This window comes from Pan paniscus, chromosome 4 (genome assembly GCF_029289425.2).
Source record: "Pan paniscus chromosome 4, NHGRI_mPanPan1-v2.0_pri, whole genome shotgun sequence".
NCBI lineage: Eukaryota > Metazoa > Chordata > Mammalia > Primates > Hominidae > Pan > Pan paniscus.
The window spans coordinates 140,041,733-140,113,821 of NC_073253.2; the positions used below are offsets into that span (position 1 = coordinate 140,041,733).

General features: G+C 36.4%; 1 long non-coding RNA gene across 1 annotated transcript; it reads right to left on the minus strand.

Annotated features, from left to right (window-relative positions):
• Positions 1-1,626: 1,626 nt before the first annotated feature.
• LOC129397823 (uncharacterized) lies at positions 1,627-55,219 on the minus strand. The gene is made up of 3 exons (XR_008625443.2): positions 55,099-55,219; positions 1,926-2,035; positions 1,627-1,839 (listed from the first exon to the last, which is right to left on the minus strand). It is a non-coding gene; the product is annotated as an uncharacterized LOC129397823 (long non-coding RNA).
• Between the last annotated feature and the right edge of the window lie 16,870 nt (positions 55,220-72,089).

Genomic DNA, 72,089 nt, shown 5'->3' on the forward strand with positions numbered 1-72,089 from the left:
TTACCCATTTGTAGGTGGGAGAAAGAACACAGTGAGAATGTCTTGGGATGTAGAAAAATTGAACACTATACTTCGTGCTACAAAGTGTTCTTTATAAAAATATGACCAGTTTCATCTGGGGTCAGGTGATACCTATTCTATGAAGACTTTAATTTATCAGCTCCAGCTCTTGTTTCTCTTTTCCTCTCTCATAGAATTTGTAATCCAAATTATCCGATTTAGCTCTTAGGGATATTACTCTTTATTATATTAATTCATTAATTTCACAAATGATATTAACATGTACTGTGTGCTAGGCAGTCTTCTATGCAGTGGTGAACTATAAAGGTCCTTCTGCAAATGGAGTGAAAATTCTAAAAACAAAATAAAGAACTAAGTAAACAAGGTGATTATACAAAATAATAAGGCCTATATAGAAATTCCACAGTTGCAATAGAGAATGACTGGGCATTGGGAATTGGGCATTGTTGGTGAATTTAGATGCAGTGGTTAGGAATCGCTCTGTAAACAGGAGACATCTGACTAATTCTTATTTTGTAAGTAATTTTTATTCCTTTAAATAAATTAAATTTAGGTCTGAGGAGGAAGGAATGATCTTGAATTCAAATCATGCCCTGCCATTATTTTGTTCTTTTATTTACTCATTCATTTGCCCATAAAGCATTTGTTGAACTCCAAATTTTGTACCAGCAACTATGCCAGGGAGTAGACATTTATTCATTAATTTATTTAAACAAGGAATAGTTATTGAATGCCTAGTAAGTACTCTATTCGAGGTATTTGTAACCATCAGTGAAGTAAACAAATATGACTAATCATGGCCAAGGATACAGTTCTGATTATGTTAAATTGCAATGTTTATTGATCCTCCAAATGCAGACATTGAGTAGGTGGTTGTTTGCTGGCTAGGATTTGTGAGAGATGTATGGCTAGGAAACCCAAATTTGGGACTTATCAGCACAGAGATAGTAAAGAAAGTATCAGATTGGATGGCTTCACCAAGGGAGTGAGCACAGAGAAGTGAAGAGGGTTCATGACTGAGCACCAGAGCACTGCAATATTAGGAGGTTAGGAAAAGAGAAGGAACTATGAATCTATGAAGGGGGAGCCAGTGGCATAAGGGGAAACCAAGAGCACACCAAGAAAGTGTGTTGTTGCAAAATTCAAAGGAAGATAATGTATCAAGGGAATAGAATAATCAATTGTGTAAAATGCTGCTAGTAAGTCAAGTAAGATGAGGACTGAGAATAGACTATAAATTTTAGCAAGAAGGAGGTCACTTGTGACGATAATATGCCCAGTTTCAGCAAAGCCAAATTAAAGTAACTTTAAGAGAGAATATGAGGAGACTAACCAGAGACAGTAGGACAGACATGTTTTCAGAAGAGTTTTGCAACAGAAGATAGCAAGAAATGGGCTGGAAGCTGACAAGAGAAATTGAGTAATAAGATGGGAGTAATAGTAACGTTTGCATAATAATGAGAATGATACGACAGTGAGTAAAACATATATTGATAATGTAGGAGGGTCAATTTCTGTAGAGTTGTTCTTAGGTAGATAAAAAGAAGTGAAATTTAGTATGCAAATGGAAATATTAGCTTTGGAAGGGAGCATGGATATTTTCTCTACAATTATAGGAAGGAAAGTAGAGTATACGGGTTCACATGTTGAAGGTGGGTAGGCAGCTCTGGAGATGCTTACCTGTATAAGGTCTCCTACTGTTGCATTAATATTCTTAGTGATGTAGGACACATGAAGACAGAATCAGTTTCCATATCACTTAGAAGGTGTATACTTTCAAGTAAGCAATTTAATGTCTTAGAGTCTCAGATTCTTCATCTGTGAAATGGGAATAAAATATTTGTGTTTATGTTCAGTAATACTAATTAAATGTGACATTTTATCAAAAAATACTAGCCTGGTACCTGTGTCACTGATTAATGTTGGCCAAAGTTGACCTCCATCAGAGTATGAAAGGATTAGCATATGCCACTTGGATTTTGGTCCAGGGAACTCTTCAGTACAGAGAGACAGCCTAGAGTTAACAGAAGCATAAAATGAAGATGAGATTAGCTTAATCCTTAAGAAGTACATTTATAAAAGAATTGCTATGTTTGTCATCTGGTCTTTGACCAAGGAGAACTCACCAAAATGTTTTAACCATAATCTTTGCCATACACCTGTTGATACCCCCCAGCTTGGAATGACAGTGATCCACTGAACATAGGGAGAAAACAAATGTCAATGTTCAGTCTCCTGTTCCAGCCTAAGTGTTCCAGGCGTGTGAGAGATCACCCTGATTAAAGTGTCAAATGGCCCCTAATCACATTAAAATGAAATGTGACTCAACCGTACCAAGAAATGGGACATTCCTGTCACCTCTGCTCTTTTCCCCATAATAGCAATATCTATCTATTATATTCCAGATAATACAAATGTCTACTCATATTGTGGGGACAATGAGATGACTTGCATTTGACAGGTCTTATTATGCGAGAAATCAGCTGCTCCAAAATTAATATAGACCCTTATTAAAAGTGATTATGCATAACTTCTCTGGTGCCTGGGATTTTAGCCAAGCAAATCTCTTCCTTATATCTTTCCTTACTCCTTTTCCTCTTTATGCATATTTTTAAATTGGATCATAATATAAGGATCTAGTACAAACATAAGCAATGCCAGAAAGGCTAAAAGGTTTATCCACTATAGATATTTACTATCACATAGCTGATGCTGATTAAACTAGATCAGTCAATACTGAAACTATAGCTCAAGGCCTTTGGGTATACATATGTAACAAACCTGCACATTGTGCACATGTACCCTAAAACTTAAAGTGTAATAATAATAAAATTAAAAAAATAAAAATACAAAAATAAAAATACAAAAAAAAAAAAAGAAAAACTCATTTTCTCTATCTTGGAGCCTAGAAAGTCAACTTTGTGGGAGTAGCAAGTTTCCACTATTCAAATGGTTATTTTCAGTTTCCTAGAATTCTCTTTCTAATACCCAGAATAGTATCTGGTACATAGTAAGTACCCAAAGAATGCTTGTTGGTTGAATTAATGTTAGTTAATAGTTATCTGGTAAAATTATTCCTGCCATTAAAGGCTGTTTATGAATAATTACAGAAAATTACTGCCCCTTGGATCAGCGTTTTTTTTCAAAACCCACCTTCAGTGCATGTCCCAAATTGAAATAAATAGCCTAGATTCTGTACAACAAATAGAACTTTCTCCCTGTTGAAATAGATTAGGAATAGTTTCCCCCATTTTTCCACTGACCTCTGAAGAAAGTAAATGTAAAAGGATAAAATTTGTCCAAGAAAGAGCCAAAATCATGATTTTTAAAGTGTTTGTGGCTATTCAGTTACTCTTGCATGAGACTTAAATTTTTTATTGTGGAAAATTAGGTTTGTTCCAAATTGAAATATAGAATAAGTTTAAAATAGTCAAAGTAAAATAAGGAATCTAGTTACTTCAATTTTGACAGAGAAAGTTATGATGTCAGGTAAGACTCTCAGATGATTTTCGAAAGGATAATCAAGTTTATTGGTCATGAATCAAATGTCTACAGAGAATAAACAGATTAATATAAAAACCTTGCGTACAAGAAAATAATTTGGGTTAGAAATTCGGTGAACTGACACATGCCTTATGTAAAACAATGCAAATTAATTTTTGAAAAATATATATTTTACCATGCACTAAATAGATGCATAGGTATATCCAGGTTTTTAACTGTTAATGTTATTGTATTATGAAAAATGGGTAAGACAGAAGTGATTTAAGTAAGACTGCATAAGAAACAGAGTTTTTCCTTAGAGATGGAGCAAAAGAAGGATGCATTCGTATATGCCTAATTGTGTCCTTTTAAAGTTAAAGTCCTCATTTTAATAATGGAAACAAGTTCAATAAAAATCTTTTGACTAGAGAACTCCATTTTTTTCCTTTGATTGTACGCCAAACCCTAGGATCAGAGTTTCATATCAGAAAGCATGCATTTTTAAAAGATAAAAAGTATAACGGGAAGAAAAATTTATTAGTATTAAGACACTAGTATATGTTTGAAGTTCAAAAATAGAATTGAAGTTGAGAAACTGAAACTTTCATAGGAAAGGTTCACATCTTGGTGATTTGTTCTCTCAGATTCAATTGCTTTTGGAGATGAATGGGAAGAAAACATTGAAATCTTCAGTGACTACATGGGAGGTTTTTAAACTTACATGCTGCTTACCTTCCTACACACACACACACACACACATACACCCCACATACAAACATTTTCACATTCCTCTCCTGAAATTTTGGTCTGCTAGGTCTGTAGTGGGATCTCTGTTTTTAGAATACTCCCTGAAGGAATTCTAATGTAAGCAGTTATGGACTATTATTTGTAAGACTTTGTTTGAAGCCATATAGTCCCTTCAGATCCTTAAATTCATCTGCTACAAAAGAGTTTGGAAACAAAAAATAAAGAAAAACTGAAGATTGAAGGAGGATAATTACCATAGCAATATTGATGTGTTCATGAGGAAAGAAGATGGAAAAGGATGACTGAGAATTTTTCACTGAATTTTTAACAACTAATGTCATTTTAGGAGGAGCTATAATGTATAAACATTTGGAGGTGTGGGGAGATTTTTTTAATTTATTAAATAAACAAACATATGTTTAGTGTTTACTCAGATTGACTGTTGAAGGGGATTTAGAATGTGTAAACTATATGGTGTTTGGGAAAATTACACTTTCAACGCAAGGGTAACAAGTAAGTTTCAACTCATGTGCTAACACAATTTAATTGGCAGAGGTTGCCTGGAATGCTATGTAGACAGATTGCATAAGACTCTAGCTGGGCTCAGAAGTAAAGCATACAATAATTGATAAGTGATGTCTGACATGAAAACAGAGATGAATGTAGTTGCCCTCATGAGAAAGGTTCTCTTTTCCTAAGATAGTCTATTATTTTTTAATGCCTGTCTTCTACCTCTCAAGTGTATGCATTTTAAATTGCCCTGGCACCCAGAACAATCCTAGACAGTTGTCAATGCTAAATAATTGGTGTATACCTGAATTGATGTCTTCTGTTTAATTGTTAATGACAACCAGACAAATTCTACAAGCTCACATCTCCTTTGAGAGAGCCACAGTTCCTTTTTCTCTATGTCTTAATAACTATATGGCTGAGGGTGTTCATTAAGTAGTAAATATTTACAAGTTGGAGAAGTTAGAATTGTTAAATGGCTAGTTGAACATCACTGAGCATGGCAATTTGTGGAAAGATGGCTGAGGCAGATGTCCCTGTCACAGACGGTCTTTCAAAATAGTCAGAGCGATGACTGAGAATTGCCAACTGAATGCAAGGAGAAAGAGTAAATTCTCATTTTGAGTTGGCAGCTTCTCCTGAGAGTAAGAAAGAAATTCAAGCTAGACCCATGACTGAGGACAAATCCGACCAGATACTCCAAAACAAAAGCAAAGAGCCTTCCTGGCATATTATTTATCTGCTCCCTTACCTGACCAACAAGAGCATCAGAGCTTAGGATACCTGAAGTTTTCTTACACTTTAGGTTTGTGTTTACTTCCCAATCCACATGTTAACCATTTGGGTAACTTACTTAGACTTAAGAGTATGTATGATTTTAAAACAACAGTTGTTTTTTTTTTGTTGTTGTTTTTGCTTGGGGAAAGCCAGAGAAATATTATACCAATATAAAAAGATATTTCACCCTTGACTAGATTTTAATGCTGTGTTTTTCAGCTCCAGGGAGGTAGCTGTTCCATTTATCCACATGTGCTCTCACATGCCGATTGACTTGTACTCAGCAACGTTGTATAATTATATGTGTATGTTTGTAAACCTAATTAGGTTGTGTTTTACTGAATTACATGTTAAATGAAATTTGATAATTCTCTCCAAGGTGTGAAAAGTGGTTTATCGCCTTAAACCTAGATTGCCCTTTTCCCTCATCTCTTTCTCTCATGTTTACATTGTTGTTTCAGGTTAGCAATAAAATTAAATTACTGAGAAATACCCTGATCACATTTTCCAAAGGATTAAAATAAAACATAATAAAGGAGGAAGTATTTCAAGCAAGAAATGCCTAGTGCAGCTATATTCAGTGCACTGTGATAGATGGTCTCTCCTAGTCCAGGCCAGGTGGTCTAGTTTTAAGCCCAGTTGTGGATGATGCAGTTAGACTACCCAGTATGGATTTTTTGTAACTAAAGATAATTTCAATTACACATATAGGAATAGAAAACTGAGAAGTAAGCCAGGAGAAGCAGAAGTAAGCTAGGAGGGACACAGGTATGCAGGATTGTTACACTCTATTTCCACCAGGTGGTGGTTCTGCTCTGAAAGCCCCTCTCAAAATTGAGAGTTAATAGTTAAGGACTAGGTAAGCCACTTGATGTTCATTAGAAAACGTGCAGTACCTTTTATTGATTGAGCCCTATGGGCCAAAGACAGGATCCAGGGACAATAGAAATTAGAGAATCTATGAGATATCTCATTGGAAACAAATAAATATAAAGGCCATAGAATAATGTTCCAATCTCTAATAGATGCTAAAAAGAGCCAAACAGCAAATCTGGATAGCCAAAAAGTCTGACACTTTTAATCAAAGTATGAGTGGACCAGGGAAAACTATAAAGATCCACCGGGAAAGATTGTTTCAGTGTATCAGTGATACAGCATCTGACAAATCACCGGTGACTAGTGGCCACCAAATAAGCAGGACTTGGTATGATTCCATGCTGGACCTACGGGATCCTAGGGCACACCTACAGTCAGAGTGAAGAGATGATGAGAATAAGCATCTTTGTGACTGAGAGATCATAATGGGGAGTTGAAGAGTGGAAAGATTGGTAAATGAAGAATTAGTAGATATGAATTACATGACACTGGAAAGGCAGTTAACCTCTGAGGTTGTCTTCTCTTAGGAGTTATAATTCTTATGCTGTACATTCAAATATTAAAATCCACGAAGGATTGGTCCCAGGACCTCCATGGATATTAAAATCCATGAATGCTCAAGTACCATATATAAAATAGCATAGTATTTGCATAAAACCTATGTACATGCTCTGTATACTTTAAATAATCTCTAGGTTACTTATAACACCTAAGACAATGTAAATGCTATGTTAAGAGTTATACTGTATCATTTAGGGAATAATGTAAAGAAAAAACTGAAATATTCAGTACAGACATAACCATCCATTTTTTCCCAAATATTTTCGATCTATGGTTGTTTGGACCCACAGATACAGAACACCAATTACCTTTCTTAGGATGGCTACTGAAAATCGAATTGGAAAACACAAGTACATGATAAAATGCAATGTAAAGTTTATTATCTCTTGCATTATCTAGTTAAATAAAGGTCAAATTATAACTTGGTTTTAACTATTAGCACATTGTAACTTCTTTTGCTTGGATATTTCCTTAAAACACTTGGGAAATTCAGTGAGCTGCTTCTTTGAGCAACAACTTATATCTTTTTTTCTGAAACACTTGTTAGAGATACTTTGTTCTCCTCTTCTCCCACAGATCCATCAAATGTTTGAAAAATATTAGAATTGGAGCCAACACACAAATGTAAAAGGTAATTGTAATTATTATTGTTATATGAATTTCTCTTAGTACTAGGAAATACATATTTTCTGTGATAGTTGTTAATGTACTTAAAGATCTGATTGCATTCATTAACCCATTCACTTATTTATTCATTTAAGAAACCCTTGTTATTAGAAAGTATTTACATAAATAAATAAGACATGGCTTTATTCAAAATAATCCAGGAAAATAATTAATATGTTATATAAAATGTAAATTTCAAAGAAGTAAATTTTATAGTATATAAAAACATTCAGTTGATAATCGAAAGAAACTTCTCCCACTTTTTTTTTAATTTTAATAGTTTTGGGGAATAGGTGGTATTTGGTTGCATGGATATGTTCTTTAGTGGTGATTTCTGAGATTTTGGTGCACCTGTCACCCGAGCAGTGTGTACTATACCCAATGTATAGTCTTTTACCCCTCACACTCTTCCCTCCCTTCCCCCGGAACACTTGTATGTTCCCACTTATAAATGGGAACATACAATGTCTGGTTTTCCATTCCTGAGTTACACCACTTGGAATAATGGTCTCAACTTCATCCAGGTTGCTACAAATGCTTTTGTTTTCTTCCTTTTTATGGTGGAGTAATATTCCATGCTATATATATACCACATTTTCTTTATCCACTCATCAGTTACTGGGCATTTAGGATGGTTCTATATTTTTAGCAATTGTGTTGCTATAAACATGCATATGCAAATGTCTTTTTTTTGTGTGAAATGACTTCCTTTCCTTTGGGTAGGTACGCAGTAGTGGGATTGCTGGATCAAATAGTAGTTATATTTTTAGTTCATTAAGGAATCCCCATACTGTTTTCCCTAGTGGTTGTACCAGTTTACATTCACACCAGCAGTGTAAAAGTGTTCCCTTTTCATGACATCCATGCCAACATCCGTTATTTTTTGATTTTTAAATTATGGCCATTCTTGTAGGAGTAAGGTGGTATATTATTGTGGTTTTGATTTGCATTTTCCTGATAGTAATGTTGAGCATTTTTACAACTGTTTTTTGGCAACTCGTGTATCTTCTTTTAACAATTGTCTATTCATGACCTTTGCCCACTTTTGATGGAATTATGACTTTTTTTTATTACTGATTTCTTTGAGTTCCTTATAGATTCTGGATATTAGCCCTTTGCCGGATGCATAGTTTGCAAAGATTTTTTTCCCACTCTGTGGGTTGTCTATTTACTCTGATGATGATTTCTTCTGCTGTGCAGAAGCTTTTGAGTTTAATTAGGTTCCATCTATTAATCTTTGTTTTTGCTGCATTTGCTTTTGAGTTCTTGATCATGAACCCTTTGTCTAAGCCAACGTCTGGAATGGTTTTTCCAATGTTATCTTATTGAATTTTTATGGTTTCAGGTCTTAGATTTAAGTCTTTGATCCATCTTGAGTTGATTTTTGTATAAGGTAAGAGATGAGGATCCAGTCTCATTCTTCTACAGCAGCTTGCCAATTATCTTAGCACATTTTTAGAATAGGGTGTCCTTTCACCATTTTATGTTTGCTTGTTTGTTTTTTTTTGCTTTGCCAAAGATCAGTTGGCTGTAAGTATTTGGCTTTATTTATGGGTTCACTATTATGTTCCATTGGTCTATCTTCCTATTTTTATACCAGTATCATGCTGTTTTGGTAACTATAGCTTTGTTGTATAGTTTGAAATTGAGAAAGTGATAACCCCAGATTTGTTCCTTTTTGCTTGTTCTTTTTACTTTGGCTATGTGGGGTCTTTTCTTGGTTTCATACAAATTTTAGGATTTTTTTTTCCAGTTCAGTGAAGAATGATCATGGTATTTTGATGGGAATATCATTGTATTTGTAGATTGCTTTTGGCATCATGGTCATTTTCACAATATTGATTCTACCCATCTGTGAGCATGGGATGCATTTCCATTTGTTTGTGTTGTCTATGATTTCTTTCAGCAGTGTCTTGTAGTTTTCCTTGTAGTGATCTTTAGTCTCCTTGACTAGGTATATTCCTAAGTATTTTATTTATTTATTTATTTTGGTAGCTGTTGTAAAAGGGGTTGAACTCTTGATTGATTCTCAGTTTGGTTGTTGTTGGTATATAGCAATGGTATTGATTTGTGTACACTGATTTCATATCCTGAAACTTTACTGAATACATTTATCAGATTTAGGAGCCGTTTGTATGAGTCTTCAGGGTTTGCTAGCTATGTGATCATATCACTAGCAAACAGTGACAGTTTGGCTTTCCCTTTCCTAATTTGGATGTCCTTTCTTTCTTTCTCTTGTCTAATTGTTATGGCTAGGACTTCCAGTACAATGTTGAATAGAAGTGGTAAAAGTGGTGATCCTTGTCTTTTTCCAGCTCTCAAGGGAAATGCATTCCCCTTTCAGTATAATGTTGGCTGTGGGTTTGTCATAGATGGCTTTTATTACCTTGAGGTAAGTCCCTTCTATGCTAAGTTTGCTGAGGTTTTTATTCATAAAGAGATGCTGAATTTTCTCAAATGCTTTGTCTGCATCTATTAAGATGATCATGTGATTCTTGTTTTTAATTCTGTTTATGTGGTGTATCACGTTTATTGACTTGCATAGGTTAAACCATCCCTGGTATGAAACCCACTTGACCATGATGTGTTATCTTTTTGATATGCTGTTGCATTTGGTTAGCTGGTATTATTATTATTATTTTTTAGATGGAGTCTCACTCTGTTGCCTGGGCTGCAGTGCAGTGGTGCCATCTCGGCTCACTGCAACCTCCACCTCCCAGGTTCAAGCGATTCTTCTGCCTCAGCCTCCCGAGTAGCTGGGATTACAGGTGCCTGCCACTTTGCCCAGCTAATTTTTTGTATTTTTAGTAGAGACAGGGTTTCACCATGTTGGCCAGGCTGGTCTTGAACTCCTGACCTCGTGATTTGCCTGCCTGGGCCTCCCAAAGTGCTGGGATTACAGGCGTGAGCCACTGTGCCCCGCTGGTTAGCTAGTATATTTTTGAGAATTTTTTGCATCTATGTTCATCAGGGATATTGGTGTATAATTTTCTTTGTTATGTACTTTCCTTGTTTTCCTATTAGGGTGATACTGGCTTTATAGAATGATTTAGGAAGGAGTCCCTCTTTCTGTATCTTTTGGCATGATTTCAGTAAGATTGGTGTCAATTCTTCTTTGAATGCCTGATAGAATTCAGCTGTGAATTCATCGTGTCCTGGTTTTTTTTTTTTTCTTTCTTTCTTTTTTATTTTTGAATTGGTAATTTTGAATGGCTCTTTCAATCTCACTATCTGCTATTGGTCTGTTCAAAGTTTCTATTTCTTCCTGATTTAATCTAGGGAGGTTGTGTATTTCTAGAAATTTATCCAGCTCCTCTAGACTTTCTAGTTTCTTTGCATAAAGGTGTTCATCGTAGCCTTGAATGATCTTTTGTATTTCTGTGGTATTGGTTGTAATTTCTCCTGTTTCATTTCTAATTGATCTTATTTGGATCTTCTCTCCTCTTGGTTAATCTTGCTAATGGTCTATTGATTTTGTTTATTTTTTCAAAGAGCCAGCTTTTTGTTTCATTTACCTTTTGTACTTTTTTTGATGGAATTTTGTTTAGTTCTCCTCTCATCTTTGTTATTTATTTTCTTCCGCTGGGTTTGGGTTTGGTTTGTTCTTGCTTCTCTAGGTTTTTAGAGGTGTGATGTTAATTTGTCTATTTGTGCTCTTTTAGACTTTTCGATGTAGACATTTAATGCTATAAGCTTTCTTCTTAGCACAGCTTTCACTGTATCGCAGAGGTTTTGATAAGTTGTGTCACTATTATCAGTTCAAAAAATTTTTAATTTCCATCTTGATTTCATTGTTCAACCAAAGATCATTCAGGAGCAGATTATTTAATTTCCATGTATTTGTATAGTTTTAAGGGTTTCTTTGGAGTTAATTTCCAGTTTCATTCCAGTGTGGTCTGAGAGGGTGCATGATCTGAATTTTTAGGTTCCCCAGTGGGGTTGTGTGTTCAGAGGAAGGTTTTCTCCCTCTCACACTTTGGAATCTCACAGTTTTACATCTGTCTTTTGGAATTTGCAATGGCATGCCAGTTCTTTCAAAGCTTCAGTGAATTCTTTCAGTTTTCCTGGTATGTTCCTCTGGTGGTTTTTGGAGCAAAAGTTCACAGTATGAGCCTCCACACACTGTTCTGTCTGTTCAAGTTGGGGGTGCATGTTAGGTCTGTCTTCTATTCACCGTCTTCCTACCAAACCACATTTTAACCTCATCAGAAAATTGCAAGAGATTTGGTACCAGAATATAACAGTACAAATTTTAGCTTTAATTTAAATAGAAACTCTTAACTCAATTATCCCCAACAGATCTTTTATTGGAAAATACATTTGAATATATATTTCTGGCATTTTATATTTTACTGTGGTATCTTCACATATAATTACTTTTATTAGGTTTCTACTGTTAAAAATTGCTATTCTTTTTTTGAAATCACTTCAAGTTTCTTTCATTCTTCTGTTTTCTTTATAATAAATTTTACCTTACTCATGATTATAAAATAATCTATTATGCCAAATGCAACAACTTAGTAATAAAAATATAACATAAGCTTTGCATGAGTCTCCTCTGATAGGGGAACTGACCTGTTACTTTTTCTGTCTCTAACAGCCATTCATGAATTTGTGATATTTGCAAATTAGCAGAATAATACATTTTTTAAAAAAAGTTTGATTTAGTCTATAATCTGAATTAATCTCTTGGTTCAGATAATTTTATTAAAAATGTAGATATACACAGGCCTTTCATTATTCAAACAATGAACACTAAAATGTTTTAAATCAGTTAAAAATAGAAGTATTTTTCACTCAATAACATTTTCCTTTTCATGTGTGTGAATATATCACCTCATATATTCCTGATAGAATAACTCAAATTGCCAGAATCTACCTTATCACAGGAACAAGTTGGCTTCAGCATCACAATTTCCTCATCACAGTGAGGAAATTACTGTGAATCTAACATTTTATGCCTGTCTGGAACCAACAGAAAGTCATGTCTTCTCTCTTGGTTCTATTTGGGATCTACTTAGGAAGCAAAGAACTGCTCATGGATCCAGCATATCCATTTGGGGTTTTGCCTATGAAATAGATTACAGAATATCTTTCTCAGGGACCCAGCAATCTCTGTTTGTCTGTGAACTCCTGAAGGTTCTTTTCTTTTTCTACATCTAATAAATAAGTTATATTTGGCAGGAGGCAGCCTTGCTTTTTCTCATGATGCTTTATTCTGAATCATTTTTATGGGCCAGTAGTTCTTTTTGTTTCCCTAGAGCCTGTATATTTGACAATCAAAAGTCAGGAAAATCTGTTTTGTCCTCTGCTTTCTGCAGCAACATCCTGTCCTTAAGGCAGCAAAAACAGACCTGCCCAGATGCCTGCATGTGAGGAAGGACAATGTGGGAAAAGGGAACTTTGTCATATCCACGATATTTTCCTGTCACTGGGTAGTATCTCTCTATTATTAGCAGTCAAAGCAGCCTGTACATGTGCTATTACAATGTTCATATTTTATTTTAAGTAATATTCTGGCTTATTCATTATCATATTTTAAGTTCTGTGACAGCAGAGACTGCTTTTATTTTCACTGCTTAGCATGTGGTAAATTCTTAATAAATAACTGATGAATTAACACATGAATAAATAAGCCAATCAGACCACTATTGAAGCCTCTTAGTATAACTTAGTACAAAATCATTATAATATTTGGGAAAAAACCCACAATTTTGAATAAGTTGGACTACTTCAACTTATAGTCATACCCCCATTTTCTGTCTCTGGCCCCTGTAGATATTTGGGTCTAGGGTGATTTGTCCTAGTTCTACAATGACATCCAGTGGAATGGAGCGAGAAACCATACAGGCCAATGTGGTTCCCACATCAGTAAATATTCTGTTATGTAGATGAGCAGATAGAGATAGTCTTTGTTTTCAGGAGGGCTACAGAGAAGTTAGAAGAAAGGGTAAATAGTCATAGAAAGAGACTGTTCACTCAAAGGATAGTTAGTAAACCCATCATGTTCCTACAGCTACTCCTATTCCTACAGTTCCTGCTTTATATAATTATGTGATGCATGTACCCCATGAAACACAGAAGATACACAAATTAATAATTTATGAAGTACATGCTGGAATGACTGCTTTTATGTACATTCCTAATTTCATAATAATGTCAATGATAACTAACATTAAGGCTGGGTGAGGTGGCACATGCCTGTAATACCAGCATTTTGGTAGGCTGAGGCAGGAGGATTGCCTGAGTCCAGATATTAAAGACCAGCCTGGGCAACATAGCAAGACCCCATCTCTGAAAAAAAAATAGCCAGGCATGGTGGTACATGACTGTAGTCCTAGCTACTCTGGAGGCTAAGGCAGGAGGATTATTTAAGCCTGGAAGGTTGAGGCTGCTTTAAGCCATGATCATGCCACTGCACTCAGCCTAGGTGACAGAGTGAGATTCTGTCTCAAATAATAGCAATAATAATAACTGGCATTTATTGTTTGCTTACTGTCTTTATAATATTCTGGCCACTGCCCTGAACATTTTATGTGCATGATCTCATTTAATCCTTTTAAAAATTCTATAGTATATATGCTGTTGTCATATCCACTTTACAGAAAAGAAACTGGGGATCAACGAAGACAAATGACTTTGCTCAAAGTCATAGAGTTAGTAGAGACTAATCCAGTACTTGAACAAATTATTTGACCACAAAGCCCGTGTATTCCATTACAAAGCCTGGCTGCCTCTATCATATTACTGAGGAGTAGGCAAATACCCAAATAACAATAATTCAAGGTAACATATGTTACATGCCCCCAATATAGGAGGGAAAGATGGCACCTGCTTAGGGAAGTTTAACCTAGTGAAGGAAAATAAATCACTCCTATTTTCATCATCCTTTTCATGAATCTAGAGGATTTTACATTTTTCTGAAGAATCTGAATTTTCAGTTTAAAAGTGCCCTTAATATCCTCTTTGTCCTATGGGTTATTGGCTGACATTCTATATACTTAATTTCCTCTCTTCTTTTTCCCTTTGTCATTGCTTTTCCTACATAATTTATATAGATCTGAGTAAATCTGAAGGCTGGCTTTCAGCAAAACCCACTGCTTCATGAGGGAAACAGAGGTAAAGAATAAAGTAACTTGAGGTGCTGCATTGTGGGGATGCAGCCAGCCTCAGGTGTGGCTTCAGTTGGCTGAATTCATCATTCTGATTGAGCCCTGAGTACTAGGAATTATGGTCTTTTTTCTCTCTTAACATGAACTGAAGAAAAATCCGAGTCAGACACTGCCTCTTAATCAGTCAGTTATCAAGTAGTATTGTAATCACTTTATATTACTAGTCTTACTGTGAAAAACTCAGAGAGACTTTTGTATCTTACATCTGACATGTTTGTCTCAAGAAGTGGTTTTCAAGTCACAAGGTCTCCAGACCTGGACAAAGATGTGCCAGGCCTCATCTCCTTAGAGATTTGGTGGCTTTTCCCATGAAACTAAATGCATTAACTGGTCCATCTTGTTTCAGAGATCATTAAAAACATTCAATTTAGCATCTCCTAAAATCAGCATCAGCATCCTGGAAAGGCTTTGCAATTTATGTGGAATTTCTCATGTGGAGCTCTACACATTTGTAAAGGCATTTGTAGTCCTGATAATAGTCTACTTGTCAAAGTGTGAATGAAAAGATTATTTGCTGTAAATTCATTCCTGCAGTAGCTGTCAGATAATGGCATAGTATTACAATGGGAAGTGCCTTAGGAAACTCTCTAGCCAGTAAGGAGGGGTGAAGAGCAAAGTGCTGTAGTCAGACACATTCCAGGTGCAGGAAATGGGGAAAGTACTTAATTTTCTGACCTTTAGTTTTCCTATTCATAAAATGGCAATAAATGTTCTTATGCTATAATGTTATTGCATTACGTTACATAATATTTCTCACAATACCTGACATATGGCAAACAATCAAAAAGTTTTAGCTGACTGCTTCAGTGCTATCATCATCATCTTTGTCACTATCATCTAGACCAGGGATCAGCAAACTATAGCAGACAGCTGAGTCTGCACCACAACCTGTTTTTATAAATTCAATTGTATTGGGACACAGTCACACTTGGTTGGTTATGTGTTGTGGATGGATGGTTTTTTCCTACAATTGTAGAGTTGAATACTTGCTGCAGAGACCTTTACAGAAAAAGTATGCTTACCCTAATTAGTGGTTCTGAAGACCCTGTGAAATAAAGGAAAAGACAAGATGCAAACCCTGATTCCTGCCCTTACACATATCATATATTAGAATTTTATTTATGATTCTATGGGATGAAAAATGAAAGTAGTAGAAAAGCTGAGTAAATAAGGCTAGTGGTTTTGTTTTTTTGGTATAGGAAAATCAAGACCCTCTGAGCTGGTAGGGAGGAGTCAGGAAGAAGGGACAAGGACATGTCAGATAGGTAAGATTGCCCCAATTAAGACACATTAGCAGAAATGATACAGAATGTCTGTGGCACTACATAGGTGGTTCTCATTGATGGAGTCTTGAGTATGGGGTTGGGAGCATAAATTTGGAAGATGACATTGGGCAGCTTGGTGACAGCCAGAATCTGCTAGATCCTAGGTGTTATCTTGACGAGCTGGGACTTTGTCTTCTAGGAAATTAGAAATTTTAAAGAGTAGAAGATAAAAGTGAAATTCTAAGTTTTTGTTTTGATTTGGATCACAATGAAAGTGAATATGCTGAAATAAATGACAGATAATGAAATACAGGCAAGGAGAACAGCTGGGAAGTGGTATCAGTGGTGCATATCATGTGTATTTTTCTAATTGTCACATGCAAATTAGTCAAGTATTGCCAGGACTGGGAACTTTGGAAAATTCAGGCTGGCTAGAAAGTCAATCCAATTTTTCTTTCTGAATTTTGAATTAAATATTTTTAATTTATGCAAATCCAAATCAAGATAGTTACCATGTCTTATGAAGACTGGATTAAATAAATAGGACAGGCTTTTTTACAGTGACAATGGGAGCACTTCCATATGATTTCATGAATGCTAGGCCCATGGTAGGAGTAGTAACAACTATTAGTATTTATTTATTGAATGATAAATTGTTAGTGAGTAACTTTACAAGCATTAGCTCTTATAATGCAACAACTTTTGAGATACACACTGTTATCATTTATGTTTTACAGGTAAGGACACATATTGGAGTAATATGCCCAAAGTTACATGGGCAGTAAATAGCAGAGCTAAGATTCAGATGTAACTCTTGTCTCTCCCCTCTATAGAATGCATGATTCACGAATGCACAATGCTTTATTTTCTTCTGTTCTTCAAGGAATGAACAGCATGCAGTGGACTCTGAATAAATATTTGCCTTATAAAGAATGAAAATGTTAATGGATTATTTGAAATTTTATGTCCATAACCACTATGATGTAGCACCTGCTCAGTAGTATAAAATTTTAGCAGTGTTTGTCAATTACTCGAAACAGAACCAGATATTTTCCCTATGCCTGTAATTGTGTCAAATACCATTCAGTTCATCTAAAATATATTTTTCAGTCTTTTTTTTGCTATTAATGCAATATATTTATATTACTTTTTATAAGTAACCAATAACTTTACTGTGCATAATCTAATTTAATCTTCATGATAACTTTATAAGGAATTTGTGCAATTTTACACATGAAGAACCTGATATTTAGTGAGGTTACCTGCCCAAGGTTGCATGATAAAAAATTGAGGTCTTCTGAATTCAAGTTTTTGTAGTTTACATTTTATCAGAACTGCTGCTCTTGTATGACAAAAACTTGGAGCTGGAATGGATGCTAAAGAAAAAAAGGAATAGTTTTTCACTTCTATCAAAGTATTATGTGTTTGTATACTATAAGTATGAGAGTACACTATAAGTGTACATATACATAATACTTACACACATATGTGAGTATATAAAAATATAAATATATGAAATATATAAATACATATAAATATGAAATATATGTGAATATATGTGTGTAAGTATATGTGTGTAAACAATGCACAAACCATAATTTTCACATACCCATGTCACCAGCACCAAGATCAGGAAGAATGATATTATTAGTGCCACAGGATCTCTTATGCTTCATTCAAACCACTAACCTCTCCCTGGAGGATACAGTACCCTGACTTCTAATAGAATGGATTGGCTTTACCCTGGTTTGCACCTTGTATAAATTCAAGCAGACAATGTGTATTCTTTTGTGTCTTAGTATTTTTACTCAATAATATTTAAGAAATTCACCAATATTTTGTGTCATTATAATTTATTTTCATGGCTTTAGCATATTTCATTATTGACTATATCATCATTTTGTTTTACAAGTCTATTATACCATTGAATGACACTGGGGCAGTTTTGAGGTTGAAATTTCAAACAATTTAACCTTCAAATAGTGCTACTCTGAAGATTCTTGTACAGTGTCTTCTGGCAAGCATACATGGGCATTTCTGTTGCATGTATAATTAGCCATGGGATTGCTGGGCTTTGCTACAGAGATTTGTACAGTTATTTATTTTTTATATTTATAATTTTCTGTATTCTTATTTACTGGTTTGGGCTTAAGTACAACAGAATTAGGAATGACGAAAAACATATTTGGACGAAACAGAAGATGATCAAATGGTAGAAACTCTGAGAAGTGATCAGGATACCCCATTTACTACTTCTAGCTTATTGGACACTCGGAACAGCAATATAACTGCCTCCCAGAGACCACCTAAATGATTTTACTTTCGTCTCCCACCCAGAGATTAGCTACAGTTTTTGTACCGGGAGTGTTGAAAGGCTGTTGCTCTAGAGAGTTACAGAATATCTTAAGGACTCATATACTCGGCCATCCAGGATCTTGATATTAATTGCAAAATTTTTGCCTTTATATTAGTAAAACATAAAGGGAAGAAATTGCAGAGAAATATGAAACATTTCTTTCCCCTTTCCCTGTAATGGACATAATCTTCTCTTTTGTACAAATAGATATTTTCATAATGACTTTATATATCTGACTTCTCAATTCTGTTACATATTAGAATAGTTCTGTCAAGAGCTGGTACAATCTTAGCTGAAGACTAGCCTTAGGACTACATAAAAATGTATATAGACTGGGAAATAGATAATTTCTGTTAGTATTTTATATGTAAACATCTAGATAATTTAGAATTTTTAAAGTAGCCAGGGTTTATCAAATGTCTGGTCCTGGCTACTTTGCCAATCTGAAATGGAAGTCACTTGTACAACGGTAAGTTACACATTTGCCCCAGTCTTTAATATTAGGGAGACTGAAATGTCAAGGACTAGAAGAGATATGTATAAAACATTGAAATGGTGGTTGACATTTATAAAACTTGGTGAAAATTTTTTCTATCTGAGCCAGGTATGGGCAAAGGCCCTATTTCACTCCAATATTATGAATATCCTATATAATTATCTAATAATTATCCATATTTTTATTATATTATCTGTGATAATTTTTTTAAGAGACTGGGTCTCACCATGTTGCCAAGCCTAGTTTCAAATTTCTGAGCCTCAAGTGAGACCCCCATCTTGGCCTCCCAAAGAGCTGGTATTACAGGTGGAGCTACCACACCAGGTCAAAATTTTTAAAAGAGGTAGAAAAACAGGTAAGTATCTTGTTTGAAGATGGTAGATTGAAACAGGGCTATCTTTTCTCTCTTTCTATTATATAAACTTTTGAAGCCATGGATATTAAGCCAGACTCCTTTCAAAAAGAGAAAGTGATGGAAAAATCAAATTGTTATCTGATCTCTACAATAAGTCAGTCATTTTATAAAAAAGTATTTTACTTGATTGGAAGAGTAGTTGGGAAGATTAACAACCATATGTAAGATATGGTCTTAGATTAGATACTGGCTTAGATAAAGAAGTTACAAAGGATATTTGGTATCGATAAGGGGAAAATAGGAAGTAAATCTAAATATATATATAACAGTGTGTACAATATGGCCTCACTTTAGTAAAAAACAACTGTGCACATGTGTAAATGTGTGTGTACCTGAGTATGCTAGAATAGAGAAAATCCAGAAACATATGATCTGAAGATATTATCAGTTGAGATCTGCGTTGGTAGATATGCAAGGTTTTTATCATTATTATTATTATTTTTAACAATGTCACTTGTCTTTATTTTCAACATTTCTACCATGGGCAAATTCTGATTGTGTGTTAATGAAAATGATTATTTTAAATATAAATAAATACATAAGGATATTTTAGATTAAGGTATTCAGCACCACAAATTACTTGATGGTTGATTAATGCAAATAGACTAATAAAAACAGTGGCAATTAAAAACAACATTAATTCACATTAAGCATGCCAAACGCTGTGATAAGTTTTGTAGAAACATCATGTCAGTTGATCCTCATTAAATCCCTATGAAGCAGGTACTATTATTATTTACATTTTATAGATGAGGAAACTGAAGATCACAGAGGTTTACCAAGTTGCCCAGGGACATAGCTAGCAAATGATGGGACATAAGACAAAGCCTAGATCTGTCTGAATGCAAATAACTTTTACTTAATTACCATATACACTGCCTCTTATTATGCTATTACCAACATCATCATTATCTCATTAGCAACTCCATGATGGTTTCTCTATTCTGCTAGATACAGAGATCATTCCACAAATTATCAGTGTCTGCTACATTAAAAAAAAAAAAACCTGCTAAGTTCTTGAATGCAGAAAATTGGAAAGTAGGAATAAAAATGTTTTAATAAGTGGCTGAACCTGGATTCAAAGAGTTCATAATGTAGTAAGATTGTTACCCTGTAGAAAAGTAATTTGAATGTATTTATTTTTAAGAAGTCAATTTTAGTGCAGAGAAAAAACAAAAAATGAAAACATTTTCTGTAGCATATGACTAGCCTAATAAACTAAGGTAGAACACTTAACATTATTTTATATAGATCTTTATATAAATACTGGTAGATACTTATTGAAGAATAAATGTGTAGATAGAAATTTCTTAATATTTTTGATGGATAAGAAAAAATTACCAAATCTTAATTAAATACCTTCATAAACGTGCCTTAGATACACTTAAGAAAATTTCAGATATCCTCTTTTGGTTGAAAAGAATTGTTCCAAGAGACAGATTTTGCAGAATCACATATATTTCATGTATGTGCCTATTTTCAATTTAAAGTTCACTGGAATTTATATTGCAATTAAATGTAATTGAACAAAATAAAAAGTATACAAAAAACCAGCAGAGTAAATAGCTCAAGAAAAGAAAGATTCCTATTGGATGTTTTTCTTTAAAATTACACTAATATGTCAGACTCTTCCAGAGAAATAAGGAGATTTTACTGATGTAATTGAAATTATTGGTATAAGGACAATTAAGAAATAATAGAAAAGTATTTCAAGAGTGGACAGAACTAATCAGTTGGTATATGGACTGCCTTGACTGGAGATTTTAGGTAGGCACAATAAAAATTAAAAAAAAAAAACTTATGGAAACCCTTCGACCTATTTTGAACATTGACATTTGGGCTATAGTAATTTTTATTGATTGCATGGAGACAGGGAGAAAAAGAGACAAAAGTTTACATTTAGGTTGCAATTTAATAAATTCTATTCATACTTTAATTTTTTCCCACTGCCACTTCAAAGAGAACACTACATTTTTTGGCCCATTTATCCCTAAATATTTCAGTTTGTATTTCATAAAAATAAGGAATTCATTTATGTAACCACAGTATAATTATAAAAATTAAGACAACTGGTCGGGCGCGGTGGCTCACGCCTGTAATCCCAGCACTTTGAGAGGCCGAGTCGGGCGGGTCCTGAAGTCAGAAAATCGAGACCATCCTTGCTAACACGGTGAAACCCCGTCTCTACTAAAAATACAAAAAATTAGCCGGGCGTGGTGGTGGACGCCTGTAGTCATAGCTACTCGGGAGGCTGAGGCAGGAGAATGGCGTGAACCTGGGAGGTGGAGCTTGCAGTGAGCCAAGATCATGCCACTGCACTCCAGCCTGGGTGACAGAGTGAGACTGTCTCAGGAAAAAAAAAATAATTAAGAAAACTGATACCCAAAAATATTATTATATAATTTATAGACCTTATTGATATTTTGTCAGTTGGCCCAATAATTTCCTTTACAGCAAAAGAAAATTGAAAATCTGCATTGCATTTAATTCAGACTCCTGTATCTTGAGTCTTCTTTTAAACTGTGTCTTTCTCTACAGTTCTGGGATTTTACTTTGTAGTTCATGACGTTGACATTTTTGAAAAGTGTAGGTCAATGATTTAGTAAAATGTCTTTCAATGGATTCTGTCATGTTTCCTCATGAATAGATTCAAGTTAAGTACTTTTGGCAGTTGCAGCCCAGAAGGCAATACTGAGTTGTCCTCAGTGCCTCATATCAGGAGGCACATGCTGCTGATTAACCCCATAACTGTTCATGCTACTTTTGTTTTTAATTTGATAAATAATATTGCATGTATTTATCATGTATAACATGATGTTTTCAGGTACATATACATCATTAGATGGTTAACTCTAGCTAATTAACAAATGCATTATCTCATACAGTTATCTCTTTGTGGTGAGAGCACTCAACATCTACTCTCTTTGCATTTCTCGAGAGTACAATATATTAACTATAGTCACTCTGTGATATAATAAATCTCTTAAATTTATTTCTTCTGCCTAACTGCCATTGTGTGTCCTTTGGCCATTTCCTCATCTCCACTCCCCACCCCAGTTTCTGGTAACTACTATTGTATTCTCTACTTCTATAAGATCAACATTTAAAATTTCCCCATGAGTGAGATCATGCTGTATTTGTTTTTCTGTGCCTGGCTTATGTCATTTAACAAAATGTCCTCCAGGTTCATTCATGTGGTCACAAATTACAGTATTTTCTTACTTTTTACTTTTTAAGGCAGAATAGTATTCCATCCTGTACATATACACCACATTTTATTTATCCATTCATTTGTTGATGTACATTTAGGTCGATTCTATATCTTGGGTATTGTAAATAGTGCTCCAATAAAAATGGGGTGTAGACATCTCTTCAAAATATTGATTTCATTTTCTTTGGATATACACCCACTTCACTCTGGAGATTTTAGGGAGGAAAAATTTAAAAATAACAATAAATAATTTTGGAAATCTTCACTCCTATTTTGAACTACTGGGATTTGGAATCTAGGTACTTTTACTGAATGCATGGAGACAAGGAGACAAAGAGACAAAAGTTTTCTTTTAGAGTACAATTTCTTAACTACTAGAAAAAATCATAAGGGAAAAGCTTCATGACATTGCTCTAGGTAAGGATTTTTTTTTTATAAGACTTTAAAAGCATAGGCAAAAAAAAGTAAAAAATGGACAAATGGAATTATATCAAGCTGAAAGGCTTCTGCACAACAAAGAAAACAATCAATATAGTGAAGAAACAACCTACAGTATTTGCAAACTATATATCTGATAAGAGGCTGATATCCCAAGTATATACATAACACAAAAACCTCAATAGCAAATAGATGGATAACCTGATAATAAAATGAGCAATAGACCTGAATAGACATTTTTCAGAGAAGACATAAAAATGGCCAATAGGTAAATGAAAAAAGTTCAACATGACTAATCATCAGGGAAATGCAAATCAAAACCAAAATGAGATATCATCTCATTCCATTTAGAATGGCTATTATCAAAAAGACAAAAGTTAATAAATGCTGGCAAGGATGTGGAGAAAAGAGAATCCTTACACAGTTTGGTAGGAATGTAAGTGAGTACAGACATTATGGAAAACCATATAGAGGTTTCTCAAGAAATTAAAAATAGAACTACCATACAAAAACACTGTTCTAATTAAAAGTGAAAAAGCTCAATATCACTGATCATTAAAGAAATGTAAGTCAAAACCACAATGAGATACCATCTTACACCTGTCAAAATGGCTATTAAAATTGAGGAGGAGGGACTCCTCCTTAACTCATACTATGAGTACAGCATCACCTTGATTCCAAAACCTAGCAGAGATACAACAACAATAACAAAAAAATTTCAGGCCAGTAACCTTGATGAACATCAATGCAAAAATTCTCAACAAACTACTGGCAAACTGAATCCAGCACCACATCATAAAGTTTATCCACCATGATCAAATAGGCTTTATCCCTGTGATGCAAGGTTGGTCCAACATATGCAAATCAATAAATGTGATTCATCACACAAACAGAACTAAAGACAAACCACATGCTTACCTCATAGATGCAGAAAAGGCTCTCAATAAAATTCAACATCTATTCATGTTAAAAACTCTCAATAAACTAGGTTTTGAAGAAAAATATCTCAAAATAATAGCAGCCATACATGACAAACTCAAAGTCAACATTATCATGAGTGGGCAAAGGCTGGAAGCATTCTCCTTGAAAAGTGGTGCAAGACAAGGATGCTCTCTCTCACCACTCCTATTCAACATAGTATTGGAAGTGCTGGCCAGGGCAATCAGGTAATCAAAGGAAATAAAGGGCATCCAAAAAGGAAAAGAGGAAGTTAAAATATCCATTTGCAGATGACGTGATCCTGTATCTAGAAAACCCCATAGTCTCAGCCTAAAGGCTTCTTGAGCTGATAAACAACATCAGCAAAGTCTCAGGATACAAAATCAATGTACAAAAATCACTAGCATTTCTATATGACAACAACAGTCAAGCCGAGAGCCAGATTAGGAACAAACTGCCATTTACAAATGCCACAAAAAAATAAAATACCTAGGAATACAGCTAACTAGGGAGATGAAAGATATCTCCAAGGAAAATGACAAAGCACTGCTCAAAGAAATCAGAGATGAAACAAACAATAGAAAAAACATTCCATAATCATGGATGGGGATAATCAATAACATTAAAATGGCCATACTGCCCAAAATAATTTCTAGGTTCAATGCTATTTATATTAAACTACCACTGACATTTCTTTGCAGAACTAGAAAAAAACTATTTTAAAACTCATATGGAACCAAAAAAAGAGCCCAAATAGTCAAGGCAATCCTAAGAAAAAAAAAAAATCAAACAAATAAAAAAAAAATGGTGGAGGCCTCACACTACTCAACTTTGAACAATACTAGGGGGCTACAGCAACCAAAACAGCAGGGTACTTGTACAAAACAGACACACAGGCCAATGGAAAAGAATAGAGAACCAGAAACAATACTGCACACCTACAACTATCTGATCTTTGACAAACCTGACAAAAACAAGCAATGGGGGAAGGATTCCCTGTTTAATAAATGGTGCTGGGATAACTGGCTAGGCATATAGAGGAGATTAAAACTGTATCCCTTCTTTACACCATATACAAAAATTAACTCAAGATGGATTAAAGACTTAAATGTAAAACCCAAACCATCAAAACCCTGGAAGACAACCTAAGCAATACCATTCAGGACACAGGCATGGGCAAAGATTTCAAGATGAAGGTGCCAAAAACAATTTTAGCAAAAATAAAAATGGGCAAATGGGATCTAATTAAACTAAAGAGCTTCTGCATAACAAAACAATCAACAGAATAAACAGCCTACAGAATGGGAGAAAACTTTTGCAAACTATGCATCTGACAAAGGTCTAATACCTAATATCTATAAGGAACTTAAACAAATTTACAAGAAAAATATCAACAACCACACGAAAAAGTGGGCAAAGGACATGAACAGGCACTTTTCCAAAAAGGACATACACACAGCCAACAAGCAAATGAAAAAAAGCTCAACGTCACTGATCATTAGAGAAATGCAGATCAAAACCACAGTGAGATATCATGTCACACCAGTCAGAATTGCTATTATTAAAAAGTCAAAAAATTACAGATGCTGGGCCAGGAATGGTGGCTCACGCCTGTAATCCCAGCACTTTGGGAGGCCGAGGTGGGTGGATCACGAGGTTGGGAGATCAAGACCATCCTGGACAACATGGTGAAACCCTGTCTCTACTAAAAATACAAAAAATTAGCTGGGCACGGCAGTGCGCACCTGTATTCCCAGCTACTTGGGAGGCTGAGGCAGGAGAATTGCCTGAACCCCGGAGGCAGAGGAAGCAGCAAGCTGAAATTGCACCACTGCACTCCAGCCTGGGTGACAGAGCGAGACTCCATCTCAAAATAAATAAATAAATAAATAAATAAATAAATAAAATAACAGAAGCTGGTGAGGTTGTGGAGGAAAAGAAATGCTTACACATTGTTGGTGGAAGTGTAAATTAACTCAACCGTTGTAGAAGACAGTGTGACAATACCTCAAAAACATAATGCCAGAAATACCATTTGATCTAGCAATATTATTACTGGGTATATACCCAAAGGAATATAAATCATTACATTATAAGGATACATGCATGTGTATGTTTATTCCAACATTATTCACAATAGCAAAGACATAGATCTACCGAAATGTCCATCAATGACAGACTGGATAAATAAAATGTGGTATATATAAACCATGGAATACAATACAGCCATTAAATAAAAAAAGGAGATCATATTCGTTGCAGGGACATGGACGGAGCTGGAGGCCATTATCCTTAGCAAACGAACACAGGAAATTGACAGTGGAGTGTGGGAGCAGGGAGAGGATCAGAAAAAAATAAATATTGGGTACTAGGCTTAGTAGATGGGTGACGAAATAACCTGTACAACAAAGACCTATGACACGAGTTTACCTATATAACAAACCTGCACATGGACCTTTGAATTAAAAAAAAAAAAAAGTTTAGAAAAAAATCCAAAACCTTACCCCCCAAAAAAATAGTTTCAAATATTTTCCATTACACTAGTAGTATACTGTGAATTTACTGGTGGTAGTAATTTTCTGAAAGGGCAAGGTCGGTTTCAACAGAGAAAACAAACAGTTCGCCCTTTCTTCAGAATTTTGTACATGCAACAAAAGAAAGGTACCTGAAAAAATGAAGGCACTAGAATTTTTAAAAATAAAAAAAATTGTCTTCTTGTGGGACAGAGGTACCCTTTTTCACTAACTTTCCTACCAGACTGAGAAAATTACCAAAGAAGTTTCTAATATAGCTGGGATAAATTATTGGGCATTTTAGAGTTATGGTTATCTCAGAGCAGGTCTGTGCCCTAGGAGTGAGCAGTGGAGATAGTTAATCTACTCATTTCTTGTGCGTAGATAACATTCCAGAAGCTAATCATGCCCTCAGCTGTCACCTGTAGGAAAGAGATAGACTATCTCCACTACATTTGTATTCAGCCTCCTAGGCTGTTTAAATTTTTTTTTTAAGTTAAAGGCATTCCCTATTCTATAGAAAATTATGTTTACAGTAAAGCAGAGGATTTAATGCTGCTCATTTTCTCCTAAAGGCCCCCAGAAATAGTCTTTTTGCCACCACTATGGCAATCAGTTCATGCATTTTATGAGCAAATGCAATGCTCTGGTTTTGCAGAATCAGAAAATCACAGACATTTTCTCTGATGAAACATGGACAGTGAGGACAGTGTAAGTGCAAACTCTGGATTCAGAATTCAGAACCCGGCCCCATCGGCTTACCTGCTGTGGGATCTTGGGAAAGTTCTTTAATCTTGCACTCTTTCTCTTCATCATAAAATTGGGATAATAAGAGCATCTATTTCATAGGATTGTTTTAAGGGTTAAATGAGTTTAGAAGCACTTAGAGTAGTAAATAACAAACAGTATGTTTTCTCAAAACATGAAACATTATTTTCACAAACATTCATGTCCACTAATACATAGCATTTTAACGAGTAAATATACAATCATTGACTTTGCCATTTAATATCTCTATTTTATGAATTTCCTTGTAATTAGATTAACTCCGTTTGATTTATTAGTTATATTCGCCTTGTGGTATATCAGAATTAATCAGAAACAAAGTACTCAAATTGCAAAAATAATTGTGTTTCCTTTTTTAGCTCTTTTATCTATTTTATTATATATATTCTCCTTGGTTTCTTTTCAAACACACAAACAGAAATAAAGTAATCTTAATCAAGAGAGCCCTCTAGACAGTCTATCTGAAAAATGTTCCTTTTGTCCAAAATATTAGTAAATTAATAGTGCCATGACAATAAAATATTACCATAACAGTAAATAGTCAATGTAATATTTTCAGTGAGTCACTTTACCTAAATCTTGTAGAATAATATAAACTCCAGTTACAAAAAATCAAAATTTTCTCTCATTGAAGACAGAGAACTTGCCAAAAATATTATCTTAAAAACCATTGATTAGACATAAGGTAATGGGGATGTGGATAAACTTCATCTACCTGAAACATTAATCTATGAACATTTGTTCTATAGGCACACCACTTTAGTAAATTATTATACAATGTTAATTTACATAAAAAGCTGTATATTTAGTAATCGTGTGTATTTCAGAATTTGTTAGGTTTCCATCTTTATACTTTAGAAAAAGGTTACAAGTTTTCTCCTAACAGGCCAGATATAGTAGAGTTTTAGGAAGGATGCCTCAACAGAGTTTTTGAGCTGAACACTCCTGGTGAGTCAATAAGAGTACATGTTTTGTCTGTAACCCAGTTATACAGTGAGGGCATATAAAGTGGAGGACTAGGCAAATGTCTGTAAGTTTTATAAATTTAGACAAGTAATAGGTTTTCTCAACTAAAAGATTTGTCTACAGATTACTAAACCTGTTTTTTTCAATGTTTGGATCACTTTGCCTTGTTAGTTCAGTTTACATGAGTTACATTAAATAGACTGGGATAGACTCAGCCAGATCCTATCAACCATATTAACTGGACATTGACCAGTATCAACAATTATACTGACCTCCACCACATATTTCCACTGGGTTGTGCTCTAGTAATCTAACCTAAAATAAAAATAATAAGAGCCAGACACAATACATTGTCATCTCCTTCCCCATGTATGATTTAAAAGAGAAAGAATGAGAAAATATTTAAGAATCCCACAGTTACTATAGCCAGGTATGAGGTTTAGGAGACATAAAGAATGATCCCATAAGTAGAATCTGAGGCTTTCATGCTATTTTCTCCCCCTCACAGGAAAAGATGGCACTAAAAAGATTCTATCCATTGTTCTTAAGCTATGAGTATGTTCTTAAGCTGAATCCATAAGACAGGCTGTCTCTCTCCTCTTTGTGCCCAGTGGAAGGGAACATATATTGCGTGGAAATACTGAAAGTCTCTTTGATGAGAAATTATGCCTTCTTACTCTTTCTGCTTTGTAAGCATTCATATAAATTATATATGTAAAATACCTTGTATACTGAAAATTGCTGAACGAAAGCAGTGAATATATAAAGTGAAAGACCAACAAATTCTGCCCTAAGGAAAGTAAAACAAAGGGTAAGAACATTCCTCTCACTTTTCTGGAAAAGTCTCTCCTTAGTCCATATAAGGAGTCAGTATCTGTGCTAAATACCCTTTTCTTGACCATCCCCCCTTGCCATATGCAGGCCTAGAACTGTTTATATAATTGAAAATTCCCACCTTTATACAGACAACTAGGAGTGATTCTGTTAACTTGCTTGGTCTGAATTTAGTAAGTGCTGGTGAAAAAATATTTTTTAATGTGGATCCCTTGGAACACTGGGGAATTGTAACTAGGTTTTACTTTTATATTGGGAGATGCCAATGTAACAGATTAAACATGTTAATTTACTTCTGAAGATACGCAAAACCATTGTTCACAACCACTGTCATAGTCACATTATGTACTTGCTGAGGCTTGACCAGACAGAGGAGCATAAACCAAGCTCATCCAAAGGCAAACTGCAAGAAGGGAATAGAATTGCTAAAAGACTTTTGAGTCATCTTCAGCAGCTTCTCCCTTGTGTTCAGCTGGAAGAAGTCCAAATCCTATTGCAATAAACTCACACATAAACATGAAACCCAGGCAGATGAGAAGATGCCTTTAATTCCTGAGAAGTTGTGCTGACAACTCACAATGATGCAATGCTTGGCAGCGAACTCTGAAGACATCTCTAAGTACTGGTTCTAGTTAGCCAAGGATCTTTGGCTATAAGCAACAGAAAGAGAGACAATGACACATAAGCAAAACAGTTTTATTGTTTTTTCTTATGAACTCAAACTTACTATAATGACTTGGGTATCATAAGAAATGAAACATAAAGAGGTAGGCTCAAAAAGAGTGAAATAATAGGAGGATTATATCATTTTTGAAGACATATGCTACAGGGAGTAGTTTGATTAATATACTACGTTTTGGGGCCATTGATGTTGGCATGAATTCACTGTACTTGTTTCTGTACTTATTTCACTGAGGATTCAAAGTCTTAGAAAAGAAGAAGAGCCCAGCTAGGCTCACTTAGGTGAAATGAAAACCATTTATCCAGGGTCGGGCAAGATATCTTTTTTGGTAATCTCATCAAAACTGAAGTCAAATACTTTCGATCTTTTCAAAAGGATATCAGGGGACTTCTACTAGAACAATGGGAGTAGATAAGAAAATAAGCCAACAAAAATCCATTATAGCAACTATCTATCCGAAGTTTCCTTTGATTAATCAATGTATCTATAAGGGGTACTAAGGCTACCTAATATACTCAAATTATCCTGCAAATATTTCTTATGTATTGCTGATGGCCCAATATGCTGTTTTGCCAAATTCCTCAAACTTGGCAAGACTCAGCGCCAAACTCTGAGGACCATGCCATTTTTATTGAGGCTTGGTTTTGTCTCTGTTAGTAGAAATCCAGAGTAGACTTTACCCTAGACCATGGTCCTTAGTCCTAATGTGTGATCTGGTGTCTCACCTGGATGGCTATGGTGTTAACAAGATCTGTTTATTCGGCATGGTCCAGAACTGCATTATCTTTCAGCATTACTTTATTTGTTCTTTTATCTCTATTCTGTCCCTAACCCAATAGCAGTAACTCCCTAGTAAGCATCTAAAGTCTAGTCTCTGCCAAATAATTGCTTTTAACTTCCTTCCACAGACTTCTAGATTTGTTTTCTCTGTGAAACTACCTTCTCTTTAGTACCTTGCCCTGCAGTTTTAAGACATTTCAGCAGCCTAGAACTCTACCCTCTGCCATCTAAGCTCAGTGGGACCACCATTTTCTGCTTGTATTACATATCTGAAACATTCTAGAAACCGTTCCGATGCAGAAAGATGGGACAAAATAGGAACTTTACGAGTTTTCTATGAGTTTTCTCAGGGATTGTTGTCACGTACTGCTTGTTGTCTGGTGCCTGAAAACAGTTACTTCACATATTTTTATTTTATTATTTTTAAAATTTTAATTTAATTTTATTCATTTTTTGAGACGGAGTCTTTCTCTGCTGCCCAGGCTGGAGTGCAATGACGTGATCTCGGCTCACTGCAACCTCTGCCTCCTGGGTTCAAGCTATTCTCCTTCCTCAGCCTCCCAAGTAGTTGGGACTACAGGTGCCTATCACCATGCCTAGCTAATTTGTTTATTTTTTAGTAGAGACAAGGTTTCACCATGTTGGTCAGGCTGGTCTCGAACTCCTGACCTCAGGTGATTCACCTGCCTCAGCCTCCCAAAGTGCTGGGATTATAGGCGTGAGCCACCGTGCCCGGACCCAAATATTGTTAATGAGTTTTAGATATTGACAACAGAAAAGCTGGTCCAGTACCAATTATTCTATAGTGGCCAGAAACCCAGCAATATATAATAACATTGTAAGCTCCAAAACATAAATATTCCTTGCATATTTTAGTAACAATTTAGAAAATATTGAGAATATCATATTTCTGGAGCCCATATGTAGAGAAGATTACCCTAAAAGGCAATCAAGTTAATATACAGAGGATTCAGAATACTGGTTAGCACAGGTGGACAAGGCAGGATTTCAACCTGCCTGGTCAGAAAACATAGGTAGATTTGAGTTATTGCCAAGATATTACCTTTTGAGTTGGATGGCAGTTTCATAGATGCTTACTGTATTATTAAAGTAGACAAACAAAAAAAGATAAATCAATAAAAATGGACCTTGTATCTATGATTGATAAAATTGCATTATGAACAAAACAGTATAACTTCTCCAATTCTCTTCTTGTGAAGGTATTTTTAAAAATTGCTTATAAACTGGACCACAGGAGTTGTCTTTTCTTTTTTTCCTAACAAAGGCAAAAACAAGACAAAAACTACTACATATAAGTTACTTTATGGGTAAATATGGGGCATTTTCTGAGAGATACTGAGATGCTCCCTGAGTAACGGGAAACTCTTGTATTCTTCCATAAAGCTGAGCCCTAAAAAAACCACTTTAGATGACTCAAAATATTTTCAGTTGTGCTCAGCATTCAGGGATGAAATTTTATGACTGTTTAAGAAAGGAGCACTATATAATAGCCTCAAATTAGAAATAACCCGACTTCTAATAAGTATTAAACTAGATAAATAATATGTAGTAGATTTATACAATGTAATGCTTGCAGCAATTAAAAATGAGCTACTACTAAATGGAACAACATAGGCAAATTCTGTAAACATAATATTGAGCAAAGCAACCAGCCACAGAAGAACACATATTAACTATATGATTCCACGTTGTGGTGGTTAATTCTGAGGGTCAACCTGATTGGGTTGATGGATACAAAGTATTAATCCTGGGTGTGTCTGTGTGGGTGTTGCCAAAAGAGATTAACATTTGAGTCTGGCACATTTGACCAATTGGAGATGTGCTTTCTGGCCCTGAGCTCTCTTTCTATTGAGCCAACTTGTCTAGAATAAAATATATGAGTCCAAACTTTTCTTGTGCTCCAAAGTGATTTATCACAGATCAGAAACTTCAGTTTGACGAATTTTTAACTGTCAAAGTGTCTGCTTTCTCTGTAGATGACATTCCATTATACCCATGCACAACAAGTCATCTTGTCAAGAGGTTAACTGAAGTCAAATCATGACTTGCTTTAATTACTTGGCCTCTAATAGAAAAGAAAGGCCCCTTGTTAGTACATAATTTGATGTCTTACTGAGTAAAGCAAGAATGTTTTTAGGGAAGATTTAAGCCAAGATGCACTTACTCAAAGATATAATACTTGGAAATAGTAAGTTAACACTAGCACAGCTTCTACTACACTTTACATATCACGTTAATCTGTATTTAATCAGCAGAAAAGAACCACTATACGTATTATGGAACTAAAATTAGAGCTTATGTAAATGGGGAGAGGTCTGGGCAAATGAAAATATGAGAAATCACACTTGGAGGGTTGCATAAATGGTCACTATACAGTCCAAAGCACTGCATTTGGAGAAGAAAGCCACCAGTCATGAGTACATCTGCACAGTACCAAGACCAAGGAGGCGAACTTGTAAAGAGATGTGGAAGCCTACCACCTCTGACTACCACAGCCTTCAAAAATAGTAGCTTCTGCCTCACTTTGCCTGTTGATGTCACATGACTTCCTCTCATTCGAAAATTCAAAACTGGCCTGTATGGCAAAGGGGATTCTGGAAAGTATAGTTTCTAGTCTTAATAGGAGTGATGGTTGTGATGGTTAATTTCATGTGTCAACTTGACTGAGCTAAGGGATGCCCAGATAGCTAATAAAATATTATTTCTGGGTGTGTCTCTGAGAGTGTTTCTGGAAAAAATTACCATTTAAATCAGTAGACTTAGTAGAGATCCCCCTACCAATTTGGGTGGGCATCATCTGATATATTTTTGGCCTTAACAGAACACAAAGGCAAAATGATGATTTTTTTACCCCTAATAATAATATCCCATGGAAACAAATGTCTCATTCTCATTCTCTCTCTCTCTTTCTTCCCCTCTCTGCTCTCTGCTTGAGCTGGGTCATTCATCTTCTCTTTCCCTCAGACATCAGTGTTTCTAGCTCTTGAGTCTTTGAACTTGGACTGGGACCTATATTGTTGACTTCCTGAGTTCTCAGACCACAGGTTTTCCTGGGCGTCCAGCACGCAGACAGCAAATCATAGGAGTTCTCAGTCTCCTTACTTGCATAAGACAATTTTTCATAATAAATCTATTTCCCATTGGTTCTGTATCTCTGGAGAACCTTAACTAATACAAAAAGGGTTGGTGGTGATGTTGCCATGTGGACAGCATTCATTCACCCATTCTGGTACACTGCCCTCTGTCACTTTAGCATTTTTATTTCCTTTTATTCATATTTAGGTTCTAAATAAAATGAACAATATCCTGCTTCTGCTTCATATGATGCCACTATCTCATACACAACTGTATCTTTTCCACATCAGCTGAAGACAAATTAATCTCTCCCTGAAAGAGGAAGCACTAATCTAATGGATTCTGTCCATCTTTGGAGAAACTTATTGCTCTTCCAATTGAGTTTCACTCCGGCTTTGATATTCTAATACTTAGATACTGAGATGTGGGTTGAAATGTGATTGTCACATTTACATTAGATAGTATAGGGCTGAGAGAGAGAAAAAAAATAACAAATATATGCAAACATATTAATAGCAAAGAAAACAAAAAATTCACAACATGATTACAGTCCTTGTTTCTGAACTGGTCTTATGATTCATACTTATAACTTCTTTCTTCCACTTTCCACTCCATTTTTCCTTTGCCCTGAGAAAGGAACTCAGTATGCTGGTTTGATATAAATCAAATCTCTGGGAATTAAAACCACTGAAATAATAGAAAGCAAAATTGCAGAGTTAATGAGAAAAAAATTTAGAAGCTCATTCTGTTTAATAATGACAGGCATATATTAGTTTTCTATTGCTGTGTAAAAAATAACTACAAGCTTGATAATTCAGAATTATTTTCCTTAAGGCTGAAAATGTCATAGTAATGTCCTTTTCAAATCCTGTAATGAGAGAGAAAGAAACTGTTGATATTCCATGGGATATTATTAGGGGGAGAAAATCATGGGAAGCATTGTAAAGTGTTGTATTAGTTAGGATTAGGATTCTCCAGAGAAACAAAATCAAGATGTTGTATGTATGTATGTAGGTATGTATGTATATTTATTAATTTTAAGGAATTGGTTTATGTAATTATGGATGATGACAAGTTAAAAATCTGTCTTATGGGCCAACGTGTTGGGGACCCAGGAGAGCAAGTTGTGGTTCTAGTCTAACAGCAGGCAGGCTAGAGACCCAGAAGAGCTGATAGTGCAGATGAAATCTAAAGGCAGTCTGCTAGAGAATCCCCCACTTCCTTGGGGAGGCCAGTCTTTTTGTTCTAGTCAGGCCTTCACCTGATTGGTTGAAGTCTACCCACATTATGGAGTACAATCTACTTTACCCCAAGTTTATCATTTTAAAAGTCAGTTTCATCTAAAAATACCCTTCATGTTGACACATTAAAATTGACCACCACAGGCATGTCCACTACTCCTAAAAAAAGTCTTAAGAAGGAAAGTACTGTATTTCTTCTTTACAAATAAGAAACCAAAGTACAGAGAAATTAAATAGCAGTTAGTTATCTATAATAGTTAAACATAGACTTATGACATAAAATCCCTGCTGATATTTCTGAGGAAATGGAAGCAGGACTGAGATGTATTAAATACATTATCTATACCAAGTATTGTGAAGGATTTTAACTATGTTCACATTTTAATTCTCTTGACCACCTAGCAGGACAGTAATCATTATTTTTAAATTACTTATGGGAAAAGAAATGTCAAAAAGTGACTTGTGAAAAGTTCTGCAGTTGGAAAGTGGCCTTAGAGGGGACCTTTGTAACATTTCTTTGAATAACATCTTTTTTGTTTATTTCTTTTTATTTTTTACTTGACCCATATCTCATTTACACACATTCTACTATATGAAATTCTGTTAAATATCCTTGTCACATTGTGCTTATTACTGAAAGGAATATTTCTGTTATGAGTGATCCAACCAGAAATGACTTAAGCAAATAGTGATATAATAATTTTATTACAAATAGGCACAACGCAGATAATGCTATTTAATGATGGTGCCGTTAATTTTTCTCATTTGCATTTTCCAAAATATTCTCTATCTTCTCTATAATTTTGGTCAGTCACTCATAATATGTCTGTTTGCAGATATGATGAGTCTGTTTTTTCTCATTAAAATTGGTTTCAAATACATACTTAGCAAGCAACTATCTTGAAATAGCTAGGTATTAAATTTAAGCCTTTACAAGTACCTGATTGCCTATCTAAAACACAACTTTATATGCTATTTTAAATTACAGAATTAATTTTTTTGTTTGTTTTTTTTTTTTGAGATGGAGTCTCATTCTGTTGCCCGGGCTTGAGTGCAGTGGTGAGATCTTGGCTCACTGCAACCTCCAGCTCCCTCAGCCTCCCGAGTAGTTGGGACTACAGGCACACGCCACCACCACCAGCTAATTTTTTGTATTTTTAGTAGAGACAGGGTTTAGCCATGTTGGCCAGGCTGGTCTTGAACCTCAGGTGATTCACCCACCTTGGCTGAGATTACAGGCATGATCTACTGTGCCCGGCCTAAATTATAGAATTTTTTGACAAAGATAATAGAACAATTAAATTCACTAATCAAAGAGTACTTCCAGTGAAAGTGCTCGCAGAAACACCTAATTTAAATCTAATTTATCAACCAAAACCAATTTCTATGTGTGTTTTTATTTATTAACTTACTGGGATAGCAAGTTACATTGTTTTGTAAACAAGTCAGGTGAAAGCCTTTCTGGAGTGTTTGGTCTTTATAAACTTTCTGGGTTTCATGGTCAGTTTCCTACAGGCAAGGTTTGTGTCAAGGGTAACCAGTTTGTAGGATTCCACATATGGTGTTCATGGCTTTCAAAGCTGGTTTTGAGGTTGTCTCTGTAGCTAAATCCCCAGGACACAGGAATGTCTAAATATTCACTGTTAACTTGAACACACTGCCAAAAATGAGAACATTGTATTTCAGTTTAATAGAATTTCTCTGTATTTCATTCAGTGCTTTTGAAATAAAAGCTTAAAGTTAAATCAGTATAGATGATACCTTTTCCATCAACTTACTTTATATTTCAGGACTTTTAAATGTATCTGTGTGAATATAGCAGGCAGGTTTGGGTGCTCCACCCAACATCAATTCCTAATTCCATTCTCCTGGCCATCTCCCACATAAAACCAAAAAAACCTAAAGTCACTCTCCTGGTCTACCTTGGAGGCCATTTGACTTAGTTTTGTCAAGGAAAAATCTGTGGATGTCTTCTAGTGGGGTGCAGAGATGGTCTTCTGAGGAAAATTTCATTTTTGTCATGAAAGGAGCAGTCATCACTTGTACTACTTTTTTTTTGTTCCTTCTATTCCCATCTTCCTAATTTGAATACAAGTGTGAATCTTGGATCTCTGGAAGATATCCTGAGACTTCCAGAATTAAAGAGCAACAAGCTAAATGTAGTGGAGTAAAAAGACTGAAAGAACTTTGGTCCTTGAGGGTATCATAAAACCATGAAACCAAGGCCAGGAGCTGCCTCTTTCTACCTCTAATTACATGAGAAAAAGCTATGTTACTATTTGCTTAAGTCACTTCCAGCTGGATCTCTGTTACTCAAAACTGAAGGCATTCCCTTCATGCTGTAAGTAACAATAATCATAATAATAAAAGTACTTAGAAACCTAGACTAAGGAATATAGTGTTTCCTACTATGTGACAGCAAAGGTCTAAGAGATTTAGGCTTATCAACTCATTGAATCTCCTTAACAATCCTATAGCTATTAGTATTACTAAGATACCCATTTACATCTGAGGAAAGAGAGGTACAGTATGACAGTAAAATAGGATCACCGCAAGCAAAGGTGCCAGAATATTGGACAAAGACCTAGAATGAGAGCTTTTCATATTATCATGAGAGATTCACTCACTTCCCCAGAGTATGTAGGGCTATGCTGTCAATATGGTAGACCAATAAACAATATGGGCTATGAACTCAGACACATCTTGGCCTCAATCTAAGCCCTGTCACTTATTAGATGTCTGATCTTGGGTAGTATAGTAAATATCTCTAAGCCTCAGTTTACACATACTGCTGAGTATGTACCTTTTTATTTAAGATAGAGAAATAAAAGTATCCTGTAGTATTCTCCAATGTGTTTCCGAGCTAAAGTAGCTCATCCTCCTTACTGTCATCATGGCTCAGCTTTTACTGAGTACTCATTGTGAGTTAGGTACAGACTTATACACTTTATATGTAAAATGTATTCATTCCTCACATCACCCCCTCATCATATCACATCACATCAACACAGCATTATTATTTTTACCTCTTGCAAATGGGGAAAATTGTGACCACATAGCTTTTAAGTAGCAGAGCCAGGGTTCATACTGAAGTATGACTGATTCTAAAATTTATGTTTTTAGTCACTAGGCCTTTCTCTCCCCAGGAGGCACCGGAAACATAAATAACAACCATAAAATGTTTTTATTCCCTGGGGAGGGTCTGTAGGGGGAGACCAATAAGGAAATAGTATTTTCTTTTTCTTTTTTTTTTTTTTGAGATAGAGTTTCACTCTTGTCACCCAGGCTGGAGTGCAATGGCGCGATCTCGACTCACTGAAACCTCCACCTCGCAGGTTCAAGCAATTCTCCTGCCTTAGCCTCCCAGGTAGCTGGGATTACAGGTGCCCACCACCATGCCCCACTAATTTTTGTTTTTAGTAGAGATGGGGTCTCGCCATGTTGGTCAGGCTGGTCTTGAACTCCTGACCTCAGGTGATCCACCTGCTTCAGCCTCCCAGAGTGCTGGGATTACAGGCATGAGCCACCGCACCCAGCCAGAAATAGTATTTTTAACACTATGATATGGTAATGCAAAAGGATTAAAAGTTACACCATTTCAATGTCTCATTTGTGTCCTGATCTCACATTTTGCTAAGAGGATATTAAAATTTGTGTGTGTGTGTATGTCTGTATGTGTGACCTTTCTTATGTTGTTGCTTCTTATGGTATGCTGTTCTGTGATTTTTCCTAGGCCACATTTTCTGTAGACTACTGGGTGCTGCTTTATGATGAAGATAGCATGACAGAGGACAAGTAGGCTGACATGGGTAGGAGGAAAATGAAATCCTGGTCTCCAAATAGACTCCTCCCTACCCTTTGAGAAACAGAGTCACACTGGTTGTGTCCTTGAAGAAAACAAAGGAATAATTGAGACCATTAATATTAAAGATTTTACTAGGGACATATGCTACCCTTTACAGAAACTCTGGAATGAGTATTGTTCAAGTGATTTAAATTCCCTAAAGGATCATTCTACTATGTTAGTTCAAGACTAATGAGCTGAATATGAACAGTAGGGCAATGGAAAGAAAAAAAAATGCATTCAAAGTCTATTTCCTGGATTTCAGCCCCAATCCCTTTAACTGAAACGTGACAGTTGTCATCTTTATTTTACTATGCCATTCTAACTCAGATCATGTTGCCTTCATGTATTTCAACTGTGCAATTCAATCACAGAATGGAAGACTCTACTTGCAAAATTTAACAATTACTTTAAAAATCACTTGGCAATTTAAAACATTTTAGACAAATAAAAGTGAACATTATGCCCAGGCAAAATATTAATAGGAGACTGTGGAACAATCCATCTTTGCATAGCAATTTGTGAACATATGGTGATACATTCAAACAAAAGGCCACGTTCAAGGTTGAAACAGCCTTTGTGCAATGGGGCCAGGCAATAACTCATGGCATTGATTACATAAAATGTAGCTGCAGGCTTCTTTGCTGGCTTACTGTTTTGTAGGTCCGTGCTGGGTAAGTAATAAGGAAAGCTGGAAATGTGCTAAGGTTTACAAGGCAAACCATACATCTCTTGGTCATTTATTTACTCATTTTGTTAATTTGTTTTTATGATCTTATCCTGTAAGAGATAGCATGTAGTGACTTAATAGTCCACCCTAAGTGTGAGATTTGGAAACAACCTTCTTTATCAACCCAATTTATTCATTGCCAAAAGAAGGAAAACACGGATTTGGGGTAAGTTATGTCCTTCTAGTGTTGAGAATAATAGTTGAGTGTGTACAGAGCCTTTTAAAATTATTGTTAAAAACTGGTCATGGAACTGTAACTCTTTACAAACATGCCCATAATTTAATCACAACACGATAAGACTTACATCCACCGGCAAAGATATAACCGAAAAACCACCTTGTGCCAAATTAAATATAAGAAAATTAAATATAAGATACAGACTGTGGATGCTCAATTTCTTGTCTTCCATGTGCCACATTGGACGAAGAATTGTCTTGAGCTGCGCATGAAATACACTAACGATAGCTGATAAGCTAAAAAAAATCACAAAAATGTCTTATAATACTTTTTTAAATTTTATTTTATTATTATTATACTTTAAGTTTTAGGGTACATGTGCACAATGTGCAGGTTTGTTACATATGTATACATGTGCCATGTTGGTGTGCTGCACCCATTAACTCGTCATTTAGCATTAGGTATATCTCCTAATGCTATCCCTCCCCCCTCCCCCTACCCCACAACGGTTCCCGGAGTGTGATGTTCCCCTTCCTGTGTCCATGTGTTCTCATTGTTCACTTGCCACCTATGAGTGAGAACATGAGGTGTTTGGTTTTTTGTCCTTGCAATAGTTTGCTGAGAATGATGGTTTCCAGCTTCATCCATGTCCCTACAAAGGACATGAACTCTTCATTTTTTATGGCTGCATAGTATTCCATGGTGTATATGTGCCACATTTTCTTAATCCAGTCTATCCTTGTTGGACATTTGGCTTGGTTCCAAGTCTTTGCTATTGTGAATAGTGCTGCAATAAAAATACGTGTGCACGTATCTTTATAGCAGCATGATTTATAATCCTTTGGGTATATACCCAGTAATGGGATGGCTGGGTCAAATGGTATTTCTAGTTCTAGATACCTGAGGAATTGCCACACCAACTTCCACAATGGTTGAACTAGTTTACAGTCCCACCAACAGTGTAAAAGTGTTCCTATTTCTCCACATCCTCTCCAGCACCTGTTGTTTCCTGACTTTTTAATGATTGCCATTCTAACTGGTGTGAGATGGTATCTCATTGTGGTTTTGATTTGCATTTCTCTGATGGCCAGTGATGATGAGCATTTTTTCATGTGTTTTTTGGCTGCATAAATGTCTTCTTTGAGAAGTGTCCGTTCACATACTTCGCCCACTTTTTGATGGGGTTGTTTTTTTCTTGTAAATTTGTTTGAGTCCTTTGTAGATTCTGGATATTAGCCCTTTGTCAGATGAGTAGGTTGCGAAAATTTTCTCCCATTTTGTAGGTTGCCTGTTCACTCTGATGGTAGTTTCTTTTGCTGTGCAGAAGCTCTTTAGTTTAATTAGTTCCCATTTGTCAATTTCGGCTTTTGTTGCCATTGCTTTTGGTGTTTTAGACATGAAGTCCTTGCCCATGCCTATGTCCTGAATGGTATTGCCTAGGTTTTCTTCTAGAGTTTTTATGGTTTTAGGTCTAACATGTAAGTCTTTAATCCATCTCGAATTAATTTTTGTATAAGGTGTAAGGAAGGGATCCAGTTTCAGCTTTCTACATATGGCTAGCCAGTTTTCCCAGCACCATTTATTAAATAGGGAATCCTTTCCCCATTGCTTGTTTTTGTCAGGTTTGTCAAAGATCAGATGGGTGTAGATATGTGGCATTATTTCTGAGGGCTCTGTTCTGTTCCATTGGTCTATATCTCTGTTTTGGTACCAGTACCATGCTGTTTTGGTTACTGTAGCCTTGTAGTATAGTTTGAAGTCAGGTAGCGTGATGCCTGCAGCTTTGTTCTTTTGGCTTAGGATTGACTTGGCTTGGCAATGAGGGCTCTTTTTTGGTTCCATATGAACTTTAAAGTAGTTTTTTTTTCAATTCTGTGAAGAAAGTCATTGGTAGCTTGATGGGGATGGCATTGAATCTGTAAATTACCTTGGGCAGTATGGCCATTTTCATGATATTGTTTCTTCCTACCCATGAGCATGGAATGTTCTTCCATTTGTTTGTATCCTCTTTTATTTCATTGAGCAGTGGTTTGTAGTTCTCCTTGAAGAGGTCATTCATGTCCCTTGTAAGTTGGATTCCTAGGTATTTTATTCTCTTTGAAGCAATTGTGAATGGGAATTCACTCATGATTTGGCTCTCTGTTTGTCTGTTATTGGTGTTTAAGAATGCTTGTGATTTTTGTACATGGATTTTGTATCCTGAGACTTTGCTGAAGTTGCTTATCAGCTTAAGGAGATTCTGGGCTGAGACAATGGGGTTTTCTAGATATACAGTCATGTCATCTGCAAACAGGGACAATTTGACTTCCTCTTTTCCTAATTGAATACCCTTTATTTTCTTCTCTTGCCTAATTGCCCTGGCCAGAACTTCCAACATTATGTTGAATAGGAGTGGTGAGAGAGGGCATCCCTGTCTTGTGCCAGTTTTCAAAGGGAATGCTTCCAGTTTTTGCCCATTCAGTATGATATTGGCTGTGGGTTTGTCATAGATAGCTCTTACTATTTTGAGATACGTCCTATCAATATGTAATTTATTGAGAGTTTTTAGCATGAAGGGTTGTTGAATTTTGTCAAAGGCCTTTTCTGCATCTATTGAGATAATCATGTGGTTTTTGTCCCTGGTTCTGTTTATATGCGGATTATATTTATTGATTTGTGTATGTTGGACCAGCCTTGCATCCCAGGGATGATGCCCACTTGATCATGGTGGATAAGCTTTTTGATGTACTGCTGGATTCGGTTTGCCAGTATTTTATTGAGGATTTTTGCATCAATGTTCATCAAGGATGTTGGTCTAAAATTCTCTTTTTTGGTTGTATCTCTGCCAGGCTTTGGTATCAGGATGATGCTGGCCTCATAAAATGAGTTAGGGAGGATTCCTTCTTTTCTATTGATTGGAATAGTTTCAGAAGGAATGGTACCAGCTCCTTGTACCTCTGGTAGAATTCAGCTGTGAATCCATCTGGTCCTGGACTTTATTTGGTTGGTAAGCTATTGATTATTGCCACAATTTCGGAACCTGTTATTGGTCTATTCAGAAATTCAACTTCTTCCTGGTTTAGTCTTGGGAGGGTGTATGTATTGAGGAATTTATCCATTTCTTCTAGATTTTCTAGTTTATTTGCATAGAGGTGTTTGTAGTATTCTCTGATGGTAGTTTGTATTTCTGTGGGATCGGTGGTGATATCCCCTTTATCATTTTTTATTGCATCTATTTGATTCTTCTCTCTTTTTTTCTTTATTAATCTTGCTAGCGGTCTATCGATTTTGTTGATCCTTTCAAAAAACCAGCTCCTGGATTCATTAATTTTTTGAAGGGTTTTTTGTTTCTCTATTTCCTTCAGTTCTGCTCTGATTTTAGTTATTTCTTGCCTTTTGCCAGCTTTTGAATGTGTTTGCTCTTGCTTTTCTAGTTCTTTTAATTGTGATGTTAGGGTGTCAATTTTGGATCTTTCCTGCTTCTCTTGTGGGCATTTAGTGCTGTAAATTTCCCTCTACACACTGCTTTAAATGTGTCCCAGAGATTCTGGTATGTTGTGTCTTTGTTCTCGTTGGTTTCAAAGAACATCTTTATTTCTGCCTTCATTTCTTTATGTACCCAGTAGTCATTCAGAAGCAGGTTGTTCAGTTTCCATGTAGTTGAGCGGTTTTGAGTGAGTTTCTTAATCCTGAGTTCTAGTTTGATTGCACTGTGGTCTGAGAGACAGTTTGTTATAATTTCTGTTCTTTTACATTTGCTGAGGAGTGCTTTACTTCAAACTATGTGGTCAATTTTGGAATAGGTGTGGTGTGGTGCTGAAAAAAATGTATATTCTGTTGATTTGGGGTGGAGAGTTCTGTAGATGTCTGTTAGGTCCGCTTGGTGCAGAGCTGAGTTCAATTCCTGGGTATCCTTGTTAACTTTCTGTGTCGTTGATCTGTCTAATGTTGACAGTGGGGTGTTAAAGTCTCCCATTATTATTGTGTGGGAGTCTAAGTCTCTTTGTAGGTCACTCAGAACTTGCTTTATGAATCTGGGTGCTCCTGTATTGGGTGCATACATATTTAGGATAGTTAGCTCTTCTTGTTGGATTGATCCCTTTACCATTATGTAATGGCCTTCTTTTTCTCTTTTGAACTTTGTTGGTTTAAAGTCTGTTTTATTAGAGACTAGGATTGCAACCCCTGCCTTTTTTGTTTTCCATTTGTTTGGTAGATCTTCCTCCATCCCTTTATTTTGAGCCTATGTGTGTCTCTGCGTGTGAGATGGGTTTCCAAAATACAGCACACTGATGAGTCTTGACTCTTTATCCAGCTTGCCAGTCTGTGTCTTTTAATTGGGGCATTTAGCCCATTTACATTTAAAGTTAATATTGTTATGTGTGTATTTGGTCCTGTCATTATGATGTTAGCTGGTTATTTTGCTCGTTAGTTGATGCAGTTTCTTCCTAGCCTTGATGGTCTTTACATTTTGGCATGTTTTTGCAGTGGCTGGTACCGGTTGTTCCTTTCCATGTTTAGCGCTTACTTCAAGACCTCTTTTAGGGCAGGCCCGGTGGTGACAAAATTTCTCAGAATTTGCTTGTCTGTAAAGTATTTTATTTCTCCTTAACTTATGAAGCTTAGTTTGGCTGGATATGAAATTCTGGGTTGAAAATTCTTTTCTTTAAGAATGTTGAATATTGGCCCCCACTCCCTTCTGGCTTGTAGAGTTTCTGCTGAGAGATCCGCTGTTAGTCTGATGGGCTTCCCTTTGTGGGTAACCCGACCTTTCTCTCTGGCTGCCCTTAACATTTTTTCCTCCATTTCAACTTTGGTGAATCTGACAATTATGTGTCTTGGAGTTGCTCTTCTCGAGGAGTATCTTTGTGGCGTTCTGTGTATTTCCTGAATGTAAATGTTGGCCTGCCTTGCTAGACTGGGGAAGTTCTTCTGGATAATATCCTGTAGAGTGTTTTCCAACTTGGTTCCATTCTCCCCATCACATTCAGGTACACCAATCAGATGTAGATTTGGTCTTTTCACATAGTCCCATATTTCTTGGAGGCTTTGTTCGTTTCTTTTTCTTCTTTTTTCTCTAAACTTCCCTTCTCGCTTCATTTCATTCATTTCGTCTTCCATCACTGATACTCTTTCTTCCAGTTGATCGCATCGGCTCCTGCGGCTTCTGCATTCTTCATGTAGTTCTCAAGCCTTGGCTTTCAGCTCCATCAGGTCTTTTAAGGACTTCTCTGCATTGGTTATTCTAGTTATCCATTCGTCTAATTTTTTTTCAAATTTTAAGAAAGTTTACAAATTTCTGTTGGGCTGAATTCAAAGCTGTTCTGGGCTGCATGCAGCCCATGGGCCGTGGTTTGGACAAGCTTGGTATAGACCTTAACCACAAAAATCTTACAGCTTAATTAGCTAGAAATCTCTTTTTCTGCTATTATCTTTGATTATTGGAAACTTTCTAAAATAGTTTATTCCCAGCTTTATTAGGAGGAATATACTAGAAATAATTTCATTGTTCTTAGGTGACAGACTTTGCACTGGCTTACATTTATTTTTCATATTTGATCATTTATGGATACATTTAACAAATATTCATCAACACAACCATGTGCCAGGCATTATAGGATTAAGAACTGAAGGCCAGGCATGGTGGCTCAGGCCTGTAATCCCAGCACGTTGGGAGGCTGAGGCAGGTGGATCACCTGAGGTTGGAAGCCTGAGGTGGGCGGATCACCTGAGGTCAGGTGTTGGAGAGTAGCCTGGCCAACATGGCAAAACCACATCTCTAGTAAAAATACAAAAATTAGCCGCTCGTGGTGGCTACTCAGGAGACAGAGGCAGGAGAATAGCTTGAACCCAGGAGGCAGAGGTTGCAGTGAGCCAAGATCGTACCACTGCACTCCAGCCTGGGCAACAGAGTGAGACTCCACCTCAAACAGCAACAACAAATAACTGAAGCAGTGAATGTGTTAGATATCACTTGCTACTCTTATGTAACTTGCAATTCTAGTGAGTAACCTATAATACAATATACCAATATCTATGTTAATGAGATTATAGGATGCTACAAGGGCTTGTGGAACATCCACCAAATCCAAGTTTGTATGGTCAGAGAAGCTTCACAAGAGAAGTTGCTTGAGATGAGACCAGAATTACTTATGTAGAGCAAGAGTCATGAAAGAATCTCAACAGGTGATTCCAAGAGAGAGAAAGGGAGAGAGAGGGGGAGTAAGAGAGACTGGTTTTCAAGTACTGAAATACTTTTACTGTAAAGGGACTGTTGATCTCCAAGTGGGCAGGTGCATTGAGAAGGTGAGAGGGGTAGCAGGAGGCCTGAGTGTGTAGGTCCTTATAAAACATGGAAAGAAGTTCAGATATTATCCTAAGATAAGATAAACCCCTTTGAAAGATTCTAAACAGAGGAGTAGCATAATTAAATTTGTGTGTATCATTCCTGCTATGGGTGTATAAGGGTGAGAATTTGAAAGTAAATATGGAGATATTACAGAATATGTCCAAAAATGAATTATGTAATTAAAAAAATAATTTTATGTTATTTGTGTACATTTATGGGATACGTGTGCAATTTTATTGCATACATAGGCTGCATATTTGCCAAGTAAGAGCTTTCAGGGTATCCATCACCTGAATAACGTACATTATAACCATTAAATAATTTCTTATCATTTTCCCTCTTTCCACTTTCTCACCCCTTTGAGTGTCCATTATCTATCATTCCATTCTCTATGTCCATGTGAACACATTTTTTAGCATCCACTTATGAGTGAGAACATGTGATATTTGTCTTTCTGTACCTGCCTTGTTTCACTTAATACTTGCTTTTTAATGACTTGCTTCTTTCTCCTTTCTTCACCTACATCTAAAATTAGAGTGTCATATTAATTTGAGAAAGAGAAGACTTATGTTTGTCATTTTAGAATGAAAAACTATAGCCAAGCTAGAGGAAAGAAGATTTTAATTAGAACTTGATAAATAATGATCTGATAATTAGAGCTGTGTGAGAATCAAATAGGCAATCTCGGGAAGTAAGTCGCCACTCCTGGAAACATTTCTGCAGGGAAAAGATGATCACTAATAAAGGGATGTTGTGGAAGAGATGACTATGTTGCCAGGAGGTTGGACTAAATTGCCTCTAGAGTTTCTTCTGGTTCTCAACTTCTTTGAAGGTTCCACTTGGTTGAATTATGGTTAACCAAGGTTCTAGCATTATATTTAGATTGCTGCATTGTCTCAAATTTTTAAATCATTCCTATTCTTTTTTTTCTAGACATACAGGATTTTTTTTCAGATATTAAGACTCTGTGTTTCTTACTACAAGACATGGAATGAAATAAGTTAGGAAATGAATTGTTTGTCTGCTGCCCTGAATTTTTTAGACCCTGATGCCTGGCACAAGGATTATTTTCAGGGCTGCAGGTACATTTTTTGAAATTTCTGCTCCATTTTGAAAACATCTTGGAGAAATAAAATGAGCAACATTACTCAAATACATAACCCAAAACATAACATTTCCAAAAACCTTATTATACACATTTTGGCACAGTAGTGCTTATCCAATTAAGTATATTCACAACCAAGACACTCTCTCCTCTTCTCTCACTTCTCCAAGTGAATTCCTCTATATGAATAAATGAACAAATGTATTAGAGATTCACAGTTGATGTAACAGACAATTTTGGAAGATTTTCCATGAGCTAAAAGGAAGATATACGGAACAAAGGCTTAGCAATCTCTGAATTGTCAGCAGTATTTAGGACTTCAGTCTTGTTTTAATACTGTGCCTTTTCAGGAGTTTCAAATTCACTGTGCATAATTGGAGGTGGTGTTACTTCCCATAAATCAGACTCAAGGTAAAGTGAGTTAGAGTAACTTATCATGCACCTAATTTTATTTAAAAGGTCTTTACATTCTCAAGGAGTATTTCATATATTTTGCTTTTATTTTTTTTTAGACTTGAGAACAAAAAATATAGAGGTTACTAGCCACCTTGGTAAAATCTTAGGATAGGAATTTTAGAATCAAATATGCACAATTATGTGTTCCTCATGTAACTCATTCTAATGTTGAAATTTGGAATGAGTTAACTTACATACAGTTCTCAGAGGACTTAATACTTCTATTATAATTTCTATTATAAATAAATTCTTGATTTTGAAGTCTGGTTCATTTGTAGTTGGTATGTTCTGTGTTTGTTATTAGAATATATCTAGGAAGATGACCATATGAGACAAATTACAATTGAAAGTTTATAAACAGTAATTGCAGAGATTGTCCTCACCACTTGCTGATAGTCTGCACTAATGGTACTACTAGTGAATCCAATAAGGGCAATTGGATTTTCTTGGATACTTGAAATTTATTATGTGGGTATCTTACCTGTGCCTTATTAGGTAACAAGAAAATTTATAGTAAGTTCTGTGTCTCCTCTAACTCCTGTCTCAAAAGAAGGAGGTGAAATCACCTAAACACATTGTTTGAGATAGTGTTTTTCTGTTGTGAAAGGTCCAGCTGAGATTTTGGGAAATGTGAAGAAAGAGATTTCTACTTGTTGTATTTAAGGGACAGGCTGTTAAGCACCCTCTCAAGCCAACTGATGGAAAAATAATCACATTGATTTGTGGTTGTAAATTGTCTTCCTCTTACCTATCGAAATCTTTTTTTATTTGGGGTTTGATGTATCCGTACACATACCTTACAAAACTCAAAAAATTAGAATCCACCATTCAAAATCTAGGGTTTGGCTGACTGATCTTAGGGCAATGATCTCCTTTGACAAAGGCTTACTCAGTAACAAGAATTCACACCAATGAGTTGAAAGGAGCAGACTTGGGGGAATTCTCATTAAAATCTCCCTTTCTTTTCTGAGAGACCATTCAGGGATGGCTTCCTCTTTGTTACTCATCTGGATAGGCTAGGTTATTAGTGGGTTACAAGAGCAAAGATTTATATAATTTTCACATTAATTTCTATCACAAGTGTGATGGGAGTTCTGTGCTGTCCTGTCCCCAGGACATAGGCCAGTGGAACAGCCCCTATCTGGAACAATGTTTGTCATTGTAGTGGAGAAAAATGTCCTTTAGAGCCCATACCCAGAAAAAACTCATATCAATTCCATTCACATTGCACAAGCAAAAGTGAGCCATGTAACCACCTCAAACTTCAAGGGAGCAGGAAAATGCAAATCTACATGTGCCTTTAGAGCCCACATCAAGGAGGGACCTCACATTAGTTCTGTTCACACTGTACTAGCAAAGGTGATCATCTCTAACTTCAAGGGAGCAGGGGTATGCAAATCTGTATGTGCTGGGGAAGAAACCAGAAATATTTATTGGTCAAAGTTAATGACTATCTCAGTCTTCCTCTGAGCATTATCCTCTGAAGTACTAAATACCACTGTCAATTCAGAGATTGGTAAGCCCTTGTTCCCTATATCTTCCTTTTAATCTGTCTTATGTCTGGATTTCCAGTCTTTTGAGCTGATCAATTTCCAAGTGTTTAAAGCAATCTCAGTTGAGTTTTCTGTAACTTGCAGCCAAAGTTACCTAACTGATACGTATTTATTATGAAATGCTTTTCGAGTAAATATCACCAGCCAGACCCAGTTCTAGAGAGAGAGGATACTATTGTTTATGATTCAGGCCAAATCCCTGCCCTTGGGATCTTACATTCCAATGAGATTTACTTCTGAGAACCTCTGGGTAGTAAAAGTAAAATGGAAGCTCTGCCCACATGCAGTGTACAACTCAGATATGCTTCAGTAGAGCACATTTTCCTTTCTATCATATATAAAATCCCTAGAAATAAACAAAAGAGAACTCATTATATCTCATTCAGAAACTGCCTGGAAAGGCAGATGCCTGCTGTTTATTTCCTGGCTTCGGACTCTGGTCTATGTGGGGATTGGTCACTGGGTACCTGGCTATCTCTTCAAATTCTACTTTGAGTGTCACAGAGAAGCAATGCAGTTTCAGTGGGAGTCTATGCACTATTATAAGTTCTATCTGGGGTATATTTTTGATCCATTCTGAATTATGTTTTACAACTCTAAAGGCCAAATGAAAGTCGAATTGAAGGTTATTGTTTTTAGTTTTTAAGAACATAGAAATTCAGTAGTGTGAGTTTAGCAGAGAGTAAGGAGAGAGTGAGTCAGGAAGTAGACTTGAGTGGAGGACCAAGACTCCCTTGCATTTTCCAGGTCTACTGTGCCAAGCTCTATCGATTCTTACTTTGCTTGACCTGATTTACTAGCACCACCCTGGCCTCAACTTCCTTCAAATACATCAGCATTCACAGGAATGCTGGAAACAGGAATTACGAATCCATCTGTATTCAGTTGTCCTTGTGTTGCCATAAAGGAATGCCCAAGGCTGAGTAATTTATAAAGAAAAGAGGTTTAATTGGCTCACAGTTTTGCAGACTATACAAGTATGGTGCCAGCATCTGCTTGGCTTCTGGGGATGCCTCATAGCTCAGTGCTGTTCACCTGATAGTGAGTGAATTCAAATGCGATCTGGTTGTTTAGAAACGTGTGTGTCTCCTCCCCCTCTTTCTTGCTCCTGATCTGCCTGTGTGATATGCCTGCTCCTACTTCACCATCCACTATGAGTAAAAGTTTCTTGAGTTGTGTGGATATGCTTTTCCTAACATCCATTTAATAACTCTATGCTTTATTTTATCACAGCAATTTTCATACTTTGAGAAGTTTGCCTATTCACATATTTCAGTCCCCATAGTATTGGGAGCTCCTCGAGGGGTTAGATTAGGTGTGCTTTGATTGATTTCCACAATTCGGTCTGGATAGAATTTAAAGTAACTTGTAAATGTGAATCTATGAAAGATAACACAAGCCTAATTTAGTATACAGAAGGAGAAAAAAAATGTAAAATATTACTAGAAATGAGACTTAAAATGCAAGCCACAGTGCAGTGTTCTGAGAATGCAAATGGGTTTCAGCCATTGTTCCAACTTTCACTGTTTGGTAGCAATTCCCAGAAGGGCTATGTTGCAAAGGATTCTGAGGCCACATTTCATGGGTAGTAGTACTGTGTTTGATTTGTGGCATCTGCATTGGAGACTGAAGGGGGATTTATGACTCATAATTTGCCATTCATGGTCTATATATTTGCTTAAGGATGCATGAAAAATTTGGATCTAAAGTCTTGGTAAAAGAGAAAAAAAAGGTCATTTGTACAAATTATAGTTCCCCCAATAAAAAACACACATAATGTTTAGAGGGAAGCACAGGTTTTTTTGGTAGTCTCACTGAGATGGAATCTTTCTTGACAATCATCATGAAGTGGACATTTTGGTATAATGAACATCATACATGACAACATTCTAAAAAGGGGATACAGTGACAAAATTTATAGTGTTATTTTTTTTCTCACTAACCCTAGATAACAATCAGGGAAACTCTATCTAGTACAATTCATTAAAAATAACCCTTGGTATGACCAGTATGATATAGTATATGCATTCTCTTCTCCACCTATCTAGGTAGATTCAAAAAATATATGGAGGAATAGAAAAAAAATGAATATACTTCAAACAGTCTTCCATGAAAACTCCTACTTCCAGATAATTTCTGATACATAATTTAATATTTTGATACAACAAGCTTAATATGACATGTCAAGAAGACTAGTCCCTAAAGTTCAGCTATTCTATTTGGCCAGATAATTATAGAAAATAGCAGGCTGGGTGTAGCGGCTCATGCCTGTAACCCCAGCACTTTGGGAGGCAGAGGCAGGCGGATCACCTGAGGTCAGGATCACCTGAGGTCAGGATCACCTGAGGTCAGGCTAACATGGTGAAACCCTGTTTCTAGTAAAAATACAAAAAATTAGCTGGGCGTGGTGGCATGCGCCTGTAATCCCAGCTACTTGGGAGGTTGAGGCAAGAGAATCACTTGAACCCAGGAGGCGGAGGTTGCAGTGAGCCGAGATGGCACCATTGCACTCTAGCTTGGGCAACAAGAGCAAAAGTCCAAAAGTCCATCTCAAAATAATAATAATAATAATAATAAATCATATTGGGTTTTTCAGAGTCAATAAGAGATATAGGAGATAGATAGATAGATAGATAGATAGATAGATAGATAGATAGATAATGTACATACATGCATATATACATAGATAAATAGAAATATAGATAAGAAGATATTTATTATAGGAATTGGCTTATGTGGTTCTGGAGGCTGGGAAGTCCCATGGTCTGCCATCTGCAAGCTGGAGATCCAAGAAAGCCAGTGGTTCATGTAATTCAATCTCAGTCCAAAAGTCTGATAATCTGGAGAAGTAATGATGAAAGAAGTCTATGTCTGAGTCCAAAAGCCCAAGAACCAGGAGCACCAAAGTCTGAGGGTAGGATAAGATGAATGTCTCAACTCCTACCCTTCCCCCTACTTCTTTGGTCTATACAGGACTTCAGTGGATGATGTCCACCCACACTGAAGAGGGCCATCTGCTTTACTTAGTTTATCAATTCAGTGCTAATCTCTTCCAGAAACACCCTCACAAGCACAACTGGAAATAATGTTTTACCAGTTATCTGAGCATGCCTTAGCCTATCAAGTTGACACTTAAAATTACCCATCATATAATTACCCATCATAATAAAAATTATAATAATATCTGACATATGTTGAGCACTTACTCTATACCACAAACTCTGCTCAGCTCTTTAACTACATTACATTTTATTTATCTATTATAAAAAATTACTTTATTATAAAGTAAATCACTAAAAAAGTGACCTTTTTCAAAAGAGAAAATTACTAGTGTTAAGATTAAAGCATTTTCACTAAAGCTCAAGTAGTAAATGGGGAGACCCTTTGAGTCCAAGGTCTATAATATTGACGTGGCCAATTCTACCAATAAACATGCTTCAGAAAAAAAAAAGTGAGCTATAAGTACAACTGTAACTATCTTAAGAAATACTAGCCGCCTAGTTGGAATTATTTTAAAAGATAGTCATCCCAGCTTCAATGTAGTATGGGTCTTTGTCTTTTCTGTTCCATCTTCAAGTTCCCAGTAATCAGCACAAGAAAGTACTCAAAAATAGTATTGGAATTAATCATGTCAGTGAAGCAATTAAAGACCAGAAATTTTTGAAAATAATTTTTGTGCAGATGGACACAGTTGACTGAATATTCTTTCAGTCAAACAAATTAGTTACGTATTCTATCTGCCCACTTTCCAAGATAGTTTCCTATATGGGTAATATATTTAATATTATTAGCTTTAAAACTATTGTCTAAACATCCTCTTTTTTTGCCTCAAATATTGCAGGGAAATACATCTACCTCCTCCATTAGATTATAAGGGGTTTAGTTAAGGATAGAGGGAATTTCATATAAGGGGTATTTTTAAGCACAAGGTGTCTGATTTTTCTCTTCATTTGACAATTAGGCACACACCCAGAATTAGTGCCAACTTTAAAGTGGGATTTCTTTTTCCCACATAGTAATCTGATGCAGGTAATTCAGCAGGGTGCAAAATAAAATCATGTTTACTTGATCACTAGGCTTCTAACCATTTCCAGTAAAGATTCTAGCGGGTGCAGTGGCTCATGCCTGTAATCCAAGCACTTTGGGCGGCCAAGGCGGGCGGATCACCTGAGGTCGGGAGTTTGAGACCATCCTGCTCAACATGGGAAAACCTTGTCTCTACTAAAAATACAAAACTAGCCAGGCATGGTGGTGCATGCCTGTAATCCCAGCTACTTGGGAGGCTGAGGCAGGAGAATCGCTTGAACCCGGGAGGCAGAGGTTGCAGTGAGCTGAGATCATGCCACTGCACTACAGCCTGGGCAACAAGAGCAAAACTCCGTCTTAAAACAAAAAACAAACAAACAAAAAAACTTCTAGGAACAAGAAAATTATATTTTACTTCACAGAAATTTATTGGTGAGAAATTAATTAAAAGTAGTTGAACTCAATCAAAAGATGAAGAGTTGATTAAAGTGAGTTGAGGGACTACCCCAATCTCTAAAGAAGACATTGTGACTAGCGCACATTTGTCCTAATTTTTTTTTTTTTTTTTTTGGCATGTGCCACCTTCAGAGATGGAATTCTAGTTTTATCCACCATGGATTGACCTAAGATGATACTTTTATTTCCTCACATTTAGCTTGAATTTCCACATAAATATTTCAGTGGTCATTTGATGTTTTCCTCTTTTATAATCATTTTCTCTTTTTTCTTCCTAGCAGTACTCCAAATTTCCCAGCTATATAAATGAGTGGAATTGACTTCACTGCTAGTTTTATAATTTAATTGAAATTTTCTTAAGGTAATTAGCCTTTTATCTTCCTGGCAACAGCAATAAACTCAGACATGGGCACAAGACACAAAAATAGGTTAATTCAAAGTCAGCGAAACTCTGTTAAAGGTGTTTAGCTATGGAAAAAAAGATTGTTTCTTCCCTATATGGACTTTGACAAAAAAATATGGAACTGCTAATATGCTGATAGTCATCTTGAGATCATGTGGAAGAGGTTTGCTGAGAAAGAAGATGGTTCTGAGAAAGTATTGCTGAGAAATGGTGAGGATGAGGATGGGGAGATAGTGAGAAAGAAAGTCCTTTTGTGTCCTTTTTACAGCTGCATTGAGGCTATTTTCACTCCTAAAATCATCAGCTACTTAAACCAGTTTCACGTATGTATGTGTATATTGCATGTGTCTAGGAACTTCAAGCCCCAAGCTCTCCTTATTGGGAGTTTGTGGGTTTTATTTTCAACTCATGTTTTGCAACAGAAAAAAATAAATAAGAGAGATAACTTTAGTTTATACTTTAATGTGAAACTAAAATAACTATTTCTTTATTTTAAGCTGTATCCTCACAATGCTGCAATCTGTTGCTTTCTTCCTAATTTTTTTCCAACAAATCACTTAAAGTCTTATTAATATTCATTAGTATCTCAGAAATAAAACTTCAGAATATTTGAAGAGTCAACTACATTAAATTGTCCCCCCAAATTTCCATCAAGTAAAGTGATAAAAATAAGGAATAAGATTTTTAAAGGTCTTATTCTCTTTCTTTGTTATCCTTTAGAAAGATACTCATAGAGGACAAAATAGAACTGTGTGTACAAATACACAAATTAGTCTAATTTGAAATGAACTGAAAGAGCCTAGCAAAAGAAAGTGTGAATGAGATACCGAAAAATTGGCTGCCACAGCCAGCACTTTGCCATACATAGGTCTTTGCAGTCAATTTGAATACATCTGCATATGGAAAACAAAATTACCTAGATTAATTTAATTTATGAAATATATTCCTTTCTCAATTTTACAAATTTTTGCTTAAATAAAAATTACAAAGCTTGTCAATAAAATGAAGTTAGAACAAAGATCGTGGTCTAATGGAGTTTGTAATATGTCCATTTTGTATATGAGTAAGCAAGCTGTACAAAATGGAGCAAATCGGGAAAAGTGAGAACTGAAATAGTCACCAGTGCTGAATTATATATATGGATGAGTAGTTCTGTTCCTAAAGAGGCAGCAACGCAGAAAAGCTAACCTTTGTTTTTCTTAGACAATATCTGGTGGTGCTTAGGAACACTCATTTTGGAGACAGATAAAGCAGGGCTTGAATCTCCACTCTTACTTTTCACATCTGTGTGACCTCTCCGGTATTTTGCCATCTGTAAATTGGAAATAAAAATGGCATTTCCCATGTCGGTTTGTTGAGAAGATTAAAAGAGACAATTCACAGAAACTGTTTGCATCAAACACTGAATGAAGATTTAGAAGCATATCTTGGTGACTATGAATTATTAGGCTCAAAATTATAGAAAGATGTCAAAGGAAAGACCACCTGTGAAAGGAAAGCAAACGTGAACAGATAATTCCATCCATTTACTAATTCATTGTATGTATATTTATTAAGACAATGGGTTCTAGAGTAATTCTCTCTGAATTTAAATCTCAATTCTTCTACCAAATATTATTTTATTATAAAACATATCATACATACAAAAATATATAAACTGCTTATTGTACACACACAAACATACAGGTAAAAAAGTATTAATAAACAAAGAATAACATTAGCAACTGTGATCCATCAATCAGATTACATATGAAAGCATACCAGTATATATTCTCTCTGTGCCCCTCTCTAATTATATAGCTCACCTCCCTCCTCAGAGGCAATGAATAACCTAATTTTATATATTTCTTTTCTTTCCTTTATGGTTTTGCCTCTAATATATCAATTATGTATTATAGTCTATCTATCCATCTATCTATCTATCTGTCTATCTATCTATCTATCTCCTACCTACATTTCTATCTATATATCCCCTTTAATATGTTGATTATATATTAGTATACCTAATCACTATATTATTCATTGTTTCTACTTTGAACTTTATATAATAGTGTATGTAGTTTACTAAAATTTTGATGTACTTTTATTTTTGAGTTTTATTCTTGTAGATCTATGAATGAAGCCATATTTCCTTAATTTTCACTGGTATATAATATTTCTGTGTATTGACAAAATTGTATTTTGTCTATTCTACAGTTGATAGGCATTACTTTTTTTGTTTTTAGCTATTATAAGCAATTATAAACAATGCTGCTGTGAATATTCAAGCACATGTCTCTGGGACACATGGGCAAAGTTTCTCTAAGGTCTACTTGGTGGTAGAATCACTATGTCAGATATACTAGTTAATGCCCAAACTGTGTCACAGTAGTTGTAACAAATGACTTTTCATATTCTCAGTGTATAAGAATCTTATTTGCCCTAGCCTCACCAATACATGATATTGCTGGACTTGATTTATTTATATTTTTATTGGTGTAGGAGAGTGGAAGGTGGAGCAATGAGTCGAGTATGAAATAATACCCCAGTGTAATTTTATTTTCATTTCCTAACAACTAATGTGGTTGACCATCTTTCAATATTATCTTAGTCATCTGTGTTTCCTCTTCTGTGAAATACCTATTGCTATCTCTGTTCCTCTCCCAGCAAAAATCAGCTATTCTCTGCTAAGTTTTGTGGCACTTTGCACTACACATGCAAACCCAATCAAGAACCCATGATAAGCCCCTTTGCAGAATTATGGGGTTCCTTTTATATATCTCCCCTTTTCCTGTAACCATCCTTAACTTCCAGCTCACCTGTTAGTCCTGAACCCAATATCTGATTTGTTAGTTTGTGTGCCTCTTCCTGCATCACAGAAGGAAAAGTGAGACTTACCTATATGTTTCCCTTTTTCTTTGTCAAGGACCACAGGGATTATATTTCTGCTTCTCCTATACCTGTTGTCCAATGGCAGAAAATAGTCATTTGGTTTAGTTTTATAATTGTTTGTTATAGTTCAATACTCACTCTTTTATTATGGTTGGACATGGAATTCCTAAATTTCAAGTATTTTCAAATTTGTACTATGATTTCTTCTTTGGCTTATGAGTTTCTTAAATTTTTCTTAAATTTTCAAATGTGGGGTTTTTAAAAATTCTTTTTGTTGTTAAGTTCTAACTTCATAGCATTATTATTTTTGAATATGGTCTTTACTGTAACGATCCTTTCAAATTTTATGAAGTTAGCACAAGGGTAGAAGACATAGTCAATTTTCTTAAGTGCTTGAGAAGAATATGTATTTTCCATTTTTAAGTGTAATACTCTATTCCATCCCATAGATCAAACATTTTATTATACTCTTAAGAAGTTCACTAATCTTACTAGACTTTCTGTTTAATGTACCATTTATAGAGACATGTGAAAATATCTTACTATGTGGGTGAATGTTCTACTTTTTCTTTATAGGTCTATTAACCTTTTCCATCTTATAATCCAAGGCAATAATATTAGGTCCGTGTGAGTTTTAAATTGTTCTTGTGGAGTTTGGGAACTGGATATTTATTAGAGATCAATACCTGCACAGAGAGAAAGAGGAAAAAGGATTGTGCAAAGAAAAAACTCAAATTGCAATGCAGGACCAACAAAGCCTAGAAGAAGCTGGCAGCAAGCATTTCCTTCAGAGTATCCTACATCAGACTCAAATGGCCAAGCCTTTAAGCACCACCTTCTCGAGTCACCAAATGCAGGCTGCCCTGAGAAGAGAGTGGCTGTTTGTATCTGAAGTAGACACACCACTGAATGGTCTCCACTGACTGCATTTCCTAGAGACAGGCAGCAAGTCCCTCTTTTTTGTGGGGTCTGGGGAGTCTGTCTCTATGTTCTTGTCATTGTGCAGTGAAATTCACTTCTCCATGTATTGTTGAGAAGCAATTTCTTCTCCAAGACTCAACTGGGATTTCTTTCTGAGGAGAAACTTAGGAGAGAGAGGTATGTTGGGACAAACTACGGCTTCCACAGCTTCAGTGAATCTGGTTTCTGGACTGCGGTGGATATTCATTGTTTCCTCTCTTCACCATCCATTCTAGATTCACCTTGCCCTCAGCTACAACCTCTGTTGACCTCACTGCCTTACCTGGTAGAGGTGGCTCAGATCTTATTTTTGAGGTTTCCAAACTCCCGGTCACCATGTCCTTCTTAGGGTTGTTGCATGTCTCCATTTATACTCACAAATGTGTAGGACAGTTGCAGGAGGCACACATGTGGATCACCTTGCTTTATGACTCTATTCTTTCCAATTGGGTAACAATATGTCTACACCCTCCTAATGATCCCGTCTACCACCCCTTCACGACAGTGACTATTTGCCTGTCGGTCCCTGGACACAAAGAGCTTGTAGTGCTCAGGGGGCAACTATAGCTTTTATTCAATGGAACTCTTACTGTGTTTGCAGGTAACAGTGCGCACCCTTTGGGGACCAAGATCTTCAATCCCATTGATCCATCAGTTTGGAGAAGCAGAGTCAATATATGGAAGTAGTGGAAATTAGAGCCACATTGTCTTCCACCCTTGCTTTTTGGATCCATGCATTCATTTTTTCCAACTGAGCTCACAGCTCTGTACAAATATCTTCATTTCATGCATATACTGCATCCTGGAGGATAGCACCTGGAGGATAGCATTTATGCTTGCAGAGTTTTACTACTAATCTAGTGCTTCAGGTATTTCTTCAGCAGCTTGTTACACCTTATTATCAGCTTTTGGGTGATGCAGTCAGGGAATCCATGGTCATGAGCTCACCCCACACCTCCTTGGCAGTGAACAACGAATACCCTGGTCCAATGCAGTGTTATATTATAACAAATATAACTGGAGCAAATATCTTTTTTTGTTGTTGAAATGGAGTCTCACTCAGCCACCCAGGCTATAGTGCAGTGGTGCAATCTCAGCTCACTGCAATCACCGTGTCCTGGGTTCAAGCAGTTCTCCTGTCTCAGCCTCCAGAGTAGCTGGGATTACAGACACTCACCCATGCCCGGCTAATTTTTTTTTTTTGTATTTTAGTAGAGACAGGGTTTCACAATGTTGGCCAGGCTGATCTTGATCTCCTTACCTCAGGTGATCCGCCCACCTTGTCCTCTCAAAGTGCTAGGATTACAGGCATGAGCCACCGCGCCTGGCCTGGAACAAATATCTTTAAGCCCTCACAAGGTAGTGCTGGTTGAGGTCTTTCATGCAGGAACAGAAAATCTATACTTGGAACATGTCTACATCTACATATCACTGACACCTCCATTATGTACGTACCCCAATGAAGTCAATTTGCTCCAAGATGTACATGAGTCTCCTTGAGTCTGAAGATTCAGCATTAGTCTCTGTTTTGGCAGTTTGGACATTTACCAACAGCTATAACTAAACCAGTCTTGGTAATCACAAGTTCACGTTGTTCTGACTTTGAAAAACTCTCATCTCTTATAATTTGGGCACTTTCATACACATGCCCATTGGGTTAGTATTGGTGGAGAAACCTACAATAAAAATTGGTTGATGCCAACAGACTAGGGTAATTTTTCTACTTGGTTGTTTAGTACCTGTTTCATTTTACATCTGGAAGGTGTAGATACATTGTAAAACGGTCATCACATATTCTATCCACTCCCATATGTTCAATCCACATGGCTCTACTCTAGAATTTCTTGTTCCCAATATCCTGATCTTTTTCCTTCTAGATCCCTGACCATCTGGCCAGGCCATTTGTCATTTCCCTTGGGACTCTATCTATCTATCTAATCTATCTATCTATCTATCTATCTATCTATCTATCTATCTATCTATCCATCCATCTATCCATCCATCCATCTATCCATCCATCCTTACCTCAGGCCACTGTTCTTTCCAGGCTAGCTGAATAACCAGGTGCACTGGCCAATACTTCACCCATTGAGAAGATTTCCCCCTCAGCACCCCTTGAAGGGCACCCTTAAGTGGGCCTCAGTGCTGCCATCATTCGTTTCAATTTCAACCACATATTAAGACAATTAAAGACCAATGAAAGACAGTTAAAGATGAATATGAATTATTTTCCTCTTTTATCATCAGTAGCAAGGGGTGCCCATGTAGTCATAGACATACACTGAGGGAAGCAGCAGTGACGCAGAAGTTGTGGGTGTGGGTTACCTGATCATAAGATTTGCTTGGGCCTTCTAATCCTGTTATGCTCAATCTTGAATTTCTCACTTCCGTCTTAGAGTGGATTGTTGTTGGCCCGACCTCTTCAGTTGTAGGGTTTGCCAGTTCTAGGCACATGGGCTCATGGTCTGAAATTCCAACTTTATCAGTGCTCAGTAGCAGGCCAAGGGTTGTTTTTTTCTCAAAGTGCATATAGTTCTTTACCACATATAGCATAGCCTTACTCTAGTGTCCTTTGGCCTGAGATGTTCTTCTCCTACTGGGTTTTGCCACAAAATTGATACATTTAGTTGCCTCTAGGATGTAATCAGTACCACAGAGTCTGCTGGATTTTATGGATTAAGCAGCAAGAATATTTAATTACAGTTTAGACTGTTGCACAGCTATTTCCGGTTTGGGGTCCTGCTACAGTTTGCTGTTTGGATCCATGCATTCTTCCCACTGGGGACAGAGCTACACAAATACTTTTGTTTCACCCATACACTGCATCCTGGAGGATGGTACCCTGTGCTTGCTATAGTTTGTATGTTTATCCCCTCCAAATCTCAGGCTGAAATTTGATTCCCAGTGTTAGAAGTAGGACTTAATGGGAAGTATTTGGGTCATAGGTGTATATCCCTCATGAATAGATTAATGTTCTCCCTGGGTAAGAAGTGAGTGAGTTCTTGCTGTATTCATGTATACAAATCCTTTGTTTTATGCATGTATTATAAATATCTTCTTCACATCTTTGAATGCAAAGATAATGAAGAATGAGATGTTGAGAAACATATTACAGTGTCTTGCTTACATTACAAGATAATGATGTTGGCATTTATGGAAAGCTGCAACTTAGTGCATCTAGAAGCTTTGGAAAATGATTTATAAAGCTGCGCTGGGGTAATAAGAAGCAGCTTTAGAAACTGATGTTATCTATTTTCTTCTGTTTTCTCTCTCTTTTTTTAGTTTTCAAACTTAGTTACCAGTATACTTTTTATTGAAATTTACAAATTCACATGCATTTGTAAGAAATGCACAAAGTGATCCAATGTAATCTTTACCCATTTCCTTCAAAAGGTGACATTTGCAAAACTATGCTACAATATCACAACTAGGATACTGTCATTGATACAGTTCATCAATGTTACTCAGGATTTCCCTGTTTTTACTTGTACTCTGGTGTGTGTGTGTGTTTGGTTCTATGCAATTTTACCACGTGTTGGTTTCCCCTATCACAGTCAAGATTTGGAACAGTTCCATCACCACAAAGATTCCCCATATTACTCCTCATGACCGTGTCTACCTCTCACCCATGCTTGCCCTCCCATTCCTAATGAATGGCAACCACTAATATGATCTCTATATGTAAAATTTTCTAATTTCATCAATGCTGCATAAGTGCTACTATCCAGTATATAACTTTTGAAATTGGCTTTTTCCATTCAACACCCCATCTGGAGATTCATCCCTGTTCTAGTTTGTATCAATAGCTTGTTTCTTTATAGTATTGATTAGTATTCCAGGGTATGGATGTACCAAAATTTGAGAAAATCATTCTCCTATTGAAAGACATCTGCATAGTTTTCAATTTTTTACTATTATAAATAAAGCTACTGTGAACATCAGTGCACAATCTTACATTTGTTGTAAATTATCTGTAAAATGACAGGTAATTTTCTGGAATAAATACCCAAAAGTGCAATTTCTAGGTCATATGGTAAGGGAATGTTTAATTTTATAAGAATATAATCTGTTTTTCAGTATGTCATATCAACTTATATTCCCACCAGTAATGTATCACAGATCTAATTTCTTTATTTAAATTTTAGTTAATATGTAATCGTTGTTTATGTTTATGAGATACACAGTGATATTTTAATATATGTATACAAGGTTTAATGATCAAATCAGTAACATTCTCGACAATTTTTGGTGTTTCATTATTTTTTATTTTAGTCGTTCTAACAGGTGTGTACTGGGTGATTGATTTTAATTAGCAAGTTTGCTAATAACTAATTATATTGAACCTCTTTTCCTGTGCTTATCATATTGCTCTTCTGGGTAATAATTCTCCAAGTCTTTTTTCCACCTTCTAATTGGAATGTTTGATTTTTTAACTGTTCAGTTTTATTTAAATTTAATTAACTTCATTTTTAGAATAGTTTTAGTTTCACAGCAAAATTAAGTGGACTGTACAGAACGTTCCCATATAACCCTGTCCCACACACAGCCTCCCCTACAATTGAAATCTTGCACCACAGTAGAATATTTGGAACAATAAATGAACCTACACTGACACATTATAATCACCCAAAGTCCATAATTTACTTTAGGTTTCACTTATGATATGGAACACTCTATGGGTTTGGACAAACGTATAATGACATGCATCCATGATTTGTAGTATCAGGCAGAATAGTTTCACCTCCCTAAAATTCCTCTGTGTTCTTTCTATTTAAACATCCTTCTCCCCAACCCTGGGTCTTCACTGATCTTTTTACTGTATCTATAGTTTTAATTTCCATAATACTCTAATATATTGATGAAATTGTGTAGTGTGTAGCATTATTGAATCATTTTGTCTTAAGAATATGCATTTAAGATTCCTCCATTTTTTATAGCTTAATATCTCATGTATTTTTAACTCAAAATAATATTCCATTGACTGGATGTACCACAGTTTATCCGTTCAGTTACTGAAGGACATCTTGGTTGCTGTTAGGTTTAAATAATCATAAACAAAGCTGGCCGCTATAAACATCTTTATGCGTTTTTGTGTAGATATGTTTCCAATAAATTTGGGTAAATTCAAATGACTACAATTGCTGGGATATATGGGAAGACTATGATTCATTTTGTAAGAAACCACTAAACCATCTTCCAAAGTGTTTGTACCATTTTGTTCACACCAGCAATAAGTGGAAGTTCCTGTTGTTCCCACATCCTTGCCAGAATTTGGTGCTGTTGGTGTTTTAGATTTTGGCCTTTCTGATATGTATGTAGTGGTAACATATTGTTTTAATTTGCAATTCCCTAACATCATATGATGTTGAACATTTCTTTCTATGCTTATTTGCCATCTGTGTATCTGGGTGAGGTATCTGTATAGACCTTTTTGCCCATTTTTGCCCATCTGATTGTTTTCTTATTGTTGAGTTTTAAGAGTGCTTTGTACATTTTATATAAAAGTCCTTTATCTTTTGCAAATACTTTCTCCCAGTATGTTTCATTGTGTCCAGAATTGGTTCATTTGGGTGGCTTCTTGGTCTCGCTGACTTCAACAATGAAGCCAAGGGCCCTCGTGGCGAGTGTTACAGTTCTTAAAGATGGTGCGTCCAGAGTTTGTTCCTTCAGATGTTCAGATGTGTCCGGAGTTTCTTCCTTCCTCTGGGTTCATGGTCTCACTGACTTCAGGAATGAAGCCGCAGACCTTTGCAGTGAGTGTTACAGCTCTTAAATGTTGTGTCCGGAGTTGTTTGTTCCTCCCGGTGGGTTTGTGGTCTGGCTGACTTCAGGAATGAAGCTGCAGACCCTCGCGGTGAGTGTTACAGCTCATAAAGGTAGTACAGACCCAGAGAGTGAGCAGCAGCAAGATTTATTGTGAAAAGCGAAAGAACAAACCTTCCACAGTGTGGAAGGGGACTGGAGTGGGTTGCCGCTGCTGGCTCAGATGGCCAGCTTTTATTTTATTTATTTATTTATTTATTTATTTTTAATTTTTTTAAATTTTATTATTATTATATTTTAAGTTCTAGGGTACATGTGCACAACGTGCAGGTTTGTTACGTATGTATACATGTGCCATGTTGGTGTGCTGCACCCATTAACTCGTCATTTAGCATTAGGTATATCTCCTAATGCTATCCCTCCCCCCACCACAAAACAGTACCTGGTATGTGATGTTCCCCTTCCTGTGTCCATGTGTTCTCATTGTTCAATTCCCACCTATAAGTGAGAACATGTGGTGTTTGGTTTTTTGTCCTTGTGATAGTTTGCTGAGAATGATGGTTTCCAGTTTCATCCATGTCCCTACAAAGGACATGAACTCATTTTTTTTATGGCTGCATAGTATTCCATGGTGTATATGTTGGGTGGCCAGCTTTTATTCCATTATTTGTCCCTGCCCAAGTCCTGCTGAATGGTCCATTTTACAGAGCGCTGATTTGTCCATTTTACAGAGTGCTGATTGGTGTGTTTACAAACCTTTAGCTAGACACAGAGAGCTGATTGGTGCATTTTTACAGAGTGCTGATTGGTGCTTTTACAAACCTTTAGCTAGACACAGAGTGCTGATTGGTGCGTTTTTACAGACTGCTGATTGGCGCTTTTACAAATCTTTAGCTAGACACAGAGTGCTGATTGGTGTATTTTTACAGAGTGCTGATTGGTGCATTTACAGTCTTTAGCTAGACACAGAACACTGATTGGTGTATTTACAATCCTCTAGCTAGACAGAAAAGTTCTCCAAGTCCCCACTTGAGCCAGGAAGTCCAGCTGGCTTCACCTCTCAATCCCCCCGCTAAACACAACACTCCAACTGCTGTTGGGAATTGGGAGATGACTACTCTAGCTATTTTCTGCTGGATAGGGGTGAAGAAGGGGACCTGCAGTTGTAGTGTCCTCCAGAGGGGAACCCTTTAGGTCAGTGAAATGGCCAGCGGGTCAGTCCAGGGGTCCTCGGGAGAAGTTGTTAGTTGAGCTCATTTGGGGTTCCATTTGTAAGACTATCTATAGCTTGATGGCCTCAATCCTAGAGGAAGCACATTTGACAAGGAGGTTAAAAATACAGGGCCCGAACGTGAGTAATAGCAAGATGGCTGACATGGGACCTAGAAAGGGGAGAAGCCATATTACCCAACTCCAGAGGTTGGTATAAGAGTTTGAAAGGCGCTGTCTGATTTCAGAAGCCTTTTCCTGTAAATGCCAGGTGGCATCTCTTACTATCCCTGACTGGTTAGTGTAAAAACAACACTCTTCCCCTAAGAAGGTGCAGAGTCCTCCTTTCTCAACAGTGAGGAGGTCTAGGCCTCGGTGGTTTTGGAGAGTCACTGCTGCCAGAGTCTATTTGGGATTGTAGAGTAAGGATAGATTTTATTATTTCTTGCAAACTGTCTGAGAAATCCTTTGAGAGTGTGTGGTAGTAGGATAATGAAGTAGATAAACTGGTTATTCCGGTTCCTGTGGCAGTAGCCATTCCTAACCCTATAAGTAGGGGTATTAGTTGTATGGCTCTGCGCTGACGGACTTGAGCTTTGAGGGGTACTGATAGGGTCTGATTTCCTAGGGCACCGTTAATGTTGGGACTTAGACTAAGGTGCAGGTGCCTGTCCAGTTAGTGGGGAGGCAGATACAGGTTGACATTCCACATAAGAAGAATATACCTTGGCTGGGTAGACAGAACTGGCTGTGTATGTTAAAAAGGTGTGTGAGTTTGTTGTTTTCATTTTCCCATACTCCTAGAGTACTGGCCAAGGTAGCTCCGGCAAGTGGCTGGAAAGGGGTGTTGGGAGTGAACTGAGTGGCTCCCTGTGTTCTCTTTTCCCATTGGAGAAAAAATCATTTTTTATCTACCAGGAACCATGAGAGAGAGTGATTGAAAGAGGGGATGAGAAGGCATTCACTAGTGGTGGGGGCGCTGCTGCAGGGGGTCCAGGGGTTAATGGTCATGCAGGGAGTACGTTTGCCATTACAAAACATGGACTGTTTGTTAAGCAGGGAGGAGGTGATGATTTTTGGAGGCCCTGAGAAATGGACAAGCCGTCTGAATGGAGCTGTTTGGTTGACTAGGAAGTTACTATGGTCAGTTGGGGCTTGAAGTTGTAGGGTGTAATTACACTGATGGGGTAGTAGGTGCCCCAGGGGCAGGCCTGATAACAGGTTGTGTTGGATGCATAAAGGGCCTTGGAAAGTTAAGATGGTATTCATCGTTACAGGGCTGTGTATGGGCTTTTCATTGCTTGTATAATAGGTGAGGTTGGAAATGTAAGAACATAAAAGTTGGATTGCACATCCTGTTAGGGTAATCTTGGTCCTATCAGAGATGGGGAAGTCGGCTAATGATTGCATATTTAGAAGTCATTTGAAAGGGTCTTTTCCTTCATAACGAGGGTGGTAGGTTAAGTTGATAAAGACCCAATTTTTTGTGGGAATGGGAGTGGCAAAGTAAGCAGAGGTTGATAGAGAGATACAAAGCCAACAGACATTTGCCAGGGAAGGATTGGACTGGTTTAACAGACAGTGGGATAAGTTGAGAGTCTTGTAGAGGTAATTAGGAGCTAGTGGAAGGGGAGGGGGGTACGATTGTATGAGGTATCCAAGGAAGCAGGAGGGATAGATAGGCAAAGAGTAAATAGGAAGGTAAAGAGGGTGCTCTGGAAAGCGAGATCATTTTATCCAGTCTGAGTTAAAGGTAGGAGTAAATTGCTGTCAGAAGGAAGGAAGATAGAAGATAGATGTGATTAGGATTTTTGTCCTGGCAGGAGCTACAGTATATAGTCCTATCGCAAAGAGTATGGTTAGTATGCTGCTTAATAATATGATGAAATAGTGAAAGGATTCCATTAAAGGGGAAAGGAGAGGTGTTAAAGATAAAGATTATGTAGGTCTTCACATATCTTTTTTAAGGAGGAAGGAGTTTTTCCTCAGGATCAGTGGTAGGAGCCTTTTTAATCTGGGATGTTTCCTTCCGAAATAGGAGATGCAAGTCCTCCAATAGTTCACAGGTGTATCGAGGCTAGTCTGGCTGATCTTGGGACTCCTGAGCTGATGGTCCCACAGGTTTCTTAGGGGGTGTCCAAAATTTAACTCGGGTGTGGTGAATCGAAGATTCCACTCCTGCCACCTTAACTGCAGTGGGGGGCAGAGAGGATTACCGAGTATGGTCCTTCCCACAAAGAATCCATAGATGGGGAGGTAGAGGGGAGAGATTTGACCAACACTAGATCTCCTGGTTGAAACAACTCTGTTCCCTTTTCTCTGTGACATCCTTCAGGTGGGTTTTTAAGGTTTCATTGATATTTAGCCAAAGAAGTTATATCTTTGACCAAATTGGCCGTTTCCTGATCAAGTAGGAGGTCATTTGTGAGAAAAGCTCATCCATACAGCATTTCATATGGACTGAGCCCCATTTTGTGAGGAGAATTTCAGATTCTCAACAAGGCCATGGGCAAAAGAGTAGGCCATGGGAGATGAGTCTCTTGTGTTCATTTTCTTAAGTGTTTCTTGAGTGTTTCATTTGCCTTCTGGATCTTCCCTGAGGACTGTGGCCTCCAAGTGCAGTGAAGATGATATTGTATCCCTAGCGCCCTGGAAATTCCCTGAGTTACCATGGATTTAAAAGCCGGACCACTGTCACTCTGTAGGCTTTGGGGAAGCCCAAATATAGGAATTATTTCATGAATCAGGACTTTAATCACTTCCTAAGCCTTCTCTGTCTTGCAGGGGAAAGCTTCTATTCAATTTGTAAAGGTATCAACACAGACCAACAGTATTGAAATCCCTTTGACTTAGGCATATGGGTGAAGTCTAACTGCCAGTCTTCTCTGGGATAGTGACCTATTCTTTATTCCCCCAAAGGGGCCTTACGATGGACCAAGGGATTATTCCTTTGGCACATCTCACAGGCTTTGACTACCTGTCGGATGGTCCGGAGGAGATTTGGCCCTGTAAATAGGGATTTGGCCATTTGATGAATGTTTTCAATACCCCTATGAAAAGTTTGGTGGAGGGTGTAAGTACCTTTCCTTCTTCTGTTGTTAACCACCCCGAGGGGAGAAAGCTATGCATGCATGAAAGTCCCCATTCTGTTTCAGTCGGGGAATACTGAGGCTTAATCTCTTGGAGGGGGTTGTTCCATACCAAGGGTCCTTCCATAGGTATTTCTAATGGGAGGTTCTGCCTGGCAGCAATTTTGGCCTCAGCATCTGCCCAACAGTTTCCTTCTGCCTTTTCTCATTCAACTTTCTGATGGCTTTCGTAGTGTAGGACTGCCACCTCCTTGGGTTTTTGCACTGCATGCAATATCATGTCTTCTCATTTAGTTGATGTTGTCAAAAGTCAAAGCTTTTACTTTTAATAAATTCCAGTGTATTGATTCTTTCTTTAATGGATCATGCCTTTGGTTTTGAATCTAAAATGTTATTGCCATACCCAAGGTCATCTTGATTTTCTCCTATATTATCTTCTAGGTGTTTATGGTTTTATATGTAGATTTATGAACCATTTTGGGTTAACTGTTATGGGTTAATGTCTATAGCTTTTTTTTCCTTTTTTTGCTTGTAGCTATCCAATCACTTCAGCAATATTTGTTGAAAACTATCTTCGTGCCATTTTAATACCTTTGCTCCCTTGTCAAAGATCTATTTCACTTCTGCACTGTATTTATGTGGGTAGTTTTTCTCGGCTCTCTGTTCTGTTCCACTGATCTATGTGTCTATTATTTTATCACCATCACACTGTCTTGGTTACTGTAGCTTTATATCAAGTTTTGAAGTCACTTAAGTGTCAGTCCTCTTACTTTCTTCTTCATCAATGTTAATTTAGAAATTCTAGGTCTCTTGCCTCTCCATATAAATTTTAGAATGAGTTTGTCAACACACATTAAATAATTTGCTGGCATTTTGATTAGGCTAACCTTGAATCTATAGACCAAATTGAGTCTTTCTAGCCATGAACATGGAGTATACCTCTATTTGTTTAGTTTTTTTTTATTTCTTTCACCAGTTTTATGATTTTTGTCTTATAGATCGTGTACTTTTTTTTTTTTTTTTTTTTTGAGATGGAGTCTTGCTCTGTCGCCCAGGCTGGAGTGCAGTAGTGCTATCTCGACTCACTGCAACCTCTACCTCCCGGGTTTAGGCAATTCTTCTGCCTCAGCCTCCTGAGTAGCTGGGGCTACAGGCACACACCACCACACATGGCTAATTTTTGTATTTTTAGTAGAGAGGGGGTTTCACCATGTTGGTCAGGTTGGTCTCAAACTCCTGACCTCAAGTGATGCACCTGCTTCAGCCTGCCAAAGTGTAGGGATTACAGATGTGAGACACCACACCCAGCCCGTGTACATATTTTGCTAGATTTATACCTATTTATTTCATTTTCAGGGGGTGCTAATGTAAAGGGTAATATGTTTTTAATTTCAAACTTCAATTGTTCATTTTTGGTAGTTGGTGTATAGGTAACTGACTTTTGTACATTAACCTGCAAACTTGCTATAATCATTTATTAACAAGTTATTACAAGAACCTCCTTTCAAAAGATATTTTCAAATTGATTCTCTGGGAACTTTTACAAAGATGATCATGTCATCTGCAAACAAAGACAGTTTATTTCCTCCTTCTCTATCAATCAGTATACTGTTTCCAATTCTTGTCTTATTGCATTAGATAGGATTTCCAATTGGATGTTGAAAAGCAGCAGTGAGAGGAAACATTCTTGCCTTGCTCCTGATTTTAGTGTGAAAGCTTTGAACTGTAGGGTTTATGAGACTTCTTTATATAGCATAGATAGTAGTTCTTTGTCACATATGTGATTTGCAAGTATTTTCTCCCACTCTGGAGCTTATCTTTTTATTCTCTCAAAAGGGTCTTTTGCAGAGCAATATTTTTTATTTTGATGAGGTCCTATTTATCAAATTTTCCTTTTCGAAACCATGACCTTAACGTTAAGTTTGGACTTCATATGAAATGTTTGCCTACTCCTAGATCACCAAAAATTATCTGTTTTTTAAGATTTTGTGGTTAAATATTTTATGTTGATTCATTATTCATTTTGAGCAAATTTTGTATAAAATGTGAGATTTAAGCTACAGTTCAATTTTGCCTATGGTTTTCTAATTGCTATAGTACTAACTGTTGAAAAGCTTTCTTTCTTCTGTTGAATTGCCTTGGCACATCTGTCAAAAATTTGTTGAGCATATTTGCTTGGGGCTAATCCTGGTTTCTCTATTGTGTTCCATTGATTTGTTTGTCTGTTTCTGTAACATAGAACACTGTCTTGATTACTGTAACTCTATAGTAAAACTTAATCTCAGTTAAAGTGATTTCTGTTACTTTATTATTCTTTCTAAATTTTTTTAATGTATTCTAGGGGCAGTGGTTTATCCTAAAAATTGTGAAATAAATGTGTCTATGTCTAGCAAAAGCATTGTGATATCTCATTGTGGTTTGGTTTTATATTGTAGATGACTAATAATATTGAAAATGTTTTTAGGTGCTTATTTGCTATCTGTATATCCTCTTTGCTGAAATGTCTCTTGATAGAAATTGCATTAAATATATACATTAATTTGGGGAGGATTGCCTACTTTACCCATGCTAAGGCTTTTAATCTATGAAAGTTGTATGTTTCTTCATTTATTTAGATCTTTATCAGCATTTTGAATTTTTAGTACACAGATACTGTGCATGTTTCATTGAGACTATACCTAGCTATTTCATTTTCTTTGAATCAATTAAAAATCGTGTTTTATGTTTACTTTCAGTTTCTGCAAGTTCATTTTTATTATACAGAAATGCAGTTGATGATTTTGTTTTGATCTTGTATTCTGCAATCTTGCGGAACTTACTTCTTAGTCTAAGAAGATTTTTTTTTGTAGATTCCTTGGGATTTTCTCATAGACAATAATGCCAATTTTTTTTGTTTCTTTCCAATCTATATGTCTTTATAGTTTCTTTGTTGGTTTGTTACAATGTCTTGGATTTCCAGTACTCTGAGGAATACGAATAGTGAGAGAAGACATCCTTCTTCTGCTTCCAATCTTAGGGGAAATCACTTAATAATATTTTATAATTAATAAATATTTTAGCTATAGAATTTGGTAGGTAATTTTTATCATTTGGGGTAATATCCCTCTAATTCCAACTTTCAGGGAATTCTTATCTTGAAAAAAAGTTAGATTTTATCAAATATTATTTCTATATTAATTGATATAATCATATAATTTTTCAATACGCTGTTGATATTGTGGATTATATTCATTGATTCGCAATGTTGAACCAGTCTTGCATACTAGAAATAAATTCCACTTGTTCACGGGGCATAATTCTTTTTATACATTGTTGGAATTTTATGAAATATATGAACAAATTATTTTTCTTCTAGGATTATTGAGCTATAATTGACATATGAAATTGTATACATTTAAGATGTACAATGTGATGTTTGTTATAGGTAGATATTGTTAAATGGCTACCCCAGTCAGGTTAATTAATATATCCATCACTTTGTAAAGCTACTTTTGTGTGTGTTTGCGGTAAAAACATTTAAAATTTAATCTCTTAGCAAATTTCAAGTACACAACACAGCATCGTTAGCTGTAGTCACTGTGCTTAGTTGTTATTCATCCAACACAACTAAAAGTTTGTACCCTTGGACTAACATCTATTTTCTTCACCTGCCCCACAACCCCCTTGTCAGTTTCTGGCCACCACTCTCTTATCCTCTGCTTCTGTGAGTTTGATGTTCTAGATTCCACTCACAAGTGAGATCATTTGGCATTTGTCTTTCTGTGCCTGGCTTATTTCACTTAGCATGATGCCTTTCAGGTTCCTCCATGTGGTCAGGTTTTGATTCCATTAATTATTCACTTCCTAGTCTAAATTGTGTTGATTTCTGCCCTTTCATTCCTTCTGCTTGCTTTGGGATGATTTTGCTTTCTTTTCTAATTTCTTGAGGTATGGTCTCTTAGATGATTGCTTTGAAAACTTTTCTCATTTCTAGCATAAGAATTTCATGCTATAAATTTCTCTCTCAACACTGCTTTAGCTGTATCCCACATATTTTTGATATTTCTTTCCCTTTCATTTAGTTCTATGAGTATTCTTGTTTCCTTTTAGATATACAAAGATTATTTAAAAGTATGTTTTGAATTTTTACATTTTCAGAGATTTCACTGCTATCTTTCTTCTATTATTTCTAGATTGATACCATTATTGTCATTGAATACACTCTGTATAACTTAAATTCTTTTAAATTTGTTAAAATTTGATACATAACATATGATGTGGTCTATCTTGGAAAACTTCCTTGGACAC